We start from the raw sequence: 72,089 nt of genomic DNA, 5'->3' as shown, positions 1-72,089 counted from the left end.
AGGCTAGCAAAAGCTGATTCTACATATATGTATATTAAAAAGTGAGTACAATTTAATTAATAAGAAAAGCTCAAGTTTTCAGAGTGCTCACACTGGATATCCTTTTCCTTCCAATAGTCCTACCTAAACATATCATAAACAATCCAAAGACTCAGGGTCATATATTAGCACTGGAAAGTCATGAAATTCATCCAAAATACCTATTCTAGAGTTTGTTTTGACCCCAGGGATAATGCTAGCAAGCTACAATTATGTGTTTCGGTACTTGAAAGTAAAGAGATATGGCTGGGATTCTCTTTTACATTGTTCTCCAAATATTTTTCTTACAGTACAGAAGCAATTGTTTAGGTTTGTCTACTTGTTTCTAAAACATTTACATGTTAATTTGCCAGACTTTCAGAAAGTAAGTTAAAGTGTTATCTAGTATTAGGATTTCATTTTGATGATCTCCATCACTTATTCAATTGATTTCTGAAGGTACCAGCACAGAGTTAATGTAGTTACATTAGCTGCCTACATTTAGTTGAGATTGTATGCTGGCCTATTTAAAGATTTGGTGGTGAGATGAGCTTTTTTCCCATTCAGATTAACCATGAACACTTCCAATGATAAAGCATCCACAATTTATCTGGGCAATCTGTTCCAGTATCTCACCACCCTCACTATAGAAAAAATATTCTTTATATCTTACCTAAATCTGCCTTGTTTTATTCTAAAACTGTCACCTTTTGCCTTGCGCTAGAGACCCTGGCAAAAAGCTTCACTTCTTCTTTCATATAAGTCCCCTTTATATATTGAAAGGCTGCAACAAGATCTCCCTGGAACCTTCTTCAGGATAAACAATCCTAACTCTCTCAGCGACAGCTGTTCCAGCCCTCTGATCATTTTTGTGGCCTCCTCTGGACCTGCTTTAGCAGGTCCATGTCTCTCTTATACTGAGAGTCCCAGAGCTGGATGCAGTACTCCAGGTGTGGTTTCATGAGAGCAAAGAGGGAGAATCACCTCCATCAGCCTGCTGGTCACACTTTCTTTCATGCAATTACTTTTGCACCAGCCTAACAGATCTAACAAAAAAAAAGGCTTTCCACTTGCCACAAACCTTGAATCCTAATAAATTCTGTATCTGATCCACTGACTCCTTAAGTATAGTACAGGGTGTTTCAGAAACATGGACCAAATTTGATGGCAACCCCGGAAGAAATTGGGTCCATCTTTTTGAAACATCCTGTATTTCAGTAAGTTTTTAACATAAAACTAGAGGAGAGACTTGACCAAAAGGTTCACAAGAATCTGCATAATGGCAAAATTCTAAACACTTCAAATATTACTCTCCACTGAGTTTTTGCAGAGAGCTTCCTATCAGGGTAATATCAAGGAAAGAATTCACCATCAGGCATCTCTGTTGGCTTTCCAAATTTCAAATATTTTGCTGACAGAATCCAGACATATATGAAACACTTGATGATAAATAGCTGCTGATCATTTTTGCTATTCTTATTTTTTAACAATATTCATAGAACCTGGAAAAGGGTGAGAGAAAATAAGTACCTTATGCATTTTTTATCTTGGATTCTCATCCTATCAAAATCACAAAACCAGATGCCAGTATCAGTATCAGGCTGAAAAATCAAAAGGTAAAGATGGAATACAGAAATCCAATGATGTCTTCTATTCTAAACCTGCAAAATGTGCTTGTATATATTCTTCAGCCACTCCAGCCTTTTATCGTGAGTTTTGTCTGTCAAAATTGAATTATCTTGTATGTGTGTTAGAGTTCTTGAAGCAAATTTATCCCATGTCATAAAGTTGCCTGAGGCTAGACTACTGATCAACTATGTTGACATATATATTAAATATGAAGAAGCAGAAAATATTTTTTAAAAGTGCAGCATACAAAAACAGGATACAGGAAAGATTTCAGACTAGGAAAAAACAATGTTTCCTGTGGTTTCTGCTGTAACACTGGAAATGCCACTGACATACTTTAACAGTAAAATGATGTGTGAATTAAGAACATATTCCCAATGGCATTCCAAACAGCATCATAATCTAGGAAACACTGGTCTATCAAATTCAATAGGGTTTGTTTTCATTATTTATTTAGAGGGAAAAGATGCCTTTGTAATTCTGTCACCAGTAGAAGCAGTAAATTATTCCGATATTATGAACCATGTTTGTTCTGCATTTTACAGTTTTGTATTTAAGTTCATGAGTAAATCTTATATAGATACAATTTAAAAAGACCACCATCTCATGTGGCTGGCAGGGAAGAGTGTCATCGCAGTGCTGAGTTCGGTCTGTATTTGACAGAACTTTGGGGGCCCAATCTGTTCTTGAGCACTTTCCTCTATGTGACAAAAACGCATGTTAAATTTTAAATTCAGTGATTTTTTGAATTATTGAGAGGAAAATAAAAACTGATACTGTGAAGATCTTGAAAATTTTGTATCACTCTCAGGCCTGAGGTTGAGCTTCACTGAGCTCACAGCACTATTTAGTAAAAATAAGTATTTTCAGAATTATGGAAAATGGATTTCCAAACAGTTACAATCTTACAGTTATGATCTTACAGTTATCCTGTAAAAAGTGTTAGTTGAAACTGAATTTGCCCCATGGTTTGATGGTTACAAGTGTTCATTTGTCTGTGGATTCAGACCTGAAACAGGGAGAAGTGTTTATTGCAGTTTTAGAAGAATCTCCCTACCTATCTTGGTTCTGTTGTAGGCATCAAGATCATATGGATAGGGGAGAAAAAACAGATGATAGGAACAAATGGTCGATTTTCACAACAACTTAAAGTTTTAACAGTGGTCTTTGCTGAGATCTGTGTTTTTCTACATCTTCATAAATCCTTAGTCTATACACAAATCCTCAGTTTCCCCATAATCTCATAATCTCTTCCTCAAATACTCTGTATCTTCATAAATGACTTGATTTATTCACAAAATCACAGTTGCTGGTGAGCATGTTATGGTTTGCAGATGACATGATGATACATACATCTTATGAAGAATTTAAGAAACATCTTTTGAGAAATAAAGACTGGGTAATAAACTGATAAATGAAATTAAGTATGACCAAGTGTAAAGTGATGTTCAGGGGAAGAAAACAAATTACATTCAAAATGATAGACCCTGGGCTGGTCATTGCTACTCAGGACTGAGACCTTGCAGTTCAGTGAAGCAATCATCTCTGCCTTTGACATCAGCAAATTATGTGTTAGTAATTTTTATGAAAGGAATTATTAAGAAAGGGGTATACAGATTAATTAAAATAAGAGAACATTGCTATTCTGCTATATGAATCTTCAGGTAATGCATATTTCGAACACCGCACAATTCAATTTCCCTCATCTCAAATTAATATAGCAGAACTGAGGAAAGTTCAAAAGGTGGGATAATCACAGGATTTTAAAAGTTTTCTTACAAAGGATTTCAGAGTAGGTAAGGTGTACAATCTGGTAAAGAATGAATGAGGGCTCATTTGATAGAGGATTAGAGTTTAATGAATGCTTCGGAGAAAGCAGATGAAGACTACTTGCCTATTCCAACATAAATACTATATGATTCCTCTGGTAAAGCTCATGAGCCTCTGGTTTGAACTTGACTGTTTTTATGTTACTGATTTGTTCAGAAACTCAGTATCTGTAGGACTTCCGCCATTCTACCACAGTGGTGTCAAATTTAGCAGAAAACCAAGACACAACTGCTCTTGGCATTCCTGCCATATGGGAACAGACCCCCTTTCTGCCTGGGAAGGGAAGCGACCATCAGTCACTTTTGACAGTTTGGTTCATCTGCTGCCTGGGGCTCAGCCCAAGTGAAATTGTACCAGATCTATATGATCTGGAGAGTTCTGGATGCTGCCAGAGTATTACCTCATCCTAAGAGTGACTACAGTGGAAAAATACTGATTAAATTCAACAATCACATGACCCTAGAAAGTGATCCTATAGTGCGGCCCTGTGATCTCTCCTGGATTGCAGCAGACTGGGACTCAGAATGTCCCTCCAAGGTGGCACACCCCTCAGAGACATCTCACAATGAACCAACACCATGAAGTTGAGGGTAAGGACAGGTTTTTTGAGTTTCAAGGAATCACCCATTGAGGAATCCCAATGCACTAAGGTGAGTAAATCACTTAACTCAAGAGGGGAATTTTACAGGTATACCTCTCTATATATTCCGAATACCTATGCACAAAGCTATAGGTTAATGTGTGTGAATATATTCAGATATACATGGAATAATGTACATGAGTGTGTGTGCATTTGTAGATTTGTATGTAAGCTTTTACTCAGATAATTCTGGATGTGTGTGTTTATATATAACTGATCTAACTCTCTTTTGTAATACAGTGTGACCTTCAGCATCATTGAATCTGTAATCAAATTGCTGTTTTAATTGTAACAACTCCCATTAGATTGTTTTAAATAATTTTGTTAATCAGCTGTTGATTAAACATTATTAGAAATCTTATATAAAACTTTGATCTACTGTAATAAATCCTGAATTGTTACTAAATAAAAGCTGTGTAAAAATCCATTCTGTGACACCTGCCATGAACATCTCTCACTAGATCAGGTTGCTCAAAACCCTCTCCAACCTGACATTAAACTCTTTCACTGGCGGAACATCCACAACTTCTCTGGGACACATGTTCCAGTGTCTCACCAACTTCACCATAAAAAAATTCTTCCTTATATCTGATCTGAATCTACCCTCTTTCAGTTTGAAACCATTGCATCTTTTCCTGTCACAACAGACCCTCATAAAAAGTCTCTATCCATGTTTTTCCTAAGCCCCCTTTATATATTGAAAGAGCACAATAGTATATCCTCAGAACCTTCTCTTCTCCAGACTAAAGAACCCTATTTCTCACTATTCCCAAGAATCAGGGAATAAATTAAGCTAGAAGGCATCTCAGCAGATCATGTAGCTCAACAGCTCAGAACAAGACTAATTTTGAAGTTAGATAAGCTTGCTCGGGGCTGCATCTGTTTGAATTCTGAAAATTGCAAAGAATTGAATATCTTAGAGAAAAATAACTCTGAATGGATCCAATAGCCTGAGAAAGTCGAGGCTGTTGCCACTCTCCATCCCTCGGTCCAAGCAGTCATGAGGGTGAAGATGTGTTCCAAGCACATACTCACACAAAACATACATATAAACATAGGTACAAACATTGCCGATGGACTCTACCCTGGTCTGTTCTCTGGCTGGGCAGGGTGGAAGTCCACCAGTGAGATTATGTGTACACATGTGGACAAAGTGTATCCATCCAGCAGCTGGGCTCATACTCAGACACTCCTGCACATCAGAGTTCTGGAGACCACAGCCCTCCTCCAGTTGCTGGTACAGATCAACACACACCCCCAGTCAGATGGGACGCACTAGGTCCCAAAGTCAAATCCCAGTGCTTTCACCTCTAGTGACACCCAGAGTCTTTCACACACCTGCTCATCCCCCTTGGTCCCAGGCCACTTCCTCTGCTCACCAGCTTGTCAGTTTGATCTTCTCTGGTGCTCAAACACTCACTCGCACACCCACACTCACTCCAGTCAATGCCCCAGGGACACAGAGACCCTATGCCCGGTTGTCTGACCCCAGATGCTGCACTCACAGCCCCGTACTGGCACGTGCACACAAGACAGAGAGTCCTTCCCCAGAACAGAGCCATGGAGGAATTTCACAGGAAGACAGGACAGACTGCACTGGTCAAGCAGGGCATGGCCAGGCAAGCATCAACCAGTCAATGGTTGGCATGTGACGGGCTGGTTTTAGCCCCTTCTTTATTTTCCCCACTTTTGTTCCCCCCCAAAATCACCTACATCTCTCCCTTCTCCCACCTGTGATTGCTCCTCTAAACATCCTAAAAGAAGTCCCATGGCATCCTGAACTGCTTTTCCTGTGCAGCCTGGATTGTGCCCCATTCCTTGGCAGCAACACCCGTATTCTGAGGGGTGGTCCAAAGAGCTGGTCCCTGTGATCATGGCAGTGGGTGTGTCATCTGGACAGTAGGGCTGATGAGTCTCCAGGGCAGGTCTAAGATGGGCCTGGACAAGGTGCTTACTTCTTGGGAGTCCTTGGTTTGGCTCCCCACCTCCATTGGGCATCTTAGCACTCCTCTGGGCTTGTGCAGATGGGCCTTTGATGGGCTGATGGCCTCTTAATGGACTTGGGAGTAGCCCAGCAGACTATGATTTGAGTTCCTCCATGTGTCATTGGCTCTTTGAACTCCTTTGTGGGTGTGTAGATGAGTTTTATCACATAATCTAACAGTAGTTACACAACTTTTCTGGGCAACCATTTCCAGTGTATTCTCATTGTGAAAATTTTTTACTTACGTGAAATCAGAATTTCCTTGTTGCAGGTATGCCCAAAAGAGGCCACAGACTTATATTGTGTCTTCCATTTCACATGCTGAAAATCTGAATTCAGTGCTAGGAGAATATCTGATTTGATCGAAGCTAATCTCCATCCTTTTTGTATCATATTTTAAAAAATTTTTGCTTCACTCTTCACTCAGTATCTGTATTCTATATAGTAGCACCACATTGATGAATAAATGGAAGATAGACTCTTCCTAGAAACTAATAAATCTTTAGTTAATGCTGATCACATCAAATTGAGGAAATGTCCTTTACGATGTCAATGTGATGAAATTTTACATTTTTATAATTGCACTGTTTTTGCAGTCCAAATGATGAGTACAGGGAATCTTAAAGACAATTCACTATAACTGCTGGCCACACTTATTGAGAAAATAATGCAGTTACAGAACAGTTCTCACTGCAGCTAATTCATGGCTTCCAGAGTATCTTGGCTTCGAAAAAAATATTGTCCTTGAAAAAAAAAGTATTCTTTGCATGTGACATCAAGCTTCATTAATCTTTTTTTTTTTTTTTCCAAACATCTGAATTCAATTTACTTCAAAGTCAAATTTTTTCCCTCAACTTGAGATGTAATTTGTGGTTTTCCCATATCTAATTAGCTTAGAATTTGATTGCCTCCATTTAAAATGAAGGAAACAAGCTATTAATTATAGGTTGAAAGCCAGAGTGTTGAAAACATCAATAATTTGACCTATTTTTTCTTAATAAAACCAAAACTATAAAGCCTTATCCATGCATTATGGAAGTGGAACAAGTTTTATATCCATTAACATGGCAACAACATATAGGCTGTCTGCTATGACATTATTAAAATGAAGTGAAGTTCCTAGATCTGTGAAAAGGTTTGCTTAAAGTCAATTTCTCTGTAAGATCACTGTGATTCTTAAAGAGTTTAGAAATAAACTATCAATTTCTCTATATGACATTTTTCCTTTTTTGACTTTTTAAATCAAAGATCAAAATATAATCTGAAGAGTAATAAACAATCTTCTTTAATATCAAGAAATACAGGGGTATAAAGGATAATAATAAAAACTGATCTTTTGGGGCGAAGCTCTTGCATCAATAGAACATAGAAATTTTTAACAACAGTGCAAATGCATTAACGCTTATTGCTAAACATTTAATATTTTAAACCTGAAAAGGCAGCAGGGAACTTGAAAGCAATGTGTACAAGTTTTAAAGACATTTGTGTTATCTTTGTACTATTCTACCATCTTCTCTGCAAATGCATTTACATATTTTCATTCTCACTCTTCTATGCTGAATTACATATGGGGGAAACAAAACAAAACAAAACAATCCCCCAAAACAGCAAAACCCAAAAAATCACTGAAAAACCAAACCAAACCAAACCAAACCAAACCAAACCAAACCAACTGATCAACCAGCCTGCGCACCCCCAAATGTCCCAAAACACAACCCACAAAATTATCTGCCTGTGATTGGTAATCCCATATCTTAATTATGCAATAAAAATCATTTAGCCATGTTAGTGACTAACTTGACCAGTGATAACACAACAACAGAATATAGCCTGAAATGGGCCAGCAATTACACTATCTTATAGTGGTAAATTTGCATAGACATGCTATGGTGTGCCACCCATTTCTCATTTGTGTGGCCTTGACTATAAATGGAAGAGTTCCAGAACTAGCTGATTTTATTTTTGAGACTCATTTCCATTATATCTGTCACAGTGGATTGCATGCTATGCAAAACTAGTAGAAGTATTTATAACTGCAACAGAAATGAAAGCAGGGTTTTCCTGACAAATTCAAGGCAAACTTTATACTATTGCTGGGGCATGGAGTCTTTATCTGTGCCTCCTTAGTCCCCAGCTGAAGTACCATTGTCTGTGTACTCTCTGTTCTGCTGTGCAAATGAACCGATTTGTTCTCTGGAGCAGCATTCTGCAGGGCCTAAGAGGAAAGGTTTTTATAATTTAAAGTCTGTAATAATAACCTCCTATTCCTTAGTATTTCACATTTTCAACTCATATTGCATTCAATCTCCCTTAGCTATTATTTCAAAGCTAACTACTTAGTGGTGAGCTGAAGGAACTGTTGCTGAAGCTAACAGTGAAGTGATCTTGGAATTGGTATCATTGATGCTGCAGATCCTGATTTATATTCAGATATCAATATCATTATGAAGTCTTCATTCTAGTTTATGTGTAACTGCTGAAAAGTACATCTCAATGTGACACAGTCACTACAACGCTTAGTGGATTTGAACTCAGATACGTGATACTCCACAGATTCTTTCAGTGTCTTGCCATGGAATTATATCTTTCTTCAACTAGGTTGCAGCTCTGCCACAGACACCGCTTGTTCAACTTCAATATAATACTAAACATTGCAACTGATATGTATGTTACCTATCAGGTGAGATATTAGATCACTGAGATTATGTGTTTAGAGGGCTCACAAATCAAGCTAGTTTTAAACTTTATAACAATACTTCACTAAATTAATTCTTTAGCATTAAACTCCATTGTAACTGCTAGTTCTTGTGCTTTTTAATCATTTTCCCTACATATACAAAACAACCTGAAAATGTCACAGCCTGAATTACCTATGAGTATACAACATCACAAAGCTGGCATAATAAAATTAGTGCTGATGGTTGTCATTCTTCATGGTTCTTAGTTGCAAAGATAAAGATAATGAGCCATTTACTTATGAGAAATGAAGTCAGCTGTTTTTCTTCTCTGTTTTTCCTTTTATGCCTGATAGTTTTACCCTACTTCCTCACCCCTCAAAAGGGAGAATTAGTTTGCAGGGCTGATTCTCATGGATTGGTGTTTGTTTTTTTTTTTTTTTGTTTCTGTGTGTGTGTGTGTTTGTTCTTTTCTGGTTTTGTTTGGTTGGTTGATTGTTTTGTTTGTTTGGTTTTGATTTTGCTAGTAATCCTTCCTGTGTATTTGTAGGGATGACCAATGTTATTTTTATAATCTCTTATATTATCCTATTATTTGTCTTGACTGTGTCCTATATTCGGTAGGCTAATTACTGCACCTAGTTCTGCGCTCCCCAGTTTAAGGACAAGGAATTACTGGAGACAGTCCAGCAGCAGGCTATGAAGATGACTAGTGGTCTAGAGCACCTTTCTTATGAAGAGAGACTGAGAGAGCTGGGTCTGTTCAGCCTGGAGAAGAGAAGGCTGAGAGGGGATCTCATGAATGTTTATAAATATCTCAAGGGTGGATGTCAAGAGGATGGGACAAAACTCCTTCCAGTGGTGCCCAATGATAGGTTGAGGGGCAATGGGTACAGACTGAAGCACAGGAGGTTGTACCTGAATATGAGGAAAAACTTCTTTGAGGGTAACAGAACAGTGGAACAGGCTGGTCAGAGTGGTTGTGGAGTCTCCTTCTCTGGACACATTCAAGACCCACCTGGACACATTCCTGTGTGATCTGCTCTTGTGAATCTGTTTTAGCAGGTGGGTTGGACTAGAAAATGTGTTTGTACTTAAAAACTTGGTCTATGTTGTTTGTCCATCTCAACCGCAACATTCAAATGTGGGTTGAGAAATGACGTTCAACAGAAAATAAGCATAAACCTGAAGCAACAGAAGATAAAAAATAAGGTGTGTGGAACTGAGAGAAGATGATTAGAAGGAGCAAGAAAGGTAATTTAATTTGAAATAAAGTATCATTAATCTTTGTGGCAATTATTCTCTTCAGAGGGTCATAGAGTGAACTGGTGTCAAATGACAAAATCAAGCGTTTTCAAAGTAGAGAAGGATTTCAGTTCGTGTATATCTTAATACATGTGATATGTTTTAATTCAGATGACAATGTATCTTCCTACAGTTGTTTTTAAAAAAAAAAAAAATAATCGAATTTGTCCCTGATTCTTGCTATTAAGGAAAAATTTAAAGCATCTTTCTCTAACAGACTGCCTGGTTTTCCCCAAAGTGTCTGTCTGGCTCTTGGAGTTCTCGTGTACTGGGGTATTGAAAGTAAGAATTAATACAAACTGCCTTATTTTATGCAACCATTAAAACTAATTAATATCTGAATCTTTTCCAGACCAACTGGAAAGCAAAATGCACCCACTGTACTAGCACACAACTCAGTGCTCTCTGTACATGTGACAATGCTGATGACAATGGCACCTAAATGAGATGTGTGATGTCTAGGATAAAAGAAGTACATATTTAACTAAAACAAAAAAACAGAGAGGAGTGGGCTACTACTGAATAAAAACTGTGCATGCAAGCCCAGAATAAGCATTTCCTGTTCTGTCATTACTTACTGTTAGTAATACCCAGCTGGCTCTTCCCTAATTCCACTCTCTAGTAAATTCTGCACAGCATTAAACTCATAGAACACAGTAGAGCTATGATCCATTTATACTGCAACAAGGTGTTATCTTTTTCTCCCTCACTCATTTAAAGGTATAAAATTTATACATAAATAAAACATCATGAGTGTCTTTTGCTGTATTAAAATCCTCCAGAAGATATCTCAGAGCTTTTCTGGATCACCTAAGTTTACTGAATAATTTTTCTGACTTTAAAGAGTGGTTTGGGAAGGGTGTTGCTTTTTTTTTTTTACTAACATTTTATTCTTCAAGCTGTAAAGATCAATGTAGACCATTAGAAATAAACACTGATACATAAAAACATAGTCTATGACCTTTCTGAGAAGGTCTACTGTGAAGAGTTTCTGGTTGTGTGCTGTGAACAAGCCAGAGCTTGATGCGGCTGTGTTACATGGAAGGATTTCCCTGAGACATCAAAGACAGAAGGAAAGTAAACAGAAGCTGCTCTGCCCTTGACCCAGGCTGCAGGAGGGGCGTCGCCGCTGCGCATGAACAGTCTGTGCACAGTGCCCTGCAGCTAATCACCATAGTGGGGGGGGATGAGTGACTGTGAGTGTAACCAATTGTAGCCTGCGCTTGCCGCATGGCCTTTTGGTATAGAGTATATAAGACTTGGAAAAACGTGGTCTCGGGGACATTGATATTCAGTGTTGTTAAGAGTTCATTAAAGAGTACGGATGATAAATTCATATTGAATTAGACTCCCTACTCTCGCCCGGCCCGCCCGTGCGATCAAAGAGCTTATGCCAGCGTCTGCATTCATCGAATTAATTATTACTACAAATGGTAGCAGAAGGATGGATCGTTAGCAAAGCATAAGGCTCCGGATCGAAATTACTGCGGTAAGCAGCGTCCATAAAAATGGAGCCAAGCCGGGGTGTGCGAGAGTGTGCTTTTTTTTTCTGTCCGATATCAAAAGACAAAGCACCAGACGAGCTGGCCACTCGCCTCCTGCTTTAAGACCGTGCTGATAAGATAATGGATATTGAAACAGCCGCGGCACTGCTGACGACTATTCTCTCTAAGAGAGGTATTGAATCGTCACAGGAAAAGCTAATCACATTGATTTTTTTAGCTCAGAAGTGGGGACACTTTGGAGAAATTCCACTTTTGTTTTCCCCAACGGAATGGAGATCAGTGGGGGACACTATGTGGGACAAAACTATCACAGGGGAAGAAGAGAAAGAAATTAAAGCTTTGAGAGAATTGTGGAAAACCGTATTAGAGTCATTAGAAGTTATGAAATCGGAACAACGTGCCGCCCTAAGAGCCGTGCAGGTGCTTGTCCAAGAACAAACCTGGACTGATAAAACTTGTCCAAAAGAAAAGAGGGGCCTGTGGGCTACTCTGTGGGGTCTGCCTGCCGTTCCGGGTGGTTACGGGGTCCCGGCTCAGCCAGTACTTTCACAATCCGATCTGCAGCGTGAATTAGAAACTTTGCATCCGGTAAACAAAGAACCGGAAGTTTCCCCCTGCGAGTCTCTGGGGCAATGTGCCAAGAAAGCGGAAGTGCAACTAGTCGAGTGTCCGGACGTGGGAGGCCCTGAGTGCCACCCTCCTCCTACCACTCCGCCTCTGCCCTGCCCCGAGGCGGACATCCCCTCCTCCCTTCGAGAAAAGCATGAGGACCGGGCCCGGACCGGCCGGGCCGCCGCCGCCGCCGGGGCCGGGGCCGGGGCCGGGGCCGGGGCCGCCTCAAACTTTGCCTCCACAAGCACCCGCAGAAGTTTTTTGTGAGCCTCCTGCATCATTGGACTCACCCCAAGCAGTAGAGCAGTTACTGCAAGTTATTACCAACAAGCTGGAACAACTTAACTTAAGAGTGTCAAATGTAGAGAAAAATAAGGAACAAATTGAGTTTCGAAAACCAGCTTGCCCTTCACAAACAATGCAATCAAAGGTACCTATAGATTCTACTGACTAACTGCAGCCTCGACGTGGCAGATGGTCAGGGGTCATCAAAGATGCCATCCTAGAAGGTGATTGGTCTCCAGCAAAATTAGCCCTACCGGTAATTCAAAATATGAACACTCAGACAGCGGTATGGGAACCACACGATTGGAAAATTTTGCAGCAAGCAAAACAAACAATCACCAGCTATGGTATACGTTCAGAAGCTACCAGACACAAAGAACATCTCCGAACCTGTATCACAATCAGCGACCAACCGTGAACCAGGCTTCTTTCACCTCAACAAGCCAAGCACTGCAAGAAGCCTTGAAGCTGATGTGGAGACAGCAGTAGATATAACATTGACCAATACTGCAATTCACAGAATACCAACTAACACTAAAGGACCTTTATTTCGACAAGATAGTCTCATTGGAGGCCTATTCACTGGCCGTTCTTCTGCTAGTATCAAGGGTCTTATAGTAATACCAGGGATAACTGATGCAGACTTCACAGGAACTGTTCAAATCCTGGCCTACACTCTGCATCTGCCAATTTTTATTCCTTCTGGGAGTAGAATAGCTCAGGTAGTAGCATTGGAAAACTGACTACCAATGCTTCCAGGAGTTCCTCCAGCATCCTCAACAAAAAGGCAGGATAAAGGATTTGGATCGACAGGTCCTGCAGTTTGCTTCACCTCATCAATGACTCAGCATCCCATGTTACATGTGCAACTATTTCAATCTGATTTTACTGTTGTTGTAGATGTAAATGCAATGCTTGATACTGGAGCTGATGTCTCCATCATTAGTCAATTCAAATGGCCATGAAATTGGAAACTTCAAAAATCAATCTCTTCCACTATAGCTGGAGTAGGGGGTCAAACTACTCCAAATATAAGTGTTGATCTGATTTCCATCAGTTTCCCTGAAGGTCAATGTGTTACCCTTAGGGTGTATGTAATGGAATTGCCAAGCAGCCTTGAGGTGCTTATTGGCTGTGACATCTTGGGGCAACTTGGTGCCATGTTAACTACTTCACCTTTTCCTTAGTGGTCACTGGAAGGCAGTTGCCCAACCCTCCATTGACCTGGTTAACAGATAGCCCAGTTTGGGTTGACCAGTGGCCATTAACGGAAGAGCGACTGCAAAAAGCACGTCAATTAGTAGAAGAGCAATTAGTTGCAGGCCATATCAAGCCTTCTGCTAGTCCATGGAATACCCCAATTTTTGTAATACCAAAAAAGAGTGGAAAGTGGCGATTATTACATGACTTGCGAAAGGTAAATGATCAAATGCAAGCCATGGGTGCTTTACAGCCTGGATTACCATCACCTGTAATGTTACCAGAAAATAGGCATATTCTAATTATAGATTTAAAGGATTGTTTCTTTACCGTTCCTTTACATGAACAAGATACACAGCGTTTTGCATTTACACTGCCTTCAGTAAACAAAGCAGAACCAGCTAAAAGGTATGAGTGGGTAGTGCTACCGCAAGGTATGAAAAATTCTCCTACACTGTGCCAAATGTATGTTGCATGGGCACTTCAACCTATTCGTGCATCATGGAAACAAACAAGTATTTATCATTATATGGATGATATTCTGTTCTGTCAACAAGCTGAGTTCACAGAAAGTTCCGTAGTCCAAATTACGATCAAACTCAAAGAAAAGGGGTTGGTCATAGCTCCAGAGAAAGTTCAAAAGTCTGCACCTTGGAAATACCTTGGTTGGTCCATTTGTGATGCACAGATTTGTCCACAAAAAATTGAATTACATACTGATTTACAGACATTAAATGATGTCCAAAAATTGTTAGGGGACATACAATGGATTAGAAATTGCATAGGCATTACTAACAATGATATAGCACCTCTTACTTCACTTCTAAAAGGAGGTGATCCAGCTAAGAAAATAAGCTTAGAGTCCGTGCATCTCAAATGTCTTTCTGATATTATACAAAAGGTACAGACAAATTGGTCTAGCCGAAGACTTTCTTATTGACCAATTTCCCTTCTTATTAGCAATCTAGAACATCCGTGTGCAATCATCTGCCAGTGGCAAAACAAAGACGGGGAATTCCCCATAGATCTTGCTACAGATTCTTCCTTTTGTGCCACTGTCAGATTGAAAACAGAAAATGATTTACGATTATTAGAATGGATTTTTCTCAGTGTCCAACCAAAATTCAGTATTCAAACGAGACCAGAAGTAATTGGAGAATTGATTCGAAAAGGAAGATCTCGAATATTAGAAATTAGCGGTCAGGAACCAGATGACATCAGTATTCCGATAAATGGAGCCGATTTAGAATGGTGGCTGAGACATTCGGTGCCTATTCAGAATACATTATTAGGATTTATAGGCAAGGTACATTCACGACAACCAAAAGGTAAACTATGGCAATTCCTTAGAACAAATCAGTGGTTAGAGAGAAGCAAAGTAAAAGCAAAACCTGTTGAAGGCCTTACAGTATATACAGATGCAGGAAAACGAAGACACCAGGCAGCATGTCTCTGGCAAGAGAATAGTCAATGGAAACAGCATTTAATTGAAGGTTCAAAAGAGGATTCATTGCAGACTTTAGAGCTCACAGCAGTAATACGGGCCTTAAATAATTGGCTGAAATCTGCTTTAAATGTTGTCACAGATTCTTTGTATGTAGCAGGTGTGATACCCAGAATGGAAAATGCTCTGTTAAGACAATCGAATAATCCTCGATTAGGAAAATTGTTTGTACAATTGAGAGCCATTTTAAATCAAAGAAAAGAACCCTGCTGTGTGATTCACATCTGCAGTCATCAATGGAATCTTGGTCTAGGTGAAGGAAATCAAATTGCAGATAGTTTAGTAAGTTCAGTACAGCACATGCCTCCAACAGATAAATTCCAACAAGCAAGACAAAGTCATGAGAGCTTTCATCAAAATGCCAGAGGTCTCCAAAGACAATTCGATTTAACTTTAAATGAAGCAAGAAGCATTGTACAGGCATGTCCTCAGTGTGGAAGCCAGATGTTAGGTATAGGAATCGGTGTCAGTCCTCGAGGTTTAAAAGCCTTAGAAGTATGGTAAATGGATGTGACACATGTGCCAGAATTTGGAAGACTTAAATATGTGCATGTCACAATTGATACTTTTTCAAAAATGATATGGGCTACTGCTTTACTAGGGGAAAAAGCACTACGTGTATGTAAACATCTCACAGTTTGTTTTGCTGTAATGGGTGTCCCAGAAAAGATTAAGACAGACAATGGGCCTGCCTATGTTAGCCAGAAAGTTAGAACTTTTCTAATGAAATGGGGAGTGAAACACGTTACAGGTATACTTCATTCCCCAACGGGCCAAGGAATCATCGAGAGAGCACATCAAATGATTAAAGGGTATTTGAGCAAACAGAAGCAGGAAGAGTTAGATTGTCAACAGCGTTTAGCAAAGGTGTTGTTTACCTTGAATTATTTATGTTTAACTGGAAACCATGAGGAGCCTCCTGTGATCATTCATCATTATCAGATCAGACTAGGAAGGAAAAACACTTTACCGGAATTCATGGTGAGATATCGTGATCCCACCACTGGATTCTGGAAGGGACCCGTACCTGTTATTTTTAATGGTAGAGGGTATATGTGTCTCTTCACAGATTAAGGTCCATTATGGGTTCCAAGCCGAGCAGTAAAGCCGGAGTTGAAACAAACTCAACCAAATCAACTCCCTGCAGCAGAACCTTCGGAGGTCACAGAGTGAGGCGTAACCTTTGCATTGATTTAGCTGTGACATGTATGTGTACTATAGTTATATAAGTAGATCTTTAAACACCACTACCTCTTGAGTAAGTTTATCAACACCCAGCACATCGTTTGTTATAAGTTGAGTATCTTTAAACCAAAGTTCTTGGAATTTGTTTAATCAATCCATTGCGATATTTAAATGGCAATGGAATACCTCAGGTTTATTGCAAAGTGCAGTGTTTATATTGATTGTTGTTGTTATTTATATGTTATGTATAAGTTGTTTTTTATCACATATCAAAGAAGGATTAGAACACACAGCTAATCAATCCTGGCTTGTCCAAAAAGAAAAAAAAAAAGGAGGAATTGTGGAGAGTTTCTGGTTGTGTGCTGTGAACAAGCCAGAGCTTGATGCGGCTGTGTTACATGGAAGGATTTCCCTGAGACATCAAAGACAGAAGGAAAGTAAACAGAAGCTGCTCTGCCCTCGACCCAGGCTGCAGGAGGGGCGTCGCTGCTGCGCATGAACAGTCTGTGAACAGTGCCCTGCAGCTAATCACCATAGTTGGGGGGGATGAGTGACTGTGAGTGTAACCAATTGTAGCCTGCGCTTGCCGCATGGCCTTTTGGTATAGAGTACATAAGACTTGGAAAAACGTGGTCTCGGGGACATTGATATTCAGTGTTGTTAAGAGTTCATTAAAGAGTACGGATGATAAATTCATATTGAATTAGACTCCCTACTCTCGCCCGGCCCGCCCGTGCGATCAAAGAGCTTATGCCGGTGTCTGCATTCATCAAATTAATTACTACTACAATCTACCTTTATTGACCATCTCCTGAAGTGGAAAGAACTTCACTGTGCCTTATTTATATGCTGAGACAGAGAAAGCAACAGAGTCTTAATTGGATGCCATCCAGGGGAAAGTACACTCACAGAGCTGTATCTCCTCCAAGAGCTAACCTAGGTAACATTAATTATTTAAAAATTTCATTGTCATTTAAATATTAGCATAACAGGAAAAGTATAAAATTTTAACAGTATAGAATAGGTGTTTACTTCACTGCTCACTTATGTAAGTATTCCCATATCAGATGGGATTTTTCACATGATGTGTAGTGCTTCCTTCTGTCTCCAGAGTAGAAATAACCTGCAACAAAACCAGAAAACTCTCCAACAAGACATCCTCTCTTCTCTTTCTTTTCATGTGGTATTACACAGAAAAAAAGACAAAGCCATAGCTGCATTTGATTTTGTTGTTATTTGATATGTTATTATTACAGAATTTTCTTTGTCAAAGGGAGGTTTTTTTTTGTCTTTGATTAAGGTTATTTTATATCACACAGAAAGCAATATAGTAGTTTTTCAGTAAGGGGAGGAAAATTATTTTGTGCTCTGGTATCTAAGCATAACATACGCAGTCTAAAACATTCTTAATGTACCCCCTCATCCTCAGGAATGCTAAAATGAAATTCTTTTATTCTGACATCATGATGACCGGACACAGATATGAATGCAAGAGGTGAGGGATACATCTGATACATCAGCAAGAATAATAGTTAGTAGTATTATCTATTTCTGACACACAAAATACACATCTTATAATGGCACTTTAAGTGCGAATCTGAAAGGTCAAGTAGAAAATTGACAGCTCATGAACCTTTAATGCTTAATTAATCATTTTCTGCTGCATTACAAATGCCAACTAATTTTCAAGTTATTTATAAAGGTATATATATAATAGCGTTAGAGGAGAAAAAAAGCATTTTTATTCAAATTATGATCTAACTTGATATGCAGCACCATTAAATCCACAGTAGTTATTTTAATAATGAGCTGAACTGTACTCTTGATTTCTTACATTAACAAATAATATATCTATGAATCATACACTTGCTTATTGTGCAAAACTTATGTTGTACACGTATAATGTATATCTGCCATCCTTCATAATTATTCTATCACCAAGAGAATGAATGGAGCATTACTAAGTTTGTTTGTTTCTATTAAAGCACAACACAGAAAAACCAAACCAAACCAAACCAAACCAAACCAAACCAAACCAAACCATTAAAAAACAAAACCAAAACCAATCAAACAAACAAAAAGCTCCAAGCATTGCCAACATCAAGTAAGGAACAAATCATAGATGAAGATTATGCAGAGGCAGTTAAAAACTAACAAAAAACCACAATGCATCCCCAAACAGGAAAAACTTTTGATGTTTATGGTCAAGGAGCAAGGTATTACTTGAAATGTGAAATAAACAGGTATCTGTAAAATAAGGGGTTGTTAGAAGATAACCCCTTATCATAAACATAACCAGACCATTTGAATTTCCACCTGTATAATAAAAGAATGGAATCATAGAATAGTTTGGATGGGAAGGTACCTTTAAAGGCTGCCTAGTCCAACCCAGGCCAGCGGTGTCGGTTTTAGATTACTGGTTTAGATTAGGACTCCAGTGAGCCCTAATTTTCATTAAAATATTGACTTCAGGGAAATACCTTTTGGACTTAAGTATTTGGGAAAAAAACAAAGTTCAAAAAACTGTTTTGAAAAGTTGGTGGTGCTTACTTGCATACAAGAGAAGAGATGTTGGAAAGTTGCTTCTATTTTAGCTTCTTCCCTTCCCTCATTATTTTTTATCCTCATTATTACATGCATATAATTTTCCACCTTCATTAGTTGTCTGCTTTTGATTTTGCACATTCATCTGTTGGTTGGAGTGAGTTCTTTTTGCATTGTTTATATCTGGTTTTGGACCTTTTCTTTTTGAAACAAAAATTTCCTTTCTCTTTCAATTCAAAAAGAAAAGACCACGTATTTTCACAGGAGTAATTGCTAAATAGGGTTTCATTTGAAAAATCATCCTTTGTGTACAGATTGTCTAAGTGAGCATTTCCTTTTGATGCATGCAAGTTAGTTTCATAACCTATTACAGTATATCTAACATGCCATCAGTCTCACTTGTTTCCAACCTCAGAAATATTCACTTAGGTTCAGCCCTCCCAGGTATTTCCAGATCTAAAATTCCTCTTCAGACCTTAAATTAAGTCTTTATTTTTAAGAAATTGCAACTTTTACATAGAAAATGAGTCAATTCTCTCTTCTTGATGAATTCTTAGATCATCAAGTACCTATCTTTATTCAAGAATAAAGTAGTCATAGAATCATAGAACCAGGTTGAAGGGGATCTTAAAGATCATCTAATTCCAGCTGCCTTGCCATGGCCAGGGACATCTTTCACTATGCCAAGTTGCTCAAAACTCTCTCCCACCTGGCCTTGAACAAATCCAGGGTGGGTACAGCCACAGCTTCTCTGGGCAGCTTGCTCCAATGTCTCAACACCCTTATGATGAAGAATATCTTCCTAATATTTAATATAAGTCTACCCACTTTCAGTTTAAAACCGTTACCCTCGTCCTATCATTACACTGCCTGATAAAGGGTCCCTCCCCATCTGTCCTGTCGGGTGCCTTTTAAGTCCTGGAAGGCTGCTGTAAGGCCTCCCTGGAGTCTTCTTTAGATTAAACAACCCCAGGCCTGTACTCACACAAGAGATACTCTAGCCCTCTAGTGATCTTTGCGACCTCCTCTGGACTCGCTCAAGCAAGTCCATCTCTTTCCTATGCTGGAGGCCACAGAGCTGAATGCAGTACTCCAGATGAGGTCTCACCAGAGTGGAGACGATGGCGAGAATCACTCACCTTGACTTGCTGGTCGTGCTGTTGATGCAACCCAAGATACGATTTGCTTTCTGGGCTTTGAATGCACATTGCTGGCTCATGTCCAGTTTTTCATACACCAGTATCCCCAAGTCCTCTTCACAGAGCTTCTCTCAATCCACTCATCACCCAGCCTGTATCCATATTTGAGATCGGCCCAACCCAGATGCAGGACCTTGCGATTGGCCTTGTTGAACTTCATGAGGTTCACATGGCACCTGTCAAGGTCCTGCTGGAGGGCATCCTCTCCATACAGTGTGTTGATCATATCACACAGCTTGGTATCATCTGAAAACTTGCTGAGGGTGCATTCAATCACACTGCCCATGTCCCCAACAAAGAAGTTAAATAATACTGGTCCTAGTACAGATCCCCAAGGGACACCACTTCTCATTGGTCTCCACCTGAATATCATAGCATCATAGAACAGTTTGGTTTGGAAGGAACCTGCAAAGGTCATCTAGTCCAATTGCCCTACATCAAGCCTTTGACTGCCAGTCTTCTGCAATCTGTCTGTATCAGATATAGAATGACCTACAGAAAATTATTTCCCTTTCATCTCAAACTTTGATACAGTAATATCCCAACAGAATTACATGCAAAGAGTGGAATGCTGCTCTGCAGATAGTAGCAGAGGCAATACATGTTACAGCAATATCCAAAATGTTGCATATCAGTGCTGATGAAGAGATGACCAGATGGTTTTCTTTACTTCCAGATCAGCCACAGAGTTCATACTACAGTTAAAAGTACAGCAACACAGGGCAGGGGCTTAACTCTGTCTTTATGAGACTCAGTCAACTTGCTCTTTACTGCCTCAGCAAATATAGCCATAAAACAAGAACCACGCTTAAACTACTCCAAGAGAGAGGCAGTGTCAGAATCGTGTCCAATAAGTGTATGAAGTACTGAGTGATATGCCTGGCTGTCAGTCCTAAACAAAGAGGTCTGAGATACAGATGTTTCAGGTGTCCCAGAATTTACTGAGACCTTATTTTGAATTTATTACCTTACTGTTCTAGGCACTCAGTTTATGTCACATACTTTTAAGGTGAAATCTCTCCTTTCTGAGGTGGTTTCTTCTATAGCAAGGTATTTCAAGGCAGAACTGCTATGGAGCTAGGTTGTAAAGGAATATGAAATGTTAAATATGGAATAATATGATTTTTTTTTTCTGCATACTCAAGAATTTCATGATTATTACTAAAACCATGACAGATTCTCAGTCCTTTTATCATGACTAAATTCAAAGTTACAGCCTCAACCTTACAAAAACTGCTGTGGGAATCATACATGAGCACAAATAATCTTAGTATGTGTCCACATGTTTTGGTGAACAGAGATTATTTTATTCACAGATTTCTTTACCAAACTGTAGCCCTAATTTGAGAATAAAATCCTACTTAAACTGCGGTTGGAAAAACTATGAATGTTATTTTTAGGAAGATGGAGTTCTACTAAAATTCTATCAAATTATGTGCAGAGTAAATGTGGATTGTGTGGAACATGTTCTTCATTTGAAGCTCCTCACGTATGTCAGAACTTCTGTCTGTACATGAACATAGACTATAGGGTTTTCTAGGAATTTCTTATGCACTGTAGGTTTTCGCAGTCTGACGACTCCATTCTGTGATTTATTACATTACAATAATTAGCTCACTAATTAAGTAAATATACACTGGAGATTAATGAAATCCATTTTTAATAGGTACTACAGTGATAAAGCCATATGAATCAAAAAGTATTAAACTGATTCAGAAATAAAGGTGTCTTTTTTCAAGGTCCTATTGTGGCAGGATGCAAACCCTCCTCTCTCCCCCTCCCTCCTTCAGTATGGAAGGAGTAGGCACATCTCCCTCTCTTTCTGCTGTTTGAGGGTGACAGCTTCTTTTGTTTGGCCCCAGAGCACCCTGGCCAGGGCCATTAGGAGAAGGGAGTGTCGAGGCGCCAGGGAGCGCTGGGTGCCTGCGCCCAGTGTGGGGGTTGTTTGGAGGCTTCAGGGGCACCGCACAGCCAATGTGGGGGTGCAGAGAAGCTTCTGGAATGCCTACAGTCAAATCTGATCAGCCAATAAAAAACAGGACTCTCGTCGAGACTCCGCCCATTGTCGCGGGTCTCTCAGAGCACGAGCAGGATGCTGCCGCCGAGAGCCCCTCTCCCTGGGATGGAGACTCTGCTTGCCCTGCCGCCACGGGTGTGAGTAAAACTTCTCGCAGGATTGTGAGTATATTTATACTTTCTGTGCACATATGCACGTGTAACTTTCCATGCCCAAAATGAGCATGTGTAAAATTAATCCTCGCATAATCGCGGGTGTATTTTCCTCCCGTGCTTCCACATAAGCACGTGTAACTTTCCATGCACATTTGCACACGTACTTTCCGTGTTTAATACAAGCATGTGTACTTTCCACGCACATTTGCACGTGTAACTTTCCGTGCTCAATACGAGCACGTGTATAAATTATTTCCTCACACAATCGCGAGTGCATTTTCTTCCCATGCTTCCACATAAACACGTGTAATATTCCATGCACATTTGCACATGTATTAACCCTTGCAGGATTGCGAGTGTATTATAAATTAACCCTCGCAGAATCACATGTGTACACTTTCCGTACTCACTATGAGTACGTGTATCCCTTTAAAATAATCCCACACCGTGTTCAGGCAAGTGTGTACTCCTCCCAGACTCAGAGACAGCTCCAGCATTGTTTTGGGTGAAGCCACGTGCATGCACTCTGTGGACCGCCTGTTGTATTAGTTGCTGCCCCTTAATAATTTTCCTCAACTGATATCTGAACCTGTATTCAAGTCATTTTTGGAGTACTAAAACCCTGTTTCTCATCAGTTTAATAAAAGTTGTTTTGGACCCTGTTGTCCCTTAAACTAACCTCGGGGTGCCTCCATGACACCTATTTTTATCCCAAATGTTGCGGACCTGAGAACTCTGACCATTTATTTAAGTTCTTGTGCTGGTTTGACTGAAAATGACTTAATTTTCTTTATACAGTTAGAAACTTTTCTTTTTTTGTAGCTAACACAGTTGTTGTTTGAATCTAGTTTGAGAAAGAGAGATAACACCACAGGACAGAGTTCATGTTTTTAATTGCTCTGGTCTGAGAGTCAAGGACGTTCTGAGCTCTGCCCACAGGTGTGAGGCATTGAGGAAGGGGGATGAATGGGGCAGAGCTTGAATGACACCCAGACTGATCAATGAGAGTGTTCCAGCCCATTAGCATCATGCTTCAGTTTTAAGGACAGTCAGGATCTTCCAGCCTCTCTCACTCTGTTGGAGCCAGGACAGAGACTTGTTCAGGGAGTTCTGTTTGGGACTTTCTTTAGTTTGGCTTTTTACCATCCTACTGGTTTGCAGAGGCCTCTGGACCTTTCTGCCATTTTCCGCTTTTCTCACTCTGGGATCAGCTGTTGGGATCAGGTGCTGCTGCCTGGGATGGGCTGCTTGATGCGGATGAAGCTTGTGAGGAATTGCAGTGAGTATCTTTTATTTTACATTCTATTTCTATTTATATATACATATATATATTTACTAGTAGTGTATTAGTGTTTTGATATTTTATTAACTATGTTTATCTCAATCCAAGTTTCTCCCTTTTCCTTTGATTCCCTCCCCTATTTGGGGGTGGGGGAGTGAGTGAGCAGCTATTGTGGTTATATTGCTAGCTTACATTAAACCATGACAGTTCAATAAGCCATAAATAGTGAAACAGCATTGTCAAAAGTCAAGCAAACTGGGCACAAGATGAGCTTGGCTGAACACACATATCCTCTTGGAACTCAGAAGGAAAAAGAAATTGTATCATCTCTGGAAGCAAGATGAGGCCTTACAGGAAGACTACAGAGCTGTAATTCTCATATGCAGGGAGAAAACATGAAGAGCCATGGCTCAATTAGAGTTGAAACTGGCCAGTGTTGTGTCAGGTGGAAAAAAAAAAGTCTTTTAAAGTATGTCAATAGCAAGAGAAGATCTAAGGAAAACACTGGACCAACACTACTTGAAGAAGATCTCCTGACAAGCAACAATGTGGAGGCATTCAGCATTTTTTTTGCCTCAGTCTTTAATAATATTGATAGACCTTGGGCTGCTAAGTCCTCTCAGTGGCAGGAGGGCCATAACCATGGGAATATTGGCTTTCCATTTGTGGACACTGAAATTGTAAGGGACCTGCTCCATCTATTAATTGTTCACAGGTCCATGGGACCTGATGGGATTCATGCCAGAGTAGGCAAGGAGTTAGCAGAAGGTACAGCAGGACCCGTCTCAATCATCTACCAAAGGTCTTGGGAGTCTGCAGAGGTTCCTGATGACTGGAGGCTCTCCATTGTTATTCCAACTTACAAGCAGGGTGTGAGGGAAGACCCAGGTAACTACAGTTCCTGGAAAAAATATATCAAAGGTCATACTGGGTTCTTCTGAAAGGCATTTAAAGGACAATGCAATCACCAGGCACAGACAACATGGATTTACAAAACAAAAGTTCTGTCTGGCTAATTTGATACCCTTCTGTAATAAGGTAATCCACCTAATAGATGAAGGCAAGGCAACAGATGAAGGGGGTTTTTGATTTTAGTAAGACTTTTGATACTGTCATGCACAGCATCTTTCTGGACAGGTTGTACAACTGTGGGATGAGCAGGTACTCAATGCACTGGGTGAAGAACTGGCTGAACAGCAGGGCTGAAAGGTTGGCAGTAAATAAGGCCACATCTGGCTGGCAACTGGTCACTAGTGATGTTCCTCAGGGCTCACTTCTAGGGCCAGTTCTTTTCAACCTTTTTATCAGTGATCCGGAGGCAAGAGTTGAATGCACTGCTAGCAAGTTTACTGATAATACCAAAATGAGAGGTGCTGTTGACTCTCTCAAGGGACAAGAGGCTTTGCAGAAGGATCTGGATAGGTTGGAGCATTGGACAATTATCAGTGGCATAAATTTAACAAGTCCAAATGCTGGATTCTGCACCTGGGGTGCAGTAACAGTGAACACAAGTATAGACTGGGAGAGGAGTGGCTGGATAACAGCCCTGCAGAAAGGGATCTGGGGTGCTGGTTGGCCACAGCTCAACAGGAGTGAGCAGTGTGTCCTGGCAGTCAAGAGGACAAACCCCTTCTTGGAGGCATCAAACACAGTATAACCAGCTGGTCAAAACACTGTTTTTACTATTGGTGTAGCCTCACCTCGACCCTTGCCTGCAGTTCTAGGCCCCACCATTTCAGAAGGATGTGAGGGTACTTGAATGCAGCCAGAGGAGGCCAATAAAGCTGGTGTAAGTGCTGGAAGGCAGGTCCTATGAGCAGCAGCTGAGAACTCTGGGTTTGTCTGGTTTGGAAAAAAGGTGACTGAGGAGTGATTTCATGGCTCTCTACATCTCTCTGAGGAGAGAACATGGAGAGGGAGATGCTGATCTCTTCCACCTGATGTCAAGTGTTAGGACACAAGGGAATGGTTTAAAGCTGTACCAGGGGAAGCTCAGAGTGGACATTATTGAACATTTCTTTGCTGAGACCGTGGTCAAGCCCTGGAACAGACTTCCTAGGACTGGTCAATGCCCCTATCAGTGTTTAGACAATGCCCCAAATAACATGCTTTAACCTTTGGCCAGCACGCCACGCCACACCACGCCACGCAACGCCACGCCACGCCACTCCACTCCACTTTTTGTTTCTGCAATACATCAAATTTAAATGGTCAAGACCCTCTAAAGAAAATATAATATCCTAAAACCTTCAAACCTTCAACAGTAGGGCTTGCCTTTGGCCATATAACATTTTTTTTAAAACATTTCAGGGGCAGAGGATGCAATAGAAAAATCAGATTAAGGTACAAAGACATTGGTAAATAAAATTACTTTAAAAGGATTCTAAGTGTTCTTCAGTAATGGATTATCTCACCTTTCCAGAAGTTTGGAAGTGATTGAAAAGAGGTCTTATTTGCCATAAACACTGTCTGAATTGTAATTTCACTTAGGATACCATTTTAATCTCCAGTCAAGAGGGACAAAAATATAGGATCCTTGCATTAAATCGTATTTTGTGGATACATCTGCAACACTCAGAATTAATTTGTTTTCATCCTGCTACTAGTAAAAGCTACCTTGCTAAATATTGAGTTATCCAGAATTTCATCTGATATTGTTTCATTCAGCTGATTTAAATAAACTGAAGAACTGGCCAGTTGTCTTTTTATTCCTGTATAATTATCAGCACAATTTGCAAAATAAAGAGAAGAACTACATATCCTATCATAGACTAGCACAGACTCACATCTGCCATGGAGATTCATGGCTGATCACTTATTTTACTGATATCCCTTTCCCTCAAATTGTGAATCAAACAGTAAATGCTTTTTTTGGGAAATTACATTTCTCTTAGTTTTCCTACAAAGCCACTCAATGAATATACAGGTGCAAACTGTGCAGGATAAAATTGAAAAAATGCTGTGGAATGTGACTAAAGGCACATATCAAACTAATAACAGCTTTACTGAGCATTTGATGAGGATGTACATGGATATATTAGTATGAAATCAGATAACATTTAGATCAAGAAAAAAAATGCTGATACTTCTTTTGAAGGATTCCACTTTATTAAATTGATAAATCTGTCATCTAAATATTTTCACAGTTTCTGATTTCATTGCAAAATTAGGAATTGCATCTGAGTCTGGTTCCCAGGAAAAGCTTCCTAACTGTTGTTTTTTAAATGTTCACTTTTTAAATAGAAGTGTCATATATTTACTGTGCAACTTATCATTTCAGATTACTCAATACACTTTCATAGCTAGCATCATTTTAAACATGTAATCCCCCTAATCCAGTAAGTAATCAGAAACTACTAACCCAGCAGAAAAACATCAGGATGTTGCATTTTACATTTATTAGAGTGGAGCCCACTTATCTACTTGATTTAACAACTCTCTGCATCTTATTTTTTTCAACAACATTAGCCAGATCTATATTAGCAAACTAAATCCAGAAACCTCTAGCAATATCATTATGCCTAAATTTACCAGCAGTAGAGTCTCTTTGAATCTCATGATCTAATTGATTTTCAGTAGAACAAAGTATTCAAAGGCTGCTACAGCACTGACAGAACCCTTTGTTATCAGCTTGAAAAAGGAGTTGATCCTTTACAAGTCTTTATTTTCATCTGGACTTACTTGCTTTTCAATGTTTTAACACTGAATATAGCAAAGAAAATGTTCCTTTAGCATTCGTGCAGTAAATTAATTCTTTGCTCTAGTTGTAAGAATTTTGAAAACTTTCAAGAAAACCTCAGAGAAAATTAAGGAGGCAGCAATCAAAAGGGATGCTAAGGAGGGAAATCTGCAGCCTCTCAGGAAATGCTTTGACCTACTGCCTCTTATATCCACCCAAAAACTCTTTAGTTAAAAATTTTACATGTACTATACACAACAGATAATATAATGATTGTTAGTAACACTTCCATCATTATATGCAGCTACACTATGTTCAAAATCCTTTTTGCAAGAAGCAACTATTACACTGCCTGTCATACATAAATGTTTTCCCAACTTCCAGTTTCCTACTTGCCTGATTTAAATAATTTTTATTAAATGGCCAAAGACTGAAGAGAGCAAATGCATTATAGGTATAATAATTAACGTATATTTTATATATAATTTATATATAATGTATATAATTTGTATTATATATATCTATTTTACACACACACACACACATATATATAAATATATATATATAAATATATATATATAAATATATATATATATATATAAAATAATAATTAGGCTGATCTCAATGATTTAGGAATGCAGTGATTCAAATGGGTTCCTAAGATGAAGATATGCTTCAGCTATGTGTGTGTCCCAGCAGGGGTATCAGGCGGATGGGAAAGTCCATGATGGTACCCAGGAGGACCCCTGAGTGTAGGGTGTCCATGGAAAGAAACGTGTGAAGCCATTTATTTGCATGCTAGTGAGCATCAGGCTGGGCTAACTGCTGAGTAGATTCCTCGGATCTGAGCAGACGTACCACACAGATAGAGAGGCCTTGCTGGTACTCTGGGGATGCACAAATGTGTGTGTTCTTGAGGATCCAAAGAGTGAGGACAGGGGGGCTTTCACTTATGAGCTTCAATCCTGGTCAGCAAGAAGGAGAAAGGGGACATGGGTACCTGCACTTAAGTTTTATGAGAGCCCTGGCAGTGTTTTTAGTGGGTATTGCTGAAGGCAGCACCTTGGCTGTGACAGTCTGAGCAACAGATCATGTCAGTATTGTGTGTGTGTGTATGTGTGTGTGTGTGTGTGTCTGGGATGCACGCTCAGCCTAGTTACTGGATGAACCTCAACAGCAGCAGCCACATCCATCAGCCTGGGGCAGGGATACTTGTGTGTTTTCAGGCACATCGGGCTGCACGCCAGCAGCTGGGCAGAAGGAATCCCTGGGTCCTGGAACTGCTGGAGGCAACAGCTACATGACATCCTTTAATACATTTGCATAAAAACTTGCAGTAAAAATATGTAACTGTACAAATGTGCAATTACATTTTCATTATGAGAAGATTTTATTGCACTGACATATCATCCAGAACAGAAATTTCAAATACCTACAGTCCAGCCAGCAACAGAGGGGTTTTTTAAGGAATATTTATGCTGTATTGTGGTATTGAGAAATGCATTACCACCATATCACATTAAAAAAACCTAAACAAAACCACAAAACAAACAAACAAAAACAAGCAAAAAAATGCACCAAAAAGATCCTGAGCTTTGTAGAAAGTCACAAATTTTAACAACTCTTGCTATGAATGCCTTTTGAAAGGCATTCACTAAACCTCTCTTATATGCATTCTCAAGTGTTTAGCAAGGTTTGAACCAATCCTTTAATTTCCTCATAGATGAAAAAAATAAAAAGCTGTTTTCCTCATCCTTACACCTTATTTCTCAAGACGTACAAAAACTGTGTATGTATGCATGCATATATCAGTGAAAAAGTGCTAGCTGTGCTGAGTGTGCTGACAAATCACAGAATCACAAAATGAGTGGGGTTGAAGAGACCTGTGGACATTTTCTAGTCCAACCCACCTGCTGAAGCAGGTTCACAACAGCAGATTACACAAGAATGTGTCCAGGTGGATTTGAATGTCTCCAGAGAAGGAGACTCCACAACCTCTCTGGGCAGCCTATTCCACTGTTCTGTTAGCCTCAAAGTAAAGAAGTTTCTCCTCATGTTAAGATGGAACATCCTGTGCTTCACCCTGTGCCCTAATCCTATCATTGGGCACCAGTGAAAGGAGTTTGGTCCCATCCTCTTGACATCCACCCTTGAGATATTTATAAACATTCATGAGATCCCCTCTCAGCCTTCTCTTCTCCAGGCTGAACAGACCCAGCTCTCTCAGTCTCTCTTCATAAGAAAGATGCTCTAGACCACTAGTCATCTTCATAGCCTGCTGCTGGACTGTCTCCAGTAATTCCTTAATCTTCTTAAACTGGGGAACCCAGAACTGGGTACAGTACTGCAGATGCAGCCTCACCAGGGCAGAGCAGAGGGGGAGGATTCACCTACCTCAACCTGCTGGTCACACTCTTCTTAATGCACCCCAGCTAGCAATTAAGCTAGCCGTTTTATTTTAGCCCCAGCACCTGCCCTAGCCGGCAGCTAAACCATGTGCTGCTTGCTCACCTCTCCCCTGCTCCTGGTGGGATAGGGAGGAGAATCAGGAAACAAAAGGCAAAACTTGTGGATTGGGATAAGAACACTTTAGTGAAATAAAAAACAAAATAAACTCCAACCAACCAAACACAAATTAAAAAAAAAAAAAAACAAAAAAAACCCAAAACAATTAAATTAATAAAAATGAAATAATATAGAAAGCGAAGGATATCTCTACCACATTGCAATACGACTGTGCAGACCACCTTTCCAAGCAAACTATTCATCTGAGAAGCAATCATGAACCCCCGACTGCAGCTCAGAGCAGCACATGCCCAAAACACAACAGCACAGAACTGGAGAGTGAGAGAGAGCGCGAGAGAGAGAGACCCCCTTTATAACTGTGCATGACCTTGTATGGTATCAAATACCCCTCTGCTGGTTTTGGGTCAGCTGCCCTGGTTGTGTCATCTCCCCAGCTACCTGTGGAAAATAACCTCATCTGGGCCGACCCAGCACACTAACTTTAAACTTCACTGAATTCATTGACAGCACAGCTCATGCAAATGGCCTTATACAGTATTAATTATCATAGTTAAATGTACAAAGCTGTTTGTCTTTAACAACCCTATTCTAAACTAGCAGTGAGTGCACAATTCCATGGAACTGATACCATGCAGCAGTCACAGTTGACTGTGTTACTTCATGGATCTTAGTTACTGACCAAGGTGATCATGCTGGAGAACACTTGGATAAGAGAACTAAGAAATTAAATGGGCATGTCTTCTTGCTTCTGCAATTTTCCTCAGTCACGTCTGTGAGATTTAAATGCTGTTACCACCCACCCAAAACAGGTAGTCTCCTCTGTTCTTCATACTGCTTATCTTATGGGGTATTTTGTCAGTCTCTTTGGGTGATGTCCTGCCTGCAGTCCCTTGTGCTTGTCTTGTCCTTAGGCCATGCTAAAAGAAGGTTCTTGTGACTTTCTGTAGAGTTCCTGTTCTTGGAGTATTAAAGTTTCATTGTACCAGACCAAAGAGAGTGAACACAACTTTGCGGGTCATGCTTTTAGCATACAGCTGAAGACAAAATAGATGTGAATTTAAAGAAAGCAGGAGAGGAAACTGCAACAGAGTAAGCAAGCTCATCACTTGCTGCAGAGCATGTCTGATTTCTAGATCCCAGGGTTAGAAGGACCATGGTTTACTTTACTTTATGATGGTGTATGAAAGAAAACTAATAAAACCACAAAGGATTGACAGAAAACTCACTATATCTATATAGTTGGTACTTGTATTAAAAAATTTGGAAGAGTCTATAGCCTAGAGGACGTTGAAAACCATTGCTTTATTATACAAAAAAGGAGAACATTTATATACATCTACATACATCTATGTACAAAAAAGGACACTATAGGACCTCCACACTTTTCTTATTCTGTAGGGAAGCAAGTGATCCATGTTATTAGACATACATCTCACAAAAAAAAGCATGATTATGAGCATAGTGGGATTTTAGACTCAGGACAACCAACAGCAAAGCTCTGCCAAGACTGAGATGCTGTCAGACCTACTCCTGGTGAGTTAACATGAAATTATGTAAGAAAACTAGAAGTATTTCTGAGCAGGTTGCTAATAAAATCTGGCATTTTCATCCGTGAAATATATAGATGATATATATTTCTACAGCACAATTACATTCTAATGTACTTCTGTGACAACCTTGAAGCAGAACAAAGACCTTGTTATGCCTTAAACATCTGTTTTTTGTTACTTTGGGAGGAAGAGATAGATGATATCTCATCTTAATTTTGCTGAAGTTTTATGGCCATGAAGGCAGACACCTTGGAAGATAAGGACTGCTGTGAAAGGCCTCATGGCCTAATTGGGATGATAGAGATGAACCATCTGTCGGACAACCAACTATCAGAAGAAACCATGAACCAACAGCTACCCCTGACAGTCAAGACAACTGACTTCTGGTCAATACCGTGAACTTTCCCCTAGTTTGAAGACCCCACACCCATTTCCAGAAGAGTCTTCCTAATTAGCATGAAGAGTGAGCAGAGGGAGGAGATGAACCGCCTTTTCCTATCTCACATGTAAATGAACTGGGTTGTTAAAAAAACTCATGTATGATACAGGTTGGCAGCGTCTGCCGCCTCCAGAGGTCGTCGCGGGACCGATGTACCTGTGGAGTGGTGATATCTTGCTTTCCCTCTCTGTCTCTCTCTCTCTCCCTTTCTCTTTCTGATATCTTAGTTTTCGTCTGCTCGCTCTCTTCCTTGTTCTTAAACATATAAAGTAATATCATTGTAAGTTCTGCTGCTAAAGTCTTGTAAAATTTTGCATTACTAATTGTTGCCAATCTACTGTTTTTAGAAGGGCTTTGCTGTCAACGTATTGATAAGTTTTGTGGTACTATAATATACTTTTGCCAAGTCACTGATTGCTGTAATTTGTATACTACCATGTGCTTTTAGTAAATTCATAATTGGACCCCCGGAGTGATTGTCTGTAATTCACTTCGCATTGTCGCGCAGAATTACCTGGAGTTAACTCATACCTGATCTCATCTGTTGAGTCAGGACGCGTGTCGCGTTCAGAGTTAACTCATCCCTCATCCCATCTGTTGGGACGGGATAACTTCCCAGGCTATTCGTAAAAATACTCCAATGTATTCAATGGTCGCTGTCTTCTGTATGTGCAGTTAGAGCCTTATCCACACTGTGAATCTTCTGATTTTGACTGGTATTCCTAACATTTATACGTACAAACTGCAGGATTATGAATTTTTACACATGAGCAATATCTGCAGAAATAATTGGCACTTTCTGAGGACTCAGTGATGCTGGGAATTGTGATTACAGGAAAAGAATCAGTAAAGAGCAATATTTTTAAATGTTGCATAAAAACATGGTATAGCCTTTATTGTGTGCATGGAAGTGAGAAATGTGACAATAATAGCACTGTGTTTCCAAGATAAAGTTGTGTGTGATAGTTTTATGCAAATTTGCTCATGTTGCTCACCTTTCTCTCAGTCAATTCATACAATGTAAGTACAAGCAATCATACTAGCTTGCTCCTTTTTGTGAAACCATAGACAAGAGATCCTATGTAGTTAATGTGGATGTCATGATTGATTATGAGTTATTTATTTTTCCTCCTTTTTTTTTTTAGTATTTATCACCAAGTGATTAAAAATGTAGTATTTTTTCATTTACTTCAATTTCATACAAAATGCTATGCATGTTAGCTCTCTAACAGGACTGCATTTTAGGCATAGCAACAAAGATTCCCAAATTACATAGAAATATCAATCTGTCGCATCAGAACTAAAATAATAGATAAATCATACCATTTCAACACTCATTTAAGCCATCTAGAAAGAAAATACAATCTTTACAGGAAGGAAGAGTGCCTTTTGACTTTATTTTTGTGGGGAAGGAAAAGCTCACTGACTGAATTCAGGTCCTAGAAAATTATACAGAATAAAAAGCAATGTATACAGATACTACACCTCAAAGATGTGTTTTTCTGTTCTTTTCCCTCAATTTTAAAACTGCTTTCAGTGACAGGAGAAAAAAAAAAAAAGAGATTAAACCAAAAATAATAAGGAAAAAATATTAAAGTTTTCATTTACTAATAACTGGAGTCTGTCTGATGAGACAGAGTAGTTACCAGAGAGAAGACATGCAGCTTACCCAGTTCCTTTGAGAATAGCTACAATTTGCTTGGTATTGTTCTAGTTTAATTACTTTTTCTATATTCTGTTCCCAAAGAGAATAGAATATTATATGCCATGTCAGCAAAATTCAGCAGTGTTTGGTTTCCTAGCTAAGAAAAACTGAAATTCATGAGAACTTCCTACAGATCATCATCCTTTTTATACTGCACTCCATCCTTTTAACTAACAAAAGCTATCCATGTGAATTTGTGAGTGTAGAAGCTCATGTTTATTCATTGTGTATCACACTACTTTGCAAGGATAGGGTAAAACTGAGCGAGTATGATTAAGAGAAAAAAAAATCAATATATATTTATCCATATCTTTATTGGTTGCTTTCACAAAGATCATAATACTTTAATTGTGCCAAGAAGAAATGTTTGTGTCACTAAATATATTTTTGATAGAACATTTCTATTTCCCTCTCTCTCAGAAACAATCTCTTATTCCTTACATGATTGGAGCAATTCTAATGCTGAGGATGCTATTCTAAGAGCCAGTGGTTATTAGACTAGCCCATAAATCATGTAAAGAAATCTATAACAGCCAAGCAGAATCTGTGTGAAGGGAATGAGCAAGGCGTTTCATCTCTTGCAGTTGTAAGCAGTCACAGCTCTAATGAAGTACCTGGAAGTACAGCAATTTACACAGCTGTGTAAATCTTATGAGAATGCCTTTGAAAATCTCAAAGTACTGCAGCATTTCACCCTGATTATGATGATTTTTTGCACCATCTTTTCTCCCTGGATGTTAGTTAAATTGAATGGAAGGACCAAACCAGAGAATTTGGGAATCTTTTTGACTCCCATCTACAGTTATTCTTCCCATAAACTCACAGGTGAAGTACAGAGAAACTATCACTGGTTACTCTTTCCATAATTACAGGAATATTCCATTTTATACTGGATATACAAATATCAAAAACTAAGGCAGTCAAATTATGTCTTTAAGATTAAGTCATACAAGATATCAAGGGCCAAGAAAAAATTATTAACTCTCTTTTTTTAATTCTTTTTTTTTTTTTTCATGGAATACCATTGAAGTTTAAATGTCTACTTTCTTTTCACTTTTTTTACTTTTTTTTTTTTACTTACTCTGCTCTGCTCTGGTGAGACCCCACCTTCAGTGCTCCATCCAGCTCTGGAGCCCTCAGTACAGGAAAGACATGGACCTGTTGAAGAGCATCCAGAGGAGGGCCACCAAAAAGATTAGACAGGCTGAGAGAGTTGAGGCTGTTCAGCCTGGATAAGGCTCCAAGGAGACCTTATTACAGCCTTTCAGTATCAAAAATGGGCCTAGAAGGACGGGGACAGACTTTTAAGAAGGATGTGTTATGATAGGACAAGGGGTGATCATTTTAAACTAAAAGAGGGGAGATTCAGGCCAGACATGAGGACGGAATTTTTTACAATGAGGGTACTGTTGCACTGGAACAGGTTGCCCAGAGACGTGGTGGATGCCCCATCCCTGGAGACATCCCAGGCCAGGCTGGATGGGGCTCTGACCAACCTGAGCTGGTGAAGATGTCCCTGCTCATTGCAGGGGAGTTACCCTAGATGAGCTTTGCAGGTCCCTTCCAGCCCAAACCATTCTATGATTATCCTTCTTTCCTCTGCCATCTTTCTCGCTATTGTCTCCCTGACTTGCTCCTTCCCCCCTTACCTAGGATCACATGCTTATCATTTTATGAAAAAGGAATTTCTGAGCAGCTAAGGCTGTTCAGACTTTCTGTCATTTTGGTTTCAACGCTGTGTTAATAAAGTGTGTTAATCTACAATTAATGATCTTATAATTCTGTAATAATCCCTAAGAAAACAGGGAAACATACAAACATGAGAATTAACAAAATGAAATCAAATCAGTATCAATTAGTTTCTCTCCTTCCAGTTCTATTACCTGCATTATTTAAAGGCTGATAATTACTTGCTAACTTTCAAACAGACCACAACTGACAATCTTGTTGTGGTTATATACACTAGACCAAATTGACTTTTAAGTATGTTCAGTTTTCACTTTTTCCGTTAACAGCTAGTTTTGATGTTAATTCTTTGTGGACACAACTATATAATTGGCTTTATGCTATAAACGACAAAGTGCTTTTTAAAAAAGTAATTATTTCTTTGATTTGGAAGGTGTGATTACTTTGCTACTGCATGCCCTCAACATCAGCTTAGAAACATTTTTAAAGTTCACAAAATATCAATTCAGAATACAAGCTTGATTATAGATGTTTAAAGAGAGAATTATTTAATTTTGGAAGGCAACTCAATATAGCTCATGGTTGATGCAAAAAATGTATAATGATTGATGTTTTGGAATGCTTCAAAAGTCTTCAAGTATTTTTATATTAACGAAAGAAATATAGAATCTTTGTTCTTTTTATTCTAATAAAAAAGGTTGATTGTAGTCTCATGTTAAAAATTAATACATTTATTTTTAAGCCCAATCTGGCTGTCTTGAATAAATGAAACCACATTCCAGAGAAAATCTTGTTATTTTTTTTTATAAACCTAAGAGGAATTCCAACTGTGAAATTCTTCCTAGATCTGAAAAAATAGTACAATATGGTGTTTCTAATATAACAGTATTCTGAGTTGTGGATGCTTATTTTACCATTGGACTATCCCTCGACGTTTCCAGAAAATAACATTGTCCATCAACCCAGATTTTTCTTAAGATTATCTTTTGATAGCCATGATGATACTGTTTTGCATGTGCACTCACATAAGAAAGTAATAAAACATTATGAGAAAATTATGTAGGAACATATAAGGTATCCTTTTCTGTTACACATTTGTAACCACTATCAAATAGCAGGTGACTTAAAAGGTAGAAATTTCTAATAAGTCTCAATGTACTTCACAGTAATTAAAATGAGCCGACAATGACAAAAAGCCACTGTTAAATTCCTGTCACATAGTTTACACTGGGAGATAAAAAAAGCATTTTACCATCTGCTAAACTTAGGGGTTGAAAGATTGAAAAGTTTTATTAAGAAAATGCTGTATTTATCCTTACAGCTTTAAGTGTTTAGTGCTGCCATGTCCATTTTAAATGATTTTTCCAGACATTGACAAAACTCACGGGTCCAACCTCCAATTCCAAGTAGAAGAAATGATTAACACTGCTTCCAATCTTCCAAAACTAGCATTTCCTAAGAATAAAATGCAGGATTATGCTTGGAATGCTTCTCCACAGAGAAAAGAGTGGAGCTTCTGTATTTGAGGATTTGGGGAAAAGGTGCTCCTTTTTCTTTTCATTTGAAATAATGATGAAGCAGGCTGAAAGAGCAAACAGACTTCAAATCCATATCTACATTGATCTGTCTTCCATGGAATTCATTAGAAGCTTCAAGTCGTTTTAAATGAGATTTCCACAAGAAATTAGGTGTGCTAATTGAACAAGTATTGAATGTATGGAGAAGGCATATGTGTCTGGTATTTTACAGCTCAATTTCTTGATCCCTGAGACAATGGGTGCCTGTAGCTTTTAAGAATTGTAAATTCTGTTCCTGAGTTAGCTCTCCAAGTTGTATTCTGTTCCAGGTAGAGGTGCTTTTCTTTTTTTTGTTCTTTGTAGTGGACTTATTGCAGCAAAGAAGGAATCACAGCATGTTATAATCACCATTGGCAAGCTAGAAATGCTGGTTTAGATTAAGGCCTCCAGGCAAAGTATTCAGAGGGTCAAATAAAACAAAATTTTACTATATATTAAAATACTATGTACACATTTTTAAAGAACAAAGTTAATGAGTGCATTGAGGTAAATTTAGACTACGCAGTAATTCTACCTCTTTCGGGTTACAATCCAATAGAAACAATTCCCCAGAGCAGGTAGTCTCCAGACTTTATCATTAGGCTGAAAACCTATGCATCTTTTAAGGAATGTATATTTTAATGAATATAATGGTGCCTCTGGCTTATCTTATCTACCAAAATTAGGCATTTGAGTTAAAAAATAATTTAGTTTCATTTCAGTTTTTAGTTGCCTTGTATATCATGTTCATAGTCTGAGCAAATCATGCTGTGTACCTGACTACTGATACAAAATAATGTAAACCATCTTCTTGAAATGAGTGTACAATAGATTACTGCCAGTTTTTTAGATGTGCACTAACAAAATAAACATGCTACAATTTCATGGGTTTCTTAAGATATATACCCCCTGTTGCACTATGTAATTATCTGACATAGATCATGAAGTCCTGTGCAGAATAAATACAAAAGAAAGAAGAAAAATAGAGTAAAATAATTCTGGAAGATGACAGGAGTGAAACTTCAATGTGCACAGCAGCTCCTACATATTTAAAGAATTCCAATACATTGTTCCTAACCATTCATTCCTAAGCTATGCAAACCTGTTATAAACCTGTTATAAACCAGCATGAATAACCGTGTGAACTGATTCTTAGTCTGATGCAATGACAGCTTCATAAGCAGACAGAAAAAATGGAATCCTCATAGACAGACATTAGCTGCTATTTCTAACAGCGGACTTGAGTCTCCAGGGTGTGACTGAATATGCTGTGGTGGCCAGATAAGAGGCAATTGTTATAAATCTGGGACAGCAAGCTAAAACATGGATTAATACCATTTGATATGATGTTGTTTCTCTTCCTATTTGTAACAGTTTTGTACTAGCATAAATTATGGAAGTCCAAAAACTTTTATTGACTTGTGTGTTCACATGTGCACAGTGAAAAAGGAAGGAAGCAGAAATTCTTCACAGGACAATGAAAATCCACACAAATCTTCAAGAAAGTATTAAAGAAAAATACAAGTCTGTGGCATTAGATGTGTTTTACAACAACAAAATGTGAAAAACTGTAGATAAAGGCTAGAATCTCAGGCTGTGAAAACTAACAAATAGTTTTGAGGACACTAATAATGTTTATATCTAGCATTATTAATTTGTATAGGTATTGCAATTTCTGTCTGTCCAGTGTATCATATAAACATCCTGGCACTTGTTCCTGGGGAGCAGAGCCCCACCCCCCCGGCTCCAGGCTCCTTTCAGGCAATTCAGAGATCAGAAGGTCTCCCCTCAGCTCCTGTTCTCCAGCTGAACCCCCCAGGTCCCTCAGCCGCTCCCATCACACTTGTGCTCCAGCCTCTTCCCCAGCTCTGTTCCCTTCTCTCAACTTGCTCCAGCACCTCAAGGGTTTTCCCATAGCGAGGTCCAAAACTGAACATGGTATTCAAGGTGCAGCCTCAAGAAAAAGATGTGTTGCATTGAAGTAGCAAGTAGCAGAGTTAAGGGGAGGTATCATGTCATTGTTCCTTTGATTGCAGCACTTGGAGACATGTCCCAGAGTATCTTTGGAAATAAAGAGGCACAAAATAACCTCAGTGAACTAGAATGGAAACTACAAATTTTTACATAGTTCAAGAGTAAAATACTCCAATGAGGGGAAAAAAAAAAAAAAAAAAAAGATGCAATAGAAAATTATGAAGAGTACTGTTAGGAAACATGGGGGTGAAACTAGAAAAAAATGCATTTTTAAAAGAAACAAGGAAAGTGAAAGACTTAAAAGAAAGAAATAAGTACATGAGGGAAGTAGCAGAAGAACTGCACAACAAAAAGTTAAAGAACCTGAAGGTGACATAAGCAGAAAAGAACTAGAAAGATGAACAAAAAAAGAAGAGTGAAAAAATGTGAAAAATAAATAGAAAAGGAAGAGAAAGTAATAAAAATGAGAAGAGCTATAACATATGAATGTGCCTTCTCTTAAAACACTGTTCTATTTATAATATTCCAAGATATGAGACCTTCTTTAGGTCATTAATATTCATGAAAGTTTTTAGAATTTATTTTGAAGTATTTACTGTTGACCAATTTGTTGCTACTAAATGACAAGTAATTAAAAGAAAAAATCTACTCCAGAAAGAACAGATCTGAATGTACCAAAGCATATGAGGAGAAGCCTACTGGGACAGAAGCGTGGAGAAAGAAAGGTATAGGGAAGAACAACAACAGAAAACAATAAATGGAAAGTGAGAGACTGAGGAGTAGAGGGTGAAACCAAGAGCCAGACAAGAACAATAAAGGTCTCTGGAATATGAACTTCCTAACAAGTATTCATTTAATGCCATGAGCAGCACATATGTCTCATTTACTGCATTTAAATAAATAATTTAATAAACTAATTTTTGAGTAAACATACTGATGAGGGTTTGCTCTTTTCTTCCCTTTATTTTTGTATTTTAATCATTAACACACTTCCCATGAGTGCAAATTCTGAAAACATAACATTTGGAAATTCCTCAGTGTTTACTGTCTTTCCTGTTATTATTTTGTAATTATTATTAATTTTTTAAGATCAAATCAAGAAGACAGTTTTGTTTCTCAAAATGAGAATATTCCCATGGCAGAGGCAAATTGTCTAATGGCCATTTCTAGAACTTGTGACATTTACAATAACACACAAGAGGGCTAAAACTAGTTTTTTGAAAGGTAGCTCTCCAGACAGAGTTGCCAGATATTTTTGCAGTGCGTAGATGCCCCATAATTAAATCTTAGTATAACAGCCTACCAAGTCATGCACCCTCCTGAAATACAGAATATTTCTTTTCAAGTAAACGTTGCTTGATTTTGGCAGTTTTCCAGAAAAGTATCTGTAGTGGCATGTGTTCAGTATTCTAGCATGAATCACAAATAAACCAGATGGAGCTATTCTACTTTATTCTCAGAACATTTACTGAGGCAAAATCATTATACAACATTAATAAAAATACCTAGAGTTAGGTAATGTTATGCATCAAACCATTACTTAGTTCTCAAATGTTCACAAATTTTATAAGCTTCTCTGAGACATTATTTTACGTTTTTTTTTAAAAAGAATATTTATTTCAGTGCAGTCCTCATGTAATTCTCTAAAGTCTTTACTACGTCAGTAGTGCGATGTTTATTGAGAAAATATACCAAGATCATTAGCATTATTACTGACTTCTACAATAAGAACCTATTTAATTATTAGTTGCTCGATTGATTATAATAGTATCTGTCAGTGCGTCAACAAGTTCCCCACTCAGAGAGGCAGTAGTCATCAATCTGCTACAGAGTAGTATCAATCCATTTCTTAAGCATCTTTTAAATTACTACTCATTCTAAGAATAATGATCATTGTTTTTATAGGAGACTATTACAAAGTTGACTGATTAGTGCAAAAAAAGACTTGCCTATTAAAATGTCCATGCAATGTCCATGTAATGGAAAAAGATAGTATCTCAAACAATAAAAAGTTAAAACTCAGAATCCTAAAGATGTTTTGGAAGTTTCCTACACAGAAGCAGAATTTTGAAATGAATACTCTCACTGTGCTGACTCTAATGGAACTGTCCACGAAGGATATGACCTGATGAAATGGTGACATCTGGTGACAAGTAAACTACAGTAGTTTCCTAGATGCATGTCTGGAACCTACAGGAAAACCTACCTGAAGACTATAAGTGTCTCTCAGTTAAGGGATAAACAGTTGCACTCCCTTCTTTCAACTTCTTTGACTCTTCTGTCCGAACAATGCCATCTTGTCTCAGTCTGTTCACTCATCTATGTAAAAAGGAACAGCAAAGTCAGAAAGCGGACCCATGTGTGGTATTGGATCATCGCATACTATGTCTAGAGCTCATAGCTATTGTATCTGGTGCAGTCCATGCCCCATGGTGCAGGTTGAAGATGTCAGTTTCAAGTGAGTTTCTGGGTGCCAGCTGTTGAAGCCAGTTCTGGTTCCATTGCTGCTGCAGTTTGCTCTCTTTCATCAAAATTCATTCTTCATTAATCTGAGTGATTACTGTAGTAAGTGATGTTATACAGTGGCAGGGTTATATAGCAATTAACATAATACAATTTAATTAATTGATTATTCTCACCCAGAATCAAATCCCCTTGACATACGCATTAGACTTTCACATCACCCACCAAGTGCACCCAGGTCCTTCAGCAAAAACAATCCTGTAAATGGGTTTGACTTTGTCTAAGGCAGGAGTAACCCAGACTGTCTTCTCTAACATTTTATGTGCACGACAGGGGTTTTATCCCCATTTACAGTATGTAAAAATTTTGATTGGGCAGGACAAGCTCAACTGGCAGATCCCTTAGTATTGGCTAACCAGGTGGCTTTTGCTAAATGTGAATCCCAGTGTTTGAAGGTCCCACCATCCATTGCTCTCAGTGTAGTCTTTAACAGTCCATTGTATTGTTTGATTTTCCTGGAGGCTTGCTCTTGATAGGGGATGTGATATACGCACTCAATGCCATGCTCTTTGGCTCAGGTGTCTGTGAGGTTCTTTCGGAACTGAGTCCTGTTGTCTGACTCAGTTCTTTCTGGGGTGCCATGTCACCATAAGACTTGTTTTTCAAGACAGAAAAGAAGGTTTCCAAAACACCCTCATAGAATTACATCTAATTTTTTCATGTTATATCTTTATGTAAAACTCAAATGCTATTGATGCTTAAACACTATTTTCTGATAAAATCTGAGTGTATTTAGCCTGCACTACTACTTATTTCAAGCCAAGATAACAATCTGTTTTGCACTGCAAGGTGGCAGGAGGGAGGAAGGGCTGCTTTGAGGTGAGCGAGAGAGAGTGCAGGATTCTTTCTTGGTTTCAATAAAAAAGGCTCAGCAACAAATGGTTCAGTAAATAGCTGCTTTAATAAGACAGAATAAGATCAATACAGATAGTGAGTAAATCCTACATCCCTTCAGATGCTGACAACTCTGCATTCATGCAACGTTAGATGGACTACAGAGAGATTTCCCTATAGCAGTCACATCAATGGATGAGGGAACCTCGTTTTTGGTCATGTGAGCTATCATAGCTTTCTTACAATAAAAAAACCCTGCTATTCCTAAGGGATGTTCACATGAGAACATCTATCTGCACTGTTAATAGGGCATACAGATGGCATAATTGCCAGTATTGAATGTGAGCTGCCTAAAGCCCTTCTCTTTCAATGAGCTGCTGAATTTATCCTGTGACCACAGGATTTGTGAAGCACAGCACAGCCGTGCTGGGCATGAGGCAGACCTGCGACTGCTCAGTTTGACTGTTGTATGCATCACTAACTCCTAAATGTGCAATGGTTTGTCAGTCAGGATGGATATTGTCCTCCTCCTTGATCCGCATAGAGTTTGTGTCTCCCAAATATATATATTACAGATCATAGAATCAAATAATCATTTTGGTTGGAAGAGACCCTCAAGATCATCAAGTCAAACCATTCCCCCACCCCTGGCACTGCTCCGTGTCCCTGAGAACCTCATCTACATCTGTTCAACCCCTCCAGGGATGGTGACTCCACCACTGCCCTGAGCAGCCTGTTCCAATGCCCGACAACCGTTTGGGGAAGAAATTTTTCCCAATATCCAATCTAAACCTCCCCTGGCACAACATGAGGCCATTTCCTCTCATCGTATCACTTGCTACTTTGGAAAAGAGACCTACAATCCCCTGGCTCCAGCCTCCTTTCAGGCAGTTCAGAGATCAGAAGGTCTCTCCTCAACTCCTGTTCTCCAGCTGAACGCCCCAGGTCCATCAGCCACTCATTATCACATTTTTGCTCCAGATCCTTCACCAGCTCTGTTCCCTTCTCTCAACTCACTTCAGTACCTCAAGAGCTTTCTTGTTGGGAGGGTCCCAAAATTAACCCCAGGATTCGAGGTGCGGCCTCACCAGTGCCCGGTAAAGGAGGATAATCACTGCCCTGGTCCTGCTGGCCACACTAGTGCTGACAGAAGCCAGAATGCCATTGGCCTTCTTGGCCATCTGGGCACATGCTGGCTCATATTCAGCTTGCTATTATGATATGCAGGTTTCTCAAGTCCTAAGTAAGAGGTATAATGTGTTTCATACTTAAGCAGACACGGCTTGTTCAAGGTAACTAACTCCTTAAATACGATGTCTTCTAAAAGACTCCCAACAAATGTTAGCAAAGCAAAGTTTACTAACCTGCGGACAAGCCAGTTGCCCAAAGGTGTAGACTGCTAGGAGGAGGAAATTAGCCCCATAAATGGTCAGATATTCCACCATGTTGCACACAGTAAACCCCACTCAGCACCTTCAGCTTCATATCCCTTTCACATGACACAGAAGGAGAGCAGGAATAAGCAAGTAATGCAATAAACAGAGGAATTCTCCACAATTTTTGCCCTTTGAAGCATGAATAGGGTTACAGAGTTAGCTTCAGAATCTTGTGGGTGGTCCTATCAAAAAGAGAAGAAAGCTTAAGAGTAGAGAAGGAACATCACTCAGTCCTGCTGAAAAATAAGAGATCCTTGCAGAACCTGTCTTCAAGAAGAGCAAAACGACTGGGCATCACACAGACCTCAGAGCTATTTTTTTCCTATCCTCAAAGCTGCACAATTCAATTTTGCCTGAATTGCCTAAAATCATATCTATTAAAGCCTATAAAGGCTTTCTTGATTAGAACAGAAAAAATTATAAATATTTGTTTTGTTGTTTCAGAACCTGCTGTGAAAATCTTGAAGCACTCCCCCCGTCCTTAGCAGAACAAAGGGCTATATTATACCTTAAATGTCTGGGTTTTGTTAATTTGGGGGGAAAAGATGGATGGCTGTGTAGGCAGACACCTCATCTTATCTTTCCCAAGGTTTTATGGCCATGTAGGCAGACACCTTGGGAGATACAGGCAATTAACAGTGTTTCTATGAAAGGTCTTATGGCCTAATTGGAATGACAGAGATGAACCATCTGTCAGACAACCATCTACCAGAAGAAACCATGAACCAACAGCTACCCCTGACAGGCAAAACAACTCACCTCTGGTCAGTACTGTGAACTTTCCCCTAGTTTGACAACCCCAGACCCATTTCCAGAAGAGTCTTCCTAATTTAGCATGAAGAGCAAACAGAGGGAGGAGACGAACCACCGTCTCCTATCTTGCATGTAAATGAACTGGGTTATAAAACAACCTCACGCGTGATATCAGGTGGTGGCGTGTAAATCTTCAGTGTGCCCCCTGCCCTACAGAGGTCATCGTGAGACCGATGTACCTGTGGAGTGGTGATATCTCACTCTAACTCTCTATCTCTCTTTCTGATATCTTAGTTTTTCTTCTCTCTCTCTCTCTCTTCCTTTTTCTTGGACATATAAAAGTAATACCATTCTAAGTTCCGCCGCTAAAGTCTTGTGAAGTTTTGCATAGTAGTTACTAATTGTTGCCAATCCACCCATTTTAGAAGGGTTTTTGCTGTCAATGTATTGAAAAGTTTTGTGATATTATAACATACTTTTGCCAAGTCACTAATTGCTGTGATTTGTATTCCACCAAGTGCTTTTATTAAGTTAATAATCGAATTGGAGCCCTGGAGTGATTGTCTGACATTCACTTCACATTACCATGCAGAAATACCCAGAGTTAACTCACACCCGATCTCATCTGTTGAGTCAGGGTGCATGTCGCATTCAGAGTTAACTCATCCCTCATCCCATCTTTTGGGATGAGACACCTGCATGCCTTCTTTTAGATACTCAAGTGTTTGCATTTGCAATATTTTTACTTTTGCACATTTGTAAATATAGCCACAGCAGCTAAAAAGGGACTTATCTATAATTAAACACTTTGCATGTCCAAAGTAGAACACGCTATTAGTTACCAGAAACATATATAATGATCTTATAAGATGGGGACAGAAAAAGTAGAATCACTTCCAAGGAAGCAATCAAGGAAGCAAATCCATTTTCTACCCTTTTTTTTTCTTTTTTTTTCTGGAGAACTTGAGAGATTACTGTTGGTCCCTGCTTCCTTCAGGCATGTGACTAAAACAGTGAAAGTCATATCCTACACAGATTTTCAGAAAAAAAGCAGTGACTATTAAGATTTGTTATTCTATGTTTTCCTTCTCTAGAGAACAGGTCTTATTATTTTCTGGTATATGTTTACTTGGTACTCAGTAACTCAGTAAAAGTGTACTTTAGTTGAGGTAGAACTGAATTAATGTTTTTTCCTGTAGGATCTTTGTTATTCATAATATCACACACACACAAAAAATCTTTTTAGGAACTGAAGGGGAATTTGAGAGCGTAACATCACACTTGCAAAATGAGCATAAGGAAGAGTTTTATTGCAATTTTGTTCTTACAGTCTCTTGCATGGATTAGCATGGTCTCCAAGTGTTTTACTCGGTAGAACCTCAGACTATCTTGAAGATTTGAATGCATCAAGTCAGTTGAGTCTGGACATTATATCTAGTTACAGATTAAAACCAGAATTCATTTATCATTTTCTTCTAGATAAATTGACTTAAAACAACATTTAGGTTTAAAAAAAAAAAAATAAAGGGTACAACTAAAGCAATTATAACAATACAGTATTTTACCCTGACTTTCCTTGCTTTTTAAAATTTCGTGGTAAGTAATATGCAAAAATGTTGCTTCAGCAGCAGGATACAAATACTGTACTCATAATGTACCAACTGAAAAATACAAGAGGGACAGAATATATTTGCAGGCTTGATTGCTTCCTTTTAAAATTGATATAATATTTCTCTAAGTCACACAATTTACCGTATAGATTGCCTACTAAACTCAAAAGTGATACGTTCCTGAGGAATTTCTACTGTTTATGCAGCAGAGCAGTATTAAATTGTTTTGTCAACTCCTATGTTGTATGCCAGAGTTTCCAGTTTTTTGACCTCTATCTCAATCTTTCACATCTTATGCTTTAATTTCAGAAGACAGGCTGAAGAATTTAGGTAAACAAGCAAAAATTCAAAATTTCTTTCATTAATTTGACACCTGCAGCACAGAATACATTATGCACTCAGAATAAATCCAAATAATTGTGCTGTTGTTTTTCAGTCTCAGGATATCCCTTCTTTAAACTTTTCATCATTAGTTGCAGTACATATGTTACAGTATTTCTGTGAAAAATGGGAAGAATTGTGACACGGTACATAAAACTTTGCTTTCAAGAACTTCATTTCATAGTTCTGTTCATTAACATACAATGCTATTTTTTTATTTTCTATCTGAAAATATGAATTATGGATTTCTACTGATATACTTCTATATCATTTTTTGTATCATGATTTTAATGTTTGCAGACAGCTTAACCATCATGTATCTTGCTAATAAACAGAGATTCAACTTGATTCTTTCTTGATTTTGGTCTATAAGAAAAGACAAACAAGTATAAATACTCTATTATGGTTGAATTAACTTTTTCAGAGCTAATGAAAATTTTGATAGTTTAAAGTATAGTAAGTACTAATTATTATTCACAGTTGTTAAAATTAACAGTCATACTTAACTCACATTTAGAATTATTTAACTCTGTTGAGTGCTTCAGTCATTGAAATGGTGGGTTATCTGAAACAACCTAAAAATAAAAAATATTTTTGGAGGCTTTACCTGTAAATCCATGCAACTAAAATTAGGTTTTCAAAACTGTCCTAATGAACAAACATTTCACTGGACTTAAGTCAGTCCTCTTCTCAAGGAAGTGAGTATTTAATGTTGTCCAAGGATATCAACAATATACCACTCTGCTTGTTGGTGTACTAAGTGAACTGCTATTTATCCTGCCTGATTTGATTGTTCAGATGCAATCCAATGGTAGGAACTCACCTAAGGATGAATTCACCTCTAGTTAAAAATTTGGATTTGGGGGTGGGGTGGTTTTTTGGTAGAGTGGTTCAATATTAGTTGCGCTCGCACTAGAATGTCCAATATTAGATAATAATAGAGGATCAAACTAACTTCCCCAGACTCCAAAATGGCAAAATAAGGTGTAAGGTATGTAAATGAAACATTATGTTTCAAAATCAGAATTATCCCATCATAAATAAATATTCCTGATCTTAAGTCACTATACCATGTCTAGAATTCCTGACAATTACAATGTTGAAGAGGACTAAAACTAGGTTTTTGAAAAGTCTTTATACCATATATGTCATTTCATACTTCTTTTCACCATATGAGATCTTGACTTGGCAATATATTGTCCACACATGTGAAAGGAAAGGGAAGCCAGAGATCGTCAGTAGTAGACAAAGAACTGAAAGGTTTTATGTATTATAATAAAATCTCTTAGCCTAAGAACACAGCATAATGATTACCATTAACTTATATGTGAGTGAGCACAACTTTTCAGGACGGGTGCTCTATTTCCTGTCCTAGCGTAAAAGATAAAGCATGTTTTATGCTGATATTCTTATAATATGTGTACACTTTTTTTGATAAGCAGATAGTAGATGGTTATGTTTGTGCTTCAGCAATGTCAACTACTGAACAGTGAAGGCCACTTAAGAGCATTTTGCTTGGAAGCAGAAAAATACATTATTTTTTAAAAATAGGTAACAGTGGTTTTGTCTTATCCTTCTGACTTTCTTAAGTAATACAAGAATCCATGGCGTACTCATTATGTTACTTTAAGGAAAAAAAAATAGATGCACACAAAAAAGAGTATTGTTCATTAAACTACATGCTTTTTCTATTTGTAACAAACTAAAGATAGTTTGTTAAACATTAAAAACTTAAAAGACAGACAAAGCAGATTCGTAGATTATGTACTCATTAAAGATGCACCATTTTGTCTACTTTCCCTAGTGAACATTGCAAATGAGCTGAGAATGGTAACATAACCAGCTATCACATTGCAAAGCCATCTGCCTTTCTCTCTTCTGCCTGCCTATATACTCATGTACAGCCTTCCAGTCTCACAGGAAGCACTGGAGCATAGAAGTAGAGCTTCAGTGAGCTGTTTTCCAATTCATTGAGAAGAACTCAGTCAGGATTTCTTCAGCTTTGGCAGTATAAAATTATCATGGCTCTTTGTGCTTTTCCTAAATGTATTTCAATATCTCAGTTATGCAGAAAGTCACTGATGTGAAAATGGAAGAAAGAAAAAAACTCATCAACTCATTAGAATATTGAAGCTCAGGATTTTTTTTTTTTTTTTTTTGTGATATGCACATATGTTTAGTCTGCAAAGTATTACTCAGAACACTGCCCTTCTGTTCTATGTTGATATTTTATAATATTCGGAAACCCTGAATAAAAACTTGCAGATTTCTTTGTCCAAGTGTTTAGATACCAGAGGAGAAGAATTTCTGTAACTTCATTGGCTTCAGCACATGCTGGTCTACTCCAGCTGGAAACCTGACTGAAATATTCCCTCTAAGAATAAAACATCCATCTGTCTTCTTCCATATGGAAACTGAATATGAACTTTTCATAATATTCTGGAAAAAATCCTATATATATTTTTTTTTCACTCCTCTAGTTCCATTTCCAAGGAAACACATGTACAATAACATTTAAAAAAAGAAATCCTGAACCTAAAAATAGAATTGCCAAAATTGTTTTCAGAAACTGTGTTGTCAAGGAATTTTTACAGTTATGATGATTAGATAGTTTTCAGAATATTTTCCCCTTTTCTTATTATTATTTATGATCTATTTAATTTTCTTTGAAATAGGGTACTTAAAGTAGATATTCAGTGCTGAGTCTGTGATTCAGTCTTCAGTCTTTTGAATATAAGACAAGTAAAGCTGACAGTATTAAAAAGCTAAGGTAGTGGATTTTAATGTATTTTTTATTTGAGTTATTAAAATTTACTTCAGTTTCATCCTGAAATCATGATTAATGAATGTGTCAATATAAATCTCAGAAATGTTAGTTTAGAATGTCTGTTGCTTCTCGTCCTTAGAGATGACATTAAAATTTAATTTCAAATTATGATGATAAGACAAATTCATAAAAGCCATTGAAATTACTTAAAGTTCTGAAAACATGGGAGAAATTACTTCTTTAATATTTAAAATTTGTAGTTTCTCATATACTCTATTTCTAAAATAAGAGAGTTAAAGAGAAAGATATTTCCTGTTAAATATATATGGTAAGCCCTAACAAGATAGGTGTCTTAAAATAGCATACTCACTGAAGAGCAATATCACTGTCTTATTCTGACATACTAAGGAAAGTATGAGACTAAATAGACCTTGCTAATTAACAGTGCAAGCATTTTCCACTTTCACGTTACCTTTGGGAGTTACGTGTTCTGTTCAGGAAAACAATGATTCAAGACTTTTTCCATTCCTGTACTCAGTAGATGGTGATTTTTCCTCTTTGTTTACTGTCTTTCAAACAAAATGGGAGAAGTCAACATGAAATACCATCTACAATAACCTTTATTTTCTTAGATTTACAGAACTGAAGTAGAACCTCTATCTACTGCAAGAATACATAAAATATTCTGAGTTTAGGGAGGGGCAGGCAGCAAGAGTAAATCTAGAAAGTTTGGAGATGACCAATACACAGATGAGATGGCAACAGGCATTTAAAATTTCAGAAAGGCGTCCGATCAAATACCTAAACCTCAACTTCCAGCAAAGTGTGAATTCCAACATTCAAAGTATATCAACATTTTTCTTGTCTTTGTCCATGTTTTATTGGTCACTTCACCAGCAAAAGGATGCTCTAGTTAGTCACTACATGCAGCTCAGAGCACATAAGTAAAGGCAGATGACAGACCCCTAACAAGACTGCCGTGGTTTATCATATGGCTATTGACCAAGTGATCTGAAGGGGAATCATACTAGAAAATTATGAACCATTTTATTAAGTATTTTCAAATTACAATCTGTGGCAAGGAAATACTATTCAGTTCATGTACTTTAACCAAATCAGATTTCAAGTACTTTATTGATTTATGAATGACACATAACAGGACCACATGAAACAGGTCATTGTAACCTTAAAAGTCAGAGAACACGAGCAAAGCTGTCTACCATAAACCAGTATGAATAATAGTCACAGGATCATAGGCTAATTCATGCCGGACAGTACTTCAGGAGTTATCTAGACCAAACTTGGCTCAAAGCAGGGTCAGCTATGAGGTCAGACCAGTTTGCACAGCAACTTGTAGACTGGTCTTGAAAACCTTTGGTATTTGCTTTTGTGCTTTACTTATGGGTAATAAGGACACAGTCTTACAAATATTGCATGAAATTCCAATGCCAAAGACTTTCATCAAACTCAAGTCAAAAAGTTGAAGTAGATGTTAACCATGTCTTCACAGAACATTTAATATATATATTTGCTTCAACATGTTTTGTACCTTTGACTTGTTTAAAAATTGTGTCACATCACTCTGACTCTGCCTTGAAATGGTTTTAAATGAATTTTTATGAATCCTGAAACTTCTTCTACTGCTTAGTGGATACAAAAATAGTTGGGAACAGATTCTGAACAGAAACATCCAAATTATGCTATGTTATCAAGGAGGTTGGAGCCAGGTGAGAGTCTAATGTTAGTTAAACAACCAATCAGCTTATTTTCCAGACTTCTTTTTTTCCAAAATTTTGCTGGTTGGCTTAGTATGTCTTTTTTTTTAATCTATTTCGTACTTACCTACCTATTTAAATTAGGATCTAAATATGTGTTATTCTGTTTTCAGAATTTCTTTCTTCCACAAATGAACCTTTAATGTCTCAGTCTTTAAAGAAGTATGTGATAAAAATAATTTAAAGAGGTCTGTGAAAATAATTAGTAGCTTAATTGTTGTTATAAGACATACAACTTGATTTGAGATGATTAGGGGAACTCCTGCCCTCCTGAACTTTCTCAACTGTCCAGCCAGAGCAAGGAGTGCTCTCTCACATAAGGTCATCAGTAGTGATCACAATCTAAATGAGAATCCAAGGCCAGGAATAGAAAATGAGAGTAAGGAGAATGATTTTAACAAAAAATGGGTAAAAATGGTCTCAGATCATATTGTGTTTGTTGGTTTGGGAAACTAATGGACTATAAAAAGACTGGATTTTTTTTTTTTTTTTTCCATTGGATGCCTTAATATAGTGCTGTGGCATAAACTGAGCAAAATATTTGTTGCTAGCCTGGAAGAGTTTCTATGTAGATAGACCATGTTATATTAACACTCACATTGTTGCTTATTTTGTGTTGGGAAAAAAAGGCAAGTATGAATTTGAGAGACATGAGGTATCTTTGTGCTGATAGAGACAATGTGGTAGAATATATCTGGCTTTCATTATGTAAAAACTCCGGAACAACCTTTTAGATAAAGTGTTCCTTTGAAAACCTGTTTTAAGACAGATTTGTCAGTATGCAATGTTTCTATTGTGAAATAACTTTGAGAGTAAAAACATCCAGAGTTTCTGTTGCTTACATATTTAACAGGTTTTCAACGCTACTGTGTGAAATTTGCATCACTTTCAGCTTCATATTTCTAAGGCTCTGAGGATTTCATTAGTCGTTTGTAATTCTTAGTGTTCGGATATGCTTGTAAGGATGATAATTGTTTTGATACTTAGTTGATTTTGAGATCTAGCCAAATATAGTAACTAAATCTTGCAGATTAGTAAAATGTAATAATACTGAACATAGCATGCAGTTGAACTAATACTTCTTTAAAATAAAAACATTGTATTATACCGAAAAGATGAGTGCATTCATGTAATATACCTACATGGTGCTTATGTTATAAATGCTATATGTGTTTACACAGAATGTATGTGCATGTATTGACACATTGCAATTGTTATTTCCTCTCTGCTGCTAGTGGTGGGGCATGTAGACAAGACCGGACAGAATACAGAAGAATGGAAGACCACACTTTCCTGAGGTAATAGTAATTTTTTCTATCTTTCAGTGAGAGAGGATTCTTAGAGTGAGAGTCTTGGGTGTGTTCCTATGAAGTCTAAATAACACCGTGCTTGATTAATTAACTGTACGTGCTAAAAGTTACAAGTGAAGCATTGCTACTCATAATCACCTTTTGAAATGAAATAGTATGCAAGTAACAACAGCAGCAACAACAGAAACACTAGTAACAAACTCTTCTCTTACACACATGTGCATAAAACAAGGGCTGCACCATGATGGTCCCACACAGTCCCAGACAGCTCCACAATGGCCACACTGCAACCACAACCGAGTCTGTCAGTGACACTGGTGGCACTTCTGCCACCTCATATTTAAGAAAGGGCAAAAAGCCACAAAGGAGTGAGGACTGAGGAGAAAAAGTGTGAGAAACACCCCTGCAACACCAAGGTCAATGAAGAAGGAGGAAAAAGAAGTGCTCCAGACACCGGAGCAGATGCAGCCCCGCAGCCTGTGGAGAGACCACAGTGGAACACATACCCACACTGTGGCCTGCAAAAGGACCCAGGCTGGAGAAGGGGAAAAGTGTGAGGATGTAGGAGCAGCAGAGAGGAGTTGTCATATATGGACCACAACCCTCCCACACTCAATCACCCAGTACTCCTGGGCGTCGAGGAGGTAGAAGAGTGGGAAATGAAGGAGTAAAGCTGACCTTGAAAGGGAAGTGGGAGTATTGTAATTTTTGCTTTTCTTTCTCATAATCTTTTGCATTGTTTATTTTTTGAATTGTCAGTAAAGTAAATTAACTTTTCCCAAACCAAGTATATTTTGCCAGTGATGATAATTTTATCTTGACCCGTGAGTTTTACATCATATGTTCTTTTACTGTCCTCTTGGGGAATGAGCGTGAAAGAGCAGCTGGATGGGGCTCTGGCAGCTGGTCAAGGTCAATCCACCATGCTTTGACACAGTGATGTAAATCTAATTATACATTCAGGCCATACAGACACACAGACAAAGGTTTCTGGACCTAGAATCAGAAGTACAATATTAACTACTGGATGTTGTCATTCATCTCCTGAAAACTATTTTCAGAATAATAGCATCCAATAGAACCATTGCATTGGGCTAAGATGGAGAGTAGACATGAGGCAGAAACAAATCACAGAATTTTTTAATCACAAAAAAACCCTGGATATGGAATCAGACTGACACTTGCTCAATTGAATGTATTAATACAGCCCTATTAACTACTCTGAAAAAAACAAAACAAAAACAAAAACAACTTATCCTCCAAAACTCTTTCATGTTTCTTTTCAAACAAACAAATTTAAAAAAAAAAAAAGGTAAGAGAGAGAGATAGAGAGAAGGAAGGAAGGAAGGAAGGAAGGAAGGAAGGAAGGAAGGAAGGAAGGAAGGAAGGAAGGAAGGAAGGAAGGAAGGAAGGAAGGAAGGAAGGAGAGAAAGAAAGAGAGAGAGAAAGAAAGAGAGAAAGAAAGAAAGGAAGAGAGAAAGAAAGGAAGAGAGAAAGGAAGAGAGAAAGAGAGAGAGAAAGAGAAAGAGAGAAAGAGAGAAAGAGAGAAAGAAAGAGAGAAAGAAAGAGAGAAAGAGAGAAAGAGAGAAAGAGAGAAAGAGAGAAAGAGAGAAAGAAAGAGAGAAAGAGAGAAAGAGAGAAAGAGAGAAAGAGAGAAAGAGAGAAAGAGAGAAAGAAAGAAAGAGAGAAAGAAAGAGAGAGAAAGAGAGAAAGAGAGAAAGAGAGAAAGAGAGAAAGAAAGAGAGAAAGAAAGAGAGAAAGAAAGAGAGAAAGAAAGAGAGAAAGAAAGAAGAAAGAAAAGAAAGAAAGAAAAGAAAGAAAGAAAAGAAAGAAAGAAAAGAAAGAAAGAAAGAAAGAAAGAAAGAAAGAAAGAAAGAAAGAAAGAAAGAAAGAAAGAAAGAAAGAAAGAAAGAAAGAAAGAAAGAAAGAAAGAAAAGAAAGAAAGAAAGAAAGAAAGAAAGAAAGAAAGAAAGAAAGAAAGAAAGAAAGAAAGAAAGAAAGAAAGAAAGAAAGAAAGAAAGAAAGAAAAGAAGGGAATCCCAAAGCCAAAAACAAAAAGCAAAAAACCAACACCAACACCTTATTAGAAGTATCAGATGCTATCTTCTTGCAAAATTTTCTATTGGTACATTGCCTGCAAACAGCAGGGCTAGTAAGAGTCACCATTCAGTGCTTTGTATATCCCCATAAAATATGATCAGCTAGTCACAACACCTGAGTATTAATAAACAGATACATTACTAGTGCTTACATCAGATATGTGTAGAAAAAAAACCAACAACTCACTAACAGTGATTATCCTCCATGGGTGGCTTAATGTACATGAAATATTTCATTACTATTATGAGTAATCTATTCATTATGTTACTAGTTAAACTTCATCAAATGTAAAGCTATGCCTCACAGGGGATTTGGGTCATCATTATATGTTTGTGAAAAATAGGAAATTATATTAAAGCCCTGGAAACTTTGAAAGCATTTCTTCATTTGTTAAATTTTCTTCTTCATAAATCATACTTTACTCAGTGCGGTTCATAGAAAGAACAATTACCAATAGCTCAAAAAAAACAAATTATACAAATAGAGCCCTTATTACTGAGCAACAATTCAGCTGTTAAGCAATGCATTCTTCTGTGTTCTTTTTATTCTGTATCATCAATGGCTTTGTGGATAAAAAGCAACTACAAACTTTGCAGTCTTCAGCTTTAACTTTTATATAAACTTTTATATATCAACTTTTATATATAAGCTTCTTATATAACTTTTATGTAAACATAAACACCACCATACTGCATAGCAAGGGAATTAAAATTTTGGTGTTGATTTTGCCAAATAACTAACCACAATGCTGTTATTGCAAACTCCAAATGACCCATTTTAAGTATCAATCACATAGTGAGCTCAATAGCATTTAAATACATTAGGAGTTTTTTTATATAGTAAATCTCAAAGAATCATATGTGAATGAACTGGAAGTAAAAAATCCATCATATTCTACTATTTCTTTTCTGATCCATGTTACTCCATGCAGATTTTAAACAAACAAGCAATATGATTTGGAGCAAACTTAGGTGTCATTATTCTGAAAGTATCATTACCCAGTCCAGTGTACATCTTTGTGTCTTTAGGGCACTTTATAAGCTACATCTTATTTTGTAACTGGATGTGCCTGAAGATAGAACTATATACAGAAAAGCGTGTTGGAATAGCACTGGTCCACATGTGATAGGTGCAACCATATAGCTCCTAGGTAAAAAACCTGAGCAAATGAAGGTTTCTGTGCAACCTTTACCTTTCTGTGGTCAGAAAAATAAAATGTTTTTTGATCAAGTGCATAGATGCTACATTTTTTTAAAATATTGTTTTTTCTACATTACCTGTAACAGAAACAGGCACATGTATGTCTATAAAATACAGCTAGATAGCTGAATGTACTGGTTTATCATTTTGGCTGTAAGATATATTGCACCTTCACAAAGCCCTGCCAGCCTTCATGTTTAACTGGAGTTCATAAACAGGTTAAGGGTGACTTCATTTGCTCACTCACAGCAAGAGAACATCACGTAACCTTTAAGAACCTGTCCAAATGGAAACGTCTTAGAATAAGGAAAGTAATTACTTTTAGAGTGACTACCAGTCCACCAACAATGACACAGCTTAGGTGCTGCCCAACTCCACCAAACCTAAGAAAAGGAGGGCTCCAAATGCTAGTGTGGACAGTCCAGCGGATATTTGTCACAGGAATTCAACCAGGTTTGGAAAGTGATCCAGTCACTCAGTTTACTAGAAACACAGAATGGAATATCAATGTGGTAGTTTGTTAGCGACACGAAGACAAAAAAGAACAACAGTACATCATGAGGTCAATCTGAAATGTAGACTAATATTTGAATCATGCGATTTTTTTTTTTTTTTTTTTTTCTGTTTGGAAATGATCAAGTTTATTGAGACAAAGAGGAATGTAGATAGTACTGACTTGCTGGTGTTACAGTGACATGTTCACTGACACAAGGGCACCGTGGAACTTACTAGAATTTGCTACAGAGTGGCATTCTTTGTAAATAAAATAATGTTTTTATATTTCTGGATTGTATAAAACTCTGTGGTTTACCAATAAACAGCCAGGTTTTTTGATACTCATAACTTTCTATCAAGTAAGCATGTCTCCTCAGTTTTCATGTCTTATTTCTAGAATACCAGAAATGCTCAGTCCTTTTCATATTAACTTTTACCATCTAGTTTATAATTTCTTTATGGAACGAAGCATAACATGGGAAATTAAATGTACATTTGTGATGAGTAGAATGATAATAGTTTCTCGGAAACACAGAAATATTCAGGATATATATTCAGTTTTCCCTTTTCTGGCTTATATGGGCTAGGTAAACTTGCCTGCTTCAAAAACAAAAATAGTAAACTAACTACCATGGATTATCTTCATACTCATATTTCCCGGTTTTACAGTTTTCAGTAAAGAGGATATTCTCATTACTGAAACAGCTATTTTTTCTAAGGTAGCAAGGAACTTGCTTGCTGTCTGGACTATGTGCAGGGTTACAGATCATTTTTATGCAGCATTTCTGGTTGTGAAGTTTTACACAATTATGTAATAATTTAACTTGCAAGGTGCCTTTGCATGTGAAAATATCCGACCACCTACTTAAAGCAGGGACAGCTTAGTCAATTTGCTCAGGGTTTGGTCCAGTATAATTTTTAATATCTCTAAAAATAGCAATTAGTTTTTTGGTAAACAGTTCCAATTTTTGACCACTCTCATGATCAAAATATTTTTCCTTATAGGTAGCCCAGATTTTTTGTTGCCAGTTGTGTCTCTTGCCTCTTGCACTAGCTCAGGAAGTCTCTGAGAAGGGTCCTTCTGAATAGAAATTACAGAATTTCAAAAATGTCTAGGCTGGAAGGGACCTCTGGAGATAATCTGATCCAAACCACTGGAAGCAGGACCTTAGGTTAGGTTATCCAGTGCCTTGTAGAGCCAAATTTGGATTGTTTCCGGTGATGGAAAATCCAACAGATCTCCGGGCAACCTCTTCCCTTATCATTCTCTATAGTGAGACAGAACTACTCCTAAAGAAACTTTTGCCCATTACCTATTTCCTGTCTTTCTAAATGGTATCTTTTGCCTCCAGCATGTTGAACAGCTGCCTCAGTTTGCCTGTGAATTTACCAAGTACTCTCCATTCTGTTATCCGGGTCATTAATAAAGGTGACACATAATATTTGCCCCAGTATTTGTCTCTGAGGGACCTTTACTAGAAATCAGCTGCCAACTAAATTTTGTACCATTTGTCACAACCCTTTGAGTTCAACAGTCCAATCAATTTTCTGATGACCTTACCCATCTACTTAGCTGATCCACCTTTCAATAATTTGGATATAAAGATACTATAGGGACTATGTTAAGTTCTTGCTAAAGACAAGTTAATGAGATCCACTGCTCTCTCTGCAGTGTGTCATTGTCCCATGACATTGTCCCATGTGCACAAAGCACTTTCTAGGGCCTTCAAATACCAATCTAGAACTACACTTAGTTATCCCATTCATCTTTGTTAAAAAAAAAAGAAATCCTGAAATTATTCAGAGCATCAGATCAAGATTCATTTCCCAATGTTTAACGAGATGATGCTAAATTTAGTAACACTGAGAAATATGAGAAGCTGTAGTTAAAACACGTGTAGCAAGGTAAATTAGATATTAAGCCTAGAAAGATGGACTACAGATTTTATGATCCTAATGTCTTTCGAGAATTCCAGCTCTGACATAAGAAATGCCTTTTTCCTTCATTTTTGTGCCTTTGATGTTTCATCAATCCTTAATGAAGATCAAACCAAATCCTTGCAGTGTCCATGTTAAAAATTGCTTCTGTTGATCATATCCAAATACCAGAAATAGACTTTTTACTTTGTTGAACAAACTTGTGGTACAAGCTGTTACTAAGTGTGAATGAGAATAGCTAAATCACAGAATCACAGAATGGCTGAAGTTGGAAGGGTCCTCTGGAGATCTTCTAGACCAACCCACCTGCCAAAGTAGGGTCACCAGAACAGATCACACAGGAATGTGTCGAGGCAGGTTTGAATGTCTCCAGGGGAGACTCCAAAACCTCTCTGGGCAGCCTGTTCCAGGACTCTGGCAACTCACAGCAAAGAAATTTCTCCTCATATTAAGATGGAACCTCCTGTGCTTCAGCCTCCACCCATTGCCCCTCCTGCTGTTGTTGGGCACCACTGAAAGGAGTCTGGTCCCATCCTCTTGACATCCACCCTTGAGATATTTATAAACAGCTTCTCTTCTCCAGGCTGAACAGACCCAGCTCTCTCAGTCTCTCTTCATAAGAAAGATGCTCCAGGCCCCTAATCATCTTTGTAACCCCTTCTGGACTCCCTCCAGTAATTCCTTGGCTCTCTTGAACTGAGGAGTCCAGAACTGGACCCAGAACTTCAGATGCAGCTTCACCAGGTCAGAGTAGAGGAGAAGGGTTCACCTCACTCGACCTACTGGTCACACTTTTCTTAATGTACACCAGGATACCATTGGCCTTCTTGGTCACAAGAGCACATTGGTCAACCTGTTGTCAACCAGATCTCCCAAGTCCTTCTCTGCAGAGATGCTTTCCAGCAGGTCACCCCAACCTGTACTGGTGCCTGGGGTTATTCCTGCCCAGGTACAGGACCCTACACTTGCCCTTGTTGAACTTCATCAGGTTCTTCTCTACCCAGTCCAGCCTGTCCAGGTCTTGCTGAATGGCTGCGCAGTCTCTGGTGTGTCAGCCCTGCCTCCCAGTTTGGTGTCATCAGCAAATTTGCTGAGGATGCACTCAGTCTCTTCCTCCAGGTCATTGTTGAACAGGTTGAACAGGACTGCACAGAACACTTACCCCTGGGGAGCCCCAGGAACAACAAACCTCCAACCAGACTTTGCACCATTGTTCACAACCCTCTGAACTCTGCCATCTACCCAGTTCATGATCCATCTCACTGTGTATTCATCCATCCCACACTTTCTGAGCTTGTCTATGAGGAGGTTGTGAGAGATGGTGTCAAAAGGCTTGCTGAAGTCGAGGTAGACAGTGTCCACTGCTCTTCCCTCATTTGCCCAGCCAGTCATACTGTCATAGGCTATCAGGTTGGTCAAACATTATTTCCCTTTGGTGAACCCATGTTGACTACTCCTGATAACCTTCTTTTCATTCACGTGCTTGGAGATGACATCCAGAATAAGTTGTTCCATCACCTTTCCAGGGATGGAGTTGAGGCTGACTGGCCTGTATTTTCCTGGGTCCTCCTTGCCCTTTTTGAGGAGTGGATATTTGGTCACAGAATTTTCAATCCCATTACATAAGTGCCAAGAAACATTTACTGAACCATTGTATAGTAGTGTGAAAAAGTATATGAGTGGTAAATTCATCTTACTGAGATCTTTAAATATAATCACTATGGAAAAAATATTCTAGTTTTATGCAGAAACATACTTTACAGTGTGGCATACATCTGCCAGGTTTCATCCAAGAATAAGAAGGATAGAAATAGAAAAGGTATTTTCTAACTCAAAGCCGTGCTATATCATCATTAGCATAATCATCTCAGCAAGCAATCTTCTACTTGGGTAATCCATTTAATTTTTAATCACTCTCACTTTCATAGCAACAAGAAAAAACTGAGCAAATGTGTTGACTTTTCTCAACTCTTGCCTTTTATTTATTCTTGTAGCTTAGTCATACAATAAAGTAGCAGGATGCCTGTATGCCTGAAGGTTTGTTAGTGCAGTTCATTCTGTTACCCTATCAGCTTTATATAGGAATAAGTAAATGTGTTATTTGCTTTCTAAATAAGATCCATTATAAGTGGCATCACCTCTTTGTTATGGTTCTAATTAATTTCATGGATGTGTCAGATCTCATCATTGTTTAAAGTCCCATGACATTCAACCTTTTTCCAATCAATCTGCACAAAACTAGTACCTTTCCTTACAATTTCCCATCAAATGACAAAGATTAATGATTTATCCATCTGTAATTTTGATCCTCAGTGTTGTTTAAACTCTTCAGTAGGCCATGTGGCATAGGACAATAGAATAGGGTGGATGTAGGGTCAGCTGGTTCTACAATGCCCAACTAAAATGAAAATTGATTACTAAAGTAATATAAAGAGATTCAATTACAACATGTCTGTTCAACAAAATGTATGACATGTATCAGTAAAATTTGTACATGGAAGCTACTCAGAAGCAAAGAAAAACTGTGCTTCTAACTTCATTTGAGCATGCACACATATTCACACAGAGCACAAGTGAGTTACCTGCATCTTGAAAACGCATTTCTAAAAATTGAAGGTGTTTGAACAGGGGCTGTGGCTCACATTTACTCTCTCTAATGCCACACCTCAAAATCTGTAAGCTTATTTCTTTAACAGGCCTTGGTTCCTAGTAAAGGCCATGAAACCTGTTTTCCCAGGCTGGCAGGTAATGATTATGTGGGTTTATGGTGGAGTTAATACTAATAAAATTACTGATTTATTCCAATATGTTTATTACTGGTCAACTCCAGACCAGAGCAGGAGGATGACTGTGAGTTAAATGGTCATTCCTAGGCATGATCTCTCTGTTAGGTAAGTTAAAGAAACAACATGGGAAACCAATTTATTCACACTTTTCTTCCATTCTCTTATTGATACAGATTTTCTGTAGATACAAGCACATAATATTTTAGAACTCTGTGCACAAATTAAAAGAGCTTTTCCATTACTTGAATCTATCTGCCAGTCTCTGTCTTCTGAGACTTATCCCCAATTTCCATTAGCATCAACAGCAGTTACATGTAAGTTTTAGGTGGCAGAGCTGGTCCTCTGACTGAGAAGTACTCACTGTGAGTGCTCCCATTTGAATGAAAAAGGAACAAAATGCCAGTTGATTTGTATGAGATGGGAGCTGTTACTTCAATGTTGAGTAAAGATCCCATATAAATACTCTTTGTATTGTTCCAGAGGATGTGCTGAAATATTTCCCAAATCCACTCATTACCAATGAATATTCAAAGAACACTAATGTAACAGGTACTCTCTGAGAACATTTTCAGATGAGTGAGAAATTATTGACGTATGTTCCTGTGATCATAGATTTGGAAAACTGTTCTATTTCATGGACCATCTTAAGCTACAAAATCCAGAGCACAGTGCTTTGAATATCTTCAAAGTAAGTTCAAACACATTTAAAACAATGACCTATCATAACTGTCATACATTTTTTTTTCTTTTTTATAAGTAGTTTTAGGGGGCTTAGAAGTAGTTGAATATGTTAAAATTAATGTAAATATCTGATTTAGAAAATAAAAATATATTTCAAGCATTGAAGCTTATTGAAAAAATGACAAACTTTTTCAAGTTTTATCAGAAGATCTTGGAGAACTAGCCAGTTCAAGTTCATTGGTTTGGTAGTACACTGTACTCGATAGTTAGCTGCGTTTTAGTTATTGAAATAAATTAAAAGGTGGTTTGGGTGTATTTGGCAAGGTGTTGGCAGGGGGGACTTCAGGGACCTCTGTGAGAGAAGATCAGGAGCTGCCCTGTGCCAGGCAGAGCTGATTCCACCTGGTTACAGATGGTTCTACAATGATGCCACAAAAGCCACAGCTGAGTCTGTCAATGACCCTGTTGGCACCTCTGTGGAACAAAAGGACGAAGTGCTGAACAGGCAGAGGGGTGAGGAGGAAAAGTGTGAAGAACAGCCCTGGAACACCAAGGTGAGAGAAGAAAGAGGAGAAAGCAGTGCTGCAGGTATTGGAGTAGGGATGTCCCTGTAGCCTGTGGAGAGATCATGCTCAAAACAAATGCCACACTTCAGCCTGTGGAAGCAGGAGAAAATGTGAGGATGAAGGAACTGTTATGGACTGATCACAAGTTGCATTCCACATCCTGCCCCACACCACTTATTGCGGGGAGAAGTTACTGGAGTGGAGAGTGAAGGCTCCTGGAAAAGAATATGGAACAAAACATTGCTTTAATTTTTGTTTCTGTTTCTCACTATTGCCTCTAAAAAACAATGACCAAAAAAAACCCAGCAAAACACAATAAAACAAAGCAAAACAAAAACAAACAACCAAAAAACAAAGAGGAAATAAAATTAACTTTCCCCAAGTCTTGTCTGTTTTCCGTGTCATGGTAATCAGCAAGTGATCGCACTGTCTTTTTCTCAACTTCACTGTTTATTTCACCCGCTTTTTCCCCTCATCCTCTTGAGAAGAAGGACTGAGGAAGCAGCTGGGTGGGCATCTGGCAACTGGTGAAGGTCCACTTACTATACAAAGAAAAACAAGTTTTAACCTGATGCAGAAGCACATTTGCTGGAAAGCAAATTGTATTTTTACACTTAAAGGCAAAAAAACAATTCATAAAACAATGACAGTAATTAAATACTACTGTAATTTGCTTTTATAATCTAATTAAATATTAGATTAATAACTTATATAAGTAAATGGAAAAGTAAAAAGAAAAAACAGAAGAAGAAAAGAAAATTTAAAAAAAAACTAAAATGCACCATAACAGAAGATGGGGGATTTTTTATGGCAACCTGTATACATCCAACAAGAAAGCTGAGCAGAAACCACAAGTATCCACATATTACTGTAAAGACAAAGGTAAGGCTGAACTTCTTCCAGAAGAAGTGCTTTCTGCATCTTGTCTTGAGTTCTATTTCTTTTGGCATGTGCAAATTTTTCTACTACCTTTCTTTATACTTCGAGTATTTTGAAGCCTGCAGCACAACTCCCACGGTGCAGCAGTTTTCACAGAAGTTCTCACAGAACTATGTGCAGAAGAGGGCCTCATATAAATTTGTGCCACAGTAACAGACCCGGATAGCATAGTACAGAGCAAATTCCCCAGCAAAGGCTGGAGCAGCTCTCCTTGCCAGGGTGCAGGCTTTGACATAAACTGAGCTCCAAAACTCATCCAGCCATCTGACTTTTCTTCCATGTGGGCACAAAGGCTACCACCGAGGAAACCTGGACATGATGAGAAGTGACTACTGTTGGAGAATGGCTTGGAAATGGGGGACATGGATCTGCGGACCGGTTGTACGAGCAGAGCCCATTCTGAAGACTTTAGCACAAGTAGCAAGACTAGGCTGCAGTGGGAACTGCTGATTGTTTCAGTAAAATCAGTAAGGTCACTGAGACCTTGGCAGAGTTTCACAAACAGCTTTCAACAGCACTACAATGTAGAATAAGCATAGCTAGCAGCTGCAAGTAGGAAGACCATGCAAATGCACTGTTAGAGCTTAAGCCAATTAGTAGGTGACAGGTATGCATAATTATCGTGAACTGTATAAGTATATGCTATTCGGGCTAATAAATTGAACTATGCTTTATCACTCATATTGAGTCGACCTGCGTGTTCCTCTGCCACTCAAAGACTACAAAGCTCTGAGGGTATTAGCAAAGGGCATGGGGGACCATACAGTGTCCTCTTCAATCCTGCCAGTGAGGGGAAAGGGAGTAACAAGAATGGAACTAATAGGATAAGTCAATAATTTGCTATGGAAAGATGTTGGTGACAGGATTTTCCATTCAAACCATTTTCTGCTTGGGAGGGATAGGATCCACCTCACTAACCATGACCTCAAAAACAGAGCTTTAAACTAAGAATGATGGGGGAAAGAGGGAGTAACTAATAGCCCTATGAGGCAGTGATGTACAGGGGTGATGAACAAAGGACATGGGGTGATGTGATAGATGTGGGTGTCAATGTCTTCTCCCAAGTATCAGGTGACAGAACAAGAGAAAATGGGCTCAAGTTGTGTCAGAGGAGGTTTAGATTGGATATTAGGAAAAAAATTTTCACCGGAAGGCTTATCAAGCACTGGAACATGCTACCCAGGGAAGTGGCTATGTCATCATCCCTGAGGGTTTTTAAAAGATATGTAGATGAGGTGCTTGTGGTTTAGTGGTGGACTTGACAGTGCTAGGTTTACAGTTAGACTTAATGATCTAAAGGACTTAAAGTGCCTCTGAAGGACTTAAAGTGATCTTAAAGTGCCTGTATATTATTGTGCAGAGGGTCATACTGCCATCCAGAGGGACCTGAACAGCCTGTAGAAATGAGCCAACAGGAATATTATGAAGTTCAGGGAAGGGAAACCCATAGCCCTGCACTTGGGGAGCAACAACCCCAGGCACCTGTATATGCTGGGTGCTGACCAGTAGGAAAGAAGCTTGGCAGAAAAGGACCTGTGGACCTTGATGGACATGAAGTTGAAAATGAGCCAACAATATGCTCTTGCAGCAAAGGCAGCTAACCATATCCTGGACTGCATTCAGCAAAGTATTGCCAGCAAGTCAAGGGAAGTCCTCAGCACTGGTGAGGACACTCCTGGAGAGTTGCATCCAGTTCTGGCTTCCGCAGTACAAGAGACAACATCTCTCCTGTGAGAGAAGGCTGAGAGAGCTGGGACTGTTCAGCCTGAAGAAGAGAAGGCTCAGAGAGATCTTACCAATGTATATAAATACTTGAAGGGAGGGTGCGAATAGGGTGCAATAAGCAAAAACTGAAACACAACTGAGGTTCCCTCTTATCATCAGGAAACACTTATTTACTGTGAGGTTGAGTCAGCACAAGTTGCTCAGAGAGTTTGTGGAGTCTCTCACATTGGAGGTATTAAAAAGCCATCTGGACTTGTTCCTGGGCACCCAGCTGTAGGTGGTCCTGCTTGAGCAGCCGAGTTGAACAAGAGCATGAGATGATTTATTTGAGACCTATCTTATATTTTCATGGTGTCCAAATACAAGCAGAATTTCATTGGCTTTCAAAGAGGGGTGTTGACCTCATAAAATCAGGTAAGTACTTTTCACTCAGAATAAAATCTCAGAATAATTGAGAAGGCTTTCTCAATATTTACTCTCATAGAAGTCAATGTGTTATAGAAAGAGATCCTGTGATGGGCTTAGAAATGCTTAAAATTTCCTGTGAGAGATTGTAATAAGCCTACAGAATCACTTTGTCCTTCCCTCTGTATTCCTTCCCGAGAAAGCATGGCACTTGTGCTCTCTACTCTGAGTTTTAGCACCTGCAGAATCTACCCAGATTTGCTTTAGATGTGCTGAAAGTTCAATTGTTGGAAGCTCTCAGTGCAGTGAGCCACTACACACCCTTTATTACTGATCAGGCTGTCATGATGACTGCTAGGCCTCTCAGTGCAGAGATGTTTCTTACTAATCCATGGTGCTGCAACCCTTCTCCAGGATGACTTACTACCACAGCAATTTCAGACTTTTTAAACCAATTGTATTAAACTCAATACTGTATTAAAGGGAGTGCAAGAATATAAGTTTCTTCAGTCAAAATCATTTATTAATTAAAAAATAAATAAAAACATGATAAAATATGTTTCTCATAGTTGTAAACTTGAAATGGAGGTGTAATGATCTTAGGATAGCTAAGGAAACCTCAACAGTATGCACTACTCAGCTAGTACTAGCTTATTGTCTTATTCATTAAACTTCAAAAAAACCTACATTGCATCAAGATACAAAAGGTAGGTGAATATGAAATGCACAGGCAATTTATATAGTCAGCTCCACAGGTTTCTACAGCAGAGAAGTAGCTGTCATTAAATATGTTTGAAAGTCTGAAGAATAAATGAAAGGAAATCAGTTTTAAATTAAGTGTGGGTCATAACTGGATCTGTCAGTGCTTATTAATTTAATGTAAGTTAAATTTAAGACAGTGCTTATGAATTTTAAGCAATTTTATGTCAGAATGTTATTTGGTATAGATTGATCCTCAGTGAAACTGTTATTCTGGACTGATATTCACCACCCCCAAAAAAAGAATCTTCCGACATTGAGTTCTTCAGCACCTATTGAAAAAGGGCATTTAGATACAAACTAAAACTTGACTACAGTGAGGCTGATTCTCATGTTTTTGAAATGTGGCTTGGCGAGAGTTATATATTGTCTGACAGACTCTCTAACATTCATCATGCAAAACTGATAGCATTTTTTTAAAGGCTCAGCTCTGTTTAGGTGCTTACATTTAAGATCATTGTCAGTAATTGACAGTTCTCTTTGGGACTCTTAGATCCTATGTTCTATAAGTAATTCAACACTCAACATCTGATATTTCCAAGAAATCTGATTAAATTGTCTATTGCCTAATTAAGAGTTAAATTCTGTTGGTCCTTTGAATGTGTTCTAGTTGCTTATCTGTCTTCTAATGCACAGAAGAATGAGGTTATGTTAGTTCATTGTTACTTGTTCTCCTAATCCTTATTTTACATGAAGCTTGGATTTTTCACAGAGGTCTTTTGCTGGCATGGGAGTTTGATGACCTTGCCTTGACCAAGAGCTGAGTGTAATGCAAACTGTCATGAGTATAATAACCAAAGGCCAAAACGACAATGTGAACAGGATCAGACTGTGAGCCATGGTCTGAGCCATGGACCAGCATGTCACAGGAGACCATTACCTGAAGTTGCTGGAAAGATGCACCAGGATGTCAACATGGTCTGTTCACACTGGCACCTTGGGCTGGCACCTGTGAAGGTCTTTAGACACAGAGATTGTGGAACTGTTGGTATGCAGCTTTCAGACTCCACATGGAAGCTAATGCCCAAGGCGGCACCACTACATGTGAGACATGAACCATCCCCTATGGGCTGACAGAGACTGCTTGGAGGAAAGTCACCTTCCTCTGTCTCAGCTACGTCATCTCACAGAAATGGTAACTCAGGCAGGTTCTTGTATGTGTGTGTTAGCAGGCAGGTGTGACTGAAGTATTCCTTCAACACAGCCTATTCTGTAATCAGTCTACTAATAAATTGAGCTTAGGAGGCTAATGGTTTTGATGTTCCATTTCTTTCCGTGACATTTGCCAAGGTAGAATTGAAAAAGTGTTTTGGCAATCCTGAGAGATTGTATATAGTTCTTCTTATTGCTATTAGACCATTTAGCCACATTATTACTGAATGATAATGTGGTAGAAATTAAGCAACACCCTGCTTGGAAGATGAAGTTCTCCTCTCTTTTCTAAAGGAATGACTGTTTTGAGAGAACACTTTCCTCAAATATTCAGATCACTTGTTTCTTCCCTGAAAAGGTTCTTTGTATGTTTTTGGTGGATAAGGATACCTTTTGAGAAGTGTTTGGATTTTTTAGTACTCCTTTCCCTTTTCATAGCTCTTCTGCAGTAATGCTTGCAGTATCAGTTCACTGCATATGTCATGAACGTTAAATTCTGTAAGAAAGGAGGTGCTTCTTCTTCCTTTTTTTTTTTTTTGTGATGACTGTCACTCCTAGTGAATGACTTCACATGAGGTGTTGTAGTAACTTTTTACAATTTTTTCTGTGAATACTGTTAGTATGTTTTCTATCTACTCTTTGAACAAGCTACTTTTTAAGTATAGTATGTTTTCTCCTTAAGCTCTAAAGTAAGTTCTAGACATAATTCTTTTCTTCTGGTCAGCTACTCAAACATTCCCACCTAATCCTTTTACAAACTTCTCTAACTTGTACTAACTGGACACCCATGTTCTTCAAGGCAGATGTCTCGGGTACTGAAATATGATAAATCAATAATGAATGAATTTTGTGAATATTTGGGTTTCACATAAGAATTTTCATTGAGGAAATATTAAGCAATGATGTTGACAGCACAACTGAGAAGAGGTTGCATGATGACAATAAGTAGTCTTTGCATCAGTTTCCTGACATGGTTTTAAAAGGTAAAATGGAGCACAAAATTCTGTCATTTCAGATATTTGTTAGCAACATACAGGTGAAAAATCCGTATTATTTCCCTGATAGGTGAAGACATTTTTTGCAATCAATGTAACAAAAATTTTCATCTCTATAATAAATTTCTTCACGAGTGTTATGAGTGTGAGGCTAGATGAGGAAGACATTAGAAGAAGAGGCATGAATTCTGAACCCTCAAAATAAAGACCAAGGCACTTTCAAAAAATAAAAGTATTTCAAAATCTTTAGTTTAACCAAGGAAAATAAACAGCAAGTTAGCAGATATAATATTATATATCAACCTAAAATATCAGTGGAAGCCATTCAAGAAAAGGGTTGAGAATTATGATGTAAGAATCAAACTTGTGCATACAAACGAGTGGATGCAAACCAACTTCCGTCTGTTCCCAGAGCATTCAGCTTTGAAAGGCAGAGCCATTTTCAGTGAGATGTGGAAATGAAGAGGCGTTACATTCCATTCTTTTGGGTTCTAAATTATAATGACATAAATTCAGGAGTAATTGAGTTTTCCATCACACTAATTAAAACTTGAAATATAGATTAAATTAAAGAAATCAGAATCTTTAGGGACCTGCAAGTTTGTTATGTGTAACATTTATAATCCAGTTCATGTAAGTAGGGTCAATTAAAGTTTCTCAGCAATGTGTCTTTGTTCTTGTGCTCTCTCTCTGCAGGATTTTATGACTTAGGAAATATTGAGGCTGGCACATTTGGCATTGGATTCTTTACAATTTAGAGACATTAATTTGTTTGCTACTCCCACAACATTTGGGGGGAGTTTATTTGTGCCATTGTAGAATAAATGCAACTGTTTTGAGGCACAGTAATTCCTGGAGATGTGAAATGAGAGATAAGTTTGTAAACTGAAACCTGATGTGAATGAACGGTTCACAGACATTAATTTAATGAACCTTCCATCATAACTCTTCCTCTATAGTTGGAAAGAGGAAGAGAAGGGAGGAAAGTAACCTTTGTAAATACAGTTTAACAGGGTAAATTCAGCTCCTTCTCTGAATTACCTTGGTGAAGTCAAGCTGTCCCTGCAGACAACAGCAGGATCCTGTACATCAGGCATGTCAAACTCATTTTCACCGGGGGTCACATCAGCCACATGGTTGCCTTTGAAGGGCCGAATGTAATTTTAGGCATGTATAAACGTAACTACTGCTGTAGGAATTACGTTTGGCCCTTTGAAGGCAACCGCGAGGCTGATGTGGCCCCCAGTGAAAATTGACAGCCCTGTGTGGCAGGATGCAAACCCCCCTCTCTCTGCCTCCCTCCTTCGATACAGAAGGAGTAGACACATCTTCCTCTCTCTCTACTTTTGAGGTTAACAGTTTCTTTTGTTTGGCCCCAGAGCCCCCTGGCTAGGGCTGTTAGGAGAAGGGAGTGCCGAGGCACCAGGGAGCCGCTGGGCGTCCACGACCAGTGTGGAGGATGTTTGGAAGCTTCAGAGGCACCCACAGCCAGGGTGGGGGTGCAGAGAAGCTTCAGGCTATAAAAAATGGGATTCTCGTCGAGACTCTGCCCTTTGTCACAGATCTCTTGGAGCACAAGCTAGATGTTGCCGCCAAGAGCCCACCCTGGGACGGAGGTTCCACTTGCCTTGCCGCCACATGTGTGCGTAAAATTAATCCTCACAGGATTGCAAGTGTATCTACTTTCCGTGCGTATTTGCACGCGTATTTTCCGTGCTCAATACAAGCACATGTAAAATTAACCCTCGCAGGTTTGCAAGTGTATCTACTTTCCATGCACATTTGCACGCATACTTTCTGTGCTCAATACGAGCACATGAATAAATTATTTCCTAGCATAATCGCGAGTGTATTTTCCTCCCATGCTTCCACAAAAGCACATGTAATTTTCCATGCACATTTGCACGCGTACCTTCTGTGCTCAATATGAGCATGTGTATAAATTATTTCCTCGCACAATCACAAGTGTATTTTCCTCCTGTGCTTTCACATAAGCGCGTGTAGTATTCTGTGCACATTTGCATGTGTATTTCTCCTCACAGGATTGTGAGTGTATTATAAATTTACCTTCACAGGATTGCAAGTGTACACTTTCCGTACTCAATACAAGTATGCGTATCCCTTTAAAATAATCCCACACCATGTTCAGGCAAGTGTGGACTCTTCCCGGACTCAGGGGCGGTTCCGGCATTGTTTTGGTGAAGCCACATCCATGCACACTGCGGAACTCCTGTTGCATTAGTTCCTACCCCTTAATAATTTTCCTCAACTGATACCCGAACCTGTATTCAAGTCACTTTTTGAAGTGCTAAAACCCTGTTTTTCATCGGTTTAATAAAAGTTGTTTTGGACCCTGTTGTCCCTTAAACTAACCTTGGGGTGCCTCCGTGACACTCTGCTATAGAGATTGACATAGCTAAGCTGGAGTTACTAGACATTTTGAATAGTTACTTCCCTCAACATCACTTATCATCCTTATCAATCTTGGCCATTTAAAAATATTTGTATGGTTGTGCTAGTTAATTAAGAGAGAATTTTTAATTGTTCATACTGCTACAGTAATATATGTACATGTGTTACAGATGATATAGTAACATCCATAACATATCTATAAGTCAGAGTGATAGGATGTTCAGAATACACCTACATTTTGAGGAAAGTATTATTTGAGTACGAAGTTGTATAAGAATATATATACCATAAGAATCTATACAGCACATCCAGCAGATATGTTTGCATGAGCAGTAATTGTTTTAATATTTTCCTGTAATAATCACCCAAATATTTTAAATATGCATAAAATACATAAAATATAAAACTAAAAGATAAAATTTCTGATATATTCTCCACACATTTCTTCAGTCCTTCTGAAAATTATTTCCCAAACCATTTTGATTGTTATCCATGTGCACCTTCTGCAAAGAACTGATAAGTGATGGAGTGACCTAATAGCCTGTTAATGAGCCCTTCCCCCAGTGGAACTTCGAGTCTTATTCAGAAGGGTCACTGCCAGCCAAGAATTGAATTATTAAGTATGGTAATTAACCCAGCCAAAGGCACCTACTTTTAAACATTTTGAACTTGGAGATTGCCACATAGACTTGAATAAATTGTACGTCATTCCTAGTTTGCAGTGGAAGATTAATTATTAATTAATTATTATGGGATAGTAGGATATTTCATTTAGACTATGAGTTGATACTTTGGTATTTTCAATAACTCCAATAAACTTTTCTATTTTTCATTTATTAACCAAAGAAAGAGAAGAGTAAGTTGGATTTTTTTTTCAGTCTTTCCTTGAGCAATATATTCTAAACAGTTCTTGTTATCTGAAAATGTTCAAATTGAAATTTAGCATGTGTAGTTGTTTGGGTGTGCATACATTTTTCAGATTTACCAACATCCTGTGTTTCATGGAAGAAGCAATAATTATACATCAGATGCTTAATTTCCTTAGATTTTTGGTCTAGTTTGTAATTCCCAAAGTAGTTGAAAGCAAAGTTTCAGTTTTCTCACCCCTGCTGCTGTTCTCCAGGATCTGTAAATCCTGAAAGAATTAAGAGCATTTGGATATTTATTAATTGTTAATTCTGGAAGATGTGCTTTCCGTCTAGAAATAAATTCTTGAGTCTACTGATGCATGCAGTTATGTTCTCTTCTTTGTGAGCTCAATCTATTTTGTACATGTCTAGCAATTAATTAATTCATTTGGACAATTTAAGAAATTCCAGAGGAAGAATATTAGGGATTTTGAAGAACATATTCCATTAACTGTTGTATAGGACACTAATTTCCTTGGGGTTCTTATGAAGATTAATTAGTTAATGTGCTTTGGAGATCTACAGTTGCTATTTAAATACTGACTTCTAATTATTACTACATTTCGATAAAATATTATTGGCAAATGTATGCTTTCACCTGTATTTTCTTTCGTTTTAGTTAGACTTCCAAGGACAGAAAAATAAATCATGCAGACTACATTTCAAATTGTCATTCTGTGGATAAACATAATTAACTTTAATTTAGAAAATAGGGTATCTGAGAGAAATAATAAATTCCTATATACATCTATTGTAACTAACCATTGATATATACTGATGTAAGATTCCCCTGAGCCTTCTCTTCTCCAGGTTGAACAGTCCCAGTCCTCGCTCACAGGAGAGATGTTGCAGTCCATCATCTTCATGGACCTTTGTTGGACTCTTTCCACTATATACGATAGCAGTTTATCAAGTTGACCAATCATCTCTTCCCCTGGTGCATTCTTACTTATTA

The sequence above is a fragment of the Patagioenas fasciata genome, chromosome 6 (assembly GCF_037038585.1).
Source record: "Patagioenas fasciata isolate bPatFas1 chromosome 6, bPatFas1.hap1, whole genome shotgun sequence".
Classification (NCBI taxonomy): domain Eukaryota; kingdom Metazoa; phylum Chordata; class Aves; order Columbiformes; family Columbidae; genus Patagioenas; species Patagioenas fasciata.
The sequence above is the reverse complement of the archived record's forward strand: the minus strand, read 5'-3'. Positions refer to the sequence as shown.